At 41.6% G+C, this 72,089-nt stretch overlaps 2 protein-coding genes and 1 long non-coding RNA gene across 5 annotated transcripts in view; 1 reads left to right on the forward strand and 2 right to left on the reverse strand.

The window, feature by feature from the left end:
• Positions 1-4,811: 4,811 nt before the first annotated feature.
• LOC115830484 lies at positions 4,812-10,227 on the forward strand. 2 transcript variants are annotated; one of them, XR_004026032.1, is made up of 2 exons: positions 4,812-5,068; positions 9,609-10,227. It is a non-coding gene; the product is annotated as an uncharacterized LOC115830484 (long non-coding RNA). The 2 variants fall into 2 exon arrangements; XR_004026033.1 differs by lacking the exon at positions 4,812-5,068 and adding an exon at positions 6,886-7,909.
• ENDOD1 (endonuclease domain containing 1) lies at positions 8,860-53,051 on the reverse strand. The gene is made up of 2 exons (XM_003253018.3): positions 52,464-53,051; positions 8,860-13,107 (listed from the first exon to the last, which is right to left on the reverse strand). Exons 1-2 carry the CDS (start codon positions 52,761-52,763, stop codon positions 11,905-11,907), a joined length of 1,503 nt encoding a protein of 500 aa, XP_003253066.2. The 5' UTR covers positions 52,764-53,051; the 3' UTR covers positions 8,860-11,904.
• Positions 53,052-69,345: 16,294 nt separating this feature from the next.
• Positions 69,346-72,089, reverse strand: part of SRSF8 (serine and arginine rich splicing factor 8) — a 4,858-nt gene continuing 2,114 nt past the window's right edge. Inside the window, exon 2 of one of the 2 annotated variants that reach the window (XM_030829391.1) lies at positions 69,346-72,089. This exon is cut by the window's right edge and continues 343 nt beyond it. The gene's annotated coding sequence lies outside the window, so the exon portion shown is untranslated. The other variant, XM_012495889.2, reaches the window with a different exon arrangement.

The raw sequence follows: 72,089 nt of genomic DNA on the forward strand, positions 1-72,089 counted from the left end.
GCAGATCACCCTAGGTTCTGCAACCTACCTGATAACCCCACTCTTATTTCACTAGGTTTGTTTTTAGAAGCTAAGGAAAAACATTTGCATTGAAAACTCAATCATAAACACCCTCTGTCATATTCAGATAGCACAGAAAATTCTAGAACAAAGCACCTGTCTCCTAGCAGAGCTTTGTCTGCTTTGAGATTGAGAATACCTGCAGAAAGCACCTAAGTCATTTATTAAAATACTGAGCTGAGAGTCATTCCCTTGTAGGAGAAGGCTCATTTGGTTATCGCTGTGGGTTCTGCAGCAGGACTTTGGTATGTCAAGACCCAAGCCCAGTTACTGGCTGTGTGACTCTGGACAAGGTAGTTAACCTCTCTAAGCCTCAGTGCCCTCCTCTGTAAGCTCAGAATAAAATAGATGTACAATTTATTACAGTGTCTAGACCTAAGTGTACAATTCTTTGTAGATATTCTTATCCTTATCATTATGATTATATTACTCAAGTCATGGAAACAGCACGTCCAGTTTCTGGAGACTGCAATGATGTCATTCCTCACACCCACTCAGACTCCAGGAGGCTCATCCAGTTTCCCACCAAGTGAGTCTATGCTCACAGTTTACTGCTCCCTTCTATAAAACACTAGGATAATCATGGTACATAATAATGCCTTTGTGTTTATAGGGCATGATCACATCCATTTTCTTATTTGATCCCCACAGTAACCTTGTTATGGTAAATAAGGAAGATTATGTTATATCTATTTTAGAAGTGAGGAAATAAAAGGAAAACGAGCTTAAGTGACCAGCTTAAATTACTAAGAAGTGGAGTAGAATTTGAAACAAGATCTTTCTCGCTGTCTCAGGGTGGAGTAGAAAGGCCATTGACCAAAAGGAGCAGCCCCCTATTGGTCAAGTTTTGCTGCCATCACTGGGACCACCAGAGTGGGGAGCATTTCTCCTCCACATTTCAGGATTCTGGATCTGCAGTTTGCTGCCTTTAAGCAGCTGATGTCTGTGTCTTATCCTGCCCAAGGTATACCGACAGGTGTTACTAGGAGATGTCTGGCTGGAGCAAGTCACACTATTTCTACACATACACACTGACATCTTTATATAGTTTACATATCATTGACATACTCACCAGAGGCAGCTTTGAAGGGAAAATGAAGTCTCAAGAGGGCATTAGGCCAGCTGGAGTAGATGGATAGATGGCAGGGATGGAGGGGGCTTTTGCTCTGTGAAAGGCCAAGTAGCTCCATCTTCTAGAGGCCAAGTCTAAGCCTTGAACACTGAGGTGATTGACTGGAGCACTTTGCATGCATGAGTAGCAGCTCTTGTGGGTGATCCCCTTTTGCTCTAGCTAAAAAGTGCGGGAGGTTTCTCCCAAACTACCTGGTCCAGGGCAGTTATAATGATCTAAAATCACAGAACCAACCCTGGCTGTACACTAGAATCACAGGTGATGTTTTTAATACTTACAGATGCCAAAGCCCCACCTAAACCAATTAAATCAGAATCTTTGTGACTGAGAGCTAGGCATCAGTATTGTTGTTTACAGTTGTATTGAGGTATAATTGATATACAATAAACTGCACATATTTAACAATCAATTTGATGCACAGTGACATAAATATACAACCTGACTCTTCACTATAATCAAGATAATGAACATATACAATATCTCGTAAAGTTTCCTCATGCCCTTTGTAATCTTTCCCCTACTTCCCCATCCCATCACCAAGAAAACATTGATCTGCTTTTTGTCACTACAGATTAATTTACATTTCTAGAATTTTTTACAAATAGAATCATATCGTATGTTGTCTTTCATCTGGCTTCTTTAACTCAGCATATTTTTTTTGAGATTTACCCATATGGTTATATATGTCAGTTCCTTTTTATTGATAAATAGCATTCATTGTATGGTTATACCATAGTTTATTCAACTGTTGCTGGACATTTGTTTTGTTTTGTTTTGTTTTTCCCGGTTGTGGACTGTTACAAATAAAGTTGCTCCGAACATGCACATTGCATGGTATGTCTTTGTATTGATGTATGTTTTCTTTTCTCTTGGATCAATACCTAGGAGTGGAAAGCCTGAATCATATGGTGGACATAAGTTTATCACTTTAAGATACTTCTAAACAGCTTTCCAGAGTGGTTGTGCCACTTTACATTTCCACCAACATTAAATGAGAGCTCCGTTGCTGCACATCCTCGCCATTCTTGCATGGGTCTACTTTATACTATAGTGAGTACAGTTGATCTCATTGTGATTTTAAGTTGAATTTCTGTAATGACTAATGAGGTTGAGCATCTTTTCATGTACTTTTTGATATTTGTATATCTTCTTTGTTGAAGCTTATATTAAAACCACTAGAGATGGGACCCTAACATTAGTTAAAAAATCAATAAAACTTCCCTGGCAATTCTAACGTGCAATCAGGATTAAGCATCATTGTCTCACTAGAAAACTGAGTGCAAACCTCTCATTTTAATCACATGGAAACTGGGAGATTAAGGTTATTTGTATAGCAAGAAAAATTTCAAGACAATAAAATCACTCCTAAAATAGTTGTGGACATTACAGAGCGAGTTCTCCACTGCAGACCTAACTATATTATTTGCATAAATCAGACAAGTTTTACTATTGTCTCTGGTAAGACTTAGTGATATAATTAACTGAATTATTTGTTCCAATTGGATCATTTATCATTTTACTTAGTCACGAGTACTTGTTCTACAATAACTTTTGAAGGAAGTGCATTATTTCAACTAACTTTGTGACAGTATTATGACTATGGTGAAATGGAAGGGAAAATAGCCTCAGGGCTTCCACATATGGTGTTGACTACACAACCCTAGAGGGCTCCCTTCACATAGCAGATATGAAACCTGTGCATAACTTACAACCGTGTGCAGGGGACTGAACAGACTTCATCTCTAATATCTAGGTTCTGGGTCTAACCTTCTAATTGTGTGACCATAGGAAAGTCAGTTGAATCTCTGAATATTGGTTTAAAATAAAATGGGAATAATTAGTGCTCACAGAATAGATGGGAATGACGTGAGGTCACATTGGGGGTCAGCAAACCCAAAAGGCTACAGGAGCCAGGCAAGTAAGTTAAATGAGCAAAGTGGGTCAGGTCAGAGAGGCCATAGAGACACTATGGAGACTATGACAAACTGTAGGGTGCTTGCCCTGTCTACTCAGCTCTAGCTTGTTATGGCCTTGAGGAAATGCTGGCCATAGCTTCTGTTTTTAAGAGAAACCAAACACATCTGTGGTTCTGATGAAGTCCACTGATAAACATGAAAGAGCTTTGCAAGTTAAAAGCCACCTAATAAATTTAAAGGGCATCATTATATGTCTTAAATAAAGCTGTAAGTCAGTCTATGAGGGACTACTGTGGATGTCTATCTTGCATCCTCTCCTCTGTCCTTCCTACGAGAACTACCAACACCATCATATGGATCCATAAGCGAGTCTGGGTCAATCATCTTATTGCACTCACTCAGCCACAGTGATTGACCCAAGGATTGCATGTACCCAACTAGGAAAAAGAAACCTTCCTGGGGATTCTCCTAGCCAGAACTAACACAGGAGCTTTCCTCCTCCAGATATGAGACCATCAGGGTGAATATTCAGAGTTCCCTGTGCTTCACAGTATATGAAGAAATATCATTTACTCTAGGTGAGAATGAAGACAACAAAGAGTTGTTGATAGCGGATAGAGTTCTGTCATTATGTGAGTCCCCGATTCAAGAGGCCCCTTCTAAATTCTTGTTACATGATCCAGTAAATTTGGGATAAGGCTAGTTTGAGAAGGGTTTCTATTGCATGCAGGCAAAGGTATCCTAACTAATGTATTCTGCCATCCAATGGCAGAGGATGAGTTTTTATTGATTTTCAATACATCCTGTGACATTTGATTCACAGATAGAGGTTGCAGAACTTAGAGGTGAGTCTGAGACAGGAGATGGAAACGTGGCAGTGGTAGTTTAGGGAAAGCTCACCAAGGCTGTGCAGAATTCTCTCGGCTGATTTGAATACCACAACCTGAAATATTTTCCAGATTTGAAAGCTCACATGTGGGCTCTGCTGAGCTTCTGGAAGCAATAAGCCTCTAAGAAAGGGATTCATGCTAGGACACACAAGAGATTAAGGACAACACTACAATGATATTTTATTAATTTACATTAAAAATAGAGCTGATATATAGACTAGAGCACTCCCATTATCATCTTATATATATTATGTGCTTAAGCTACACAGGAAGCCAAAACATAATCAAAAACCACTTGTTCAAGTTGCTTTAGTACAGCATTGCCAAGAGAGTTTGAAATCTGTATGTTCAGTTTACTTGGTCCATAGAGGCAAACCAACATAGAAAGCCAGGTCATGAGCACTAGTCACAATAGCAAAGACTTGGAACCAACCCGAAAGTCCATCAACGATAGACTGGATTAAGAAAATGTGGCACATATACACCATGGAATACTATGCAGCCATAAAAAAGGATGAGTTCGCATCCTTTGCAGGGGCATGGATGAAGCTGGAAACCATCATTCTCAGCAAACTATCACAAGGACAGAAAACCAAACACCGCATGTTCTCACTCATAGGTGGGAATTGAACAATGAGAACACTTGGAAACAGGGTGGGGAACATCACACCCTGGGGCCTGTTGTGGGAGTGGGGGCTAGGGGAGGGATAGCTTTAGGAGAAATACCTAATGTAAATGATGAGTTGATGGGTGCAGCAAACCAACATGACACATGTAGACCTATGTATCAAACCTGCACATTGTGCACATGTACCCTAGAACTTAAAAGTATAATAAAAAAAAAAAAAAAGAAAGAAAAAAAGAAAGCCAGGCCATGAGCAGAAGCTTGTTTGACTGGAACAGGATGGAAAATGAGGCATTAGATAAGTTACTGTTTAATGGCACTGAGCTAAAATAACCTTATGAATTTATTTTACAGGGCTGGGGATGCAGCCTTTGGATTTCGAAATACTTAAAAAGTTCAGATTGTCAAGCCTTCCTCTCTCCTGGATAGTACTCAAAAGGGCATGGTCAGTATTTGTTTCAGTGATTTTCCTTCCTCTGCCATACTACAGCTGTTCAACTCTTTTCTGTTGGAAATGTTCCTTCTGTGTATCTTATGCACTCAATTGGATGATGAAGTAGTGGTATGGGGGAGCCAGTTCCCAGTGACTTGCACCAGCTCAGGGGAACAGGCTGTGTACATCTCTTCCCAATGCTGCTTTCAGTGATGTCACATTGGCAGCTTGACATCAGCTGTGATGGAAATATTACCACCACAGAAACTGGCAAACATTAAAAATCAGGGTGCTCTCCCCGCAAACACAGAAAGCTGGTGGTTCAGCATTTACCAGCACACCACTGGTTGTGAGTGCAATAGGCCCAACATGCTTGTTATTTCTTTCAGGTGTGCATTTCTACTTTGATCCATTATGGACTGATCTAACATTAGACATTTAGAGAGAAATTCTGTGGCCTAATTTCTAAGATCTTACAGGGTCCCTCACTTTGTCTCCAGCCCTTACAATAAAGGGCTCACTTGGGGTAAGGCTCCAGTTCCACAGGATGCTGGTCTAAGACAGGCACCTCTTGACTCTCAGTATGGTGTTCCCACCATACCTCTTACCAATCAAAACAATTACTTGCGGCCAGGCGCGGTGGCTCACAACTGTAATCCCAGCACTGTGGGAGGCCGAGGCGGGCGGATCACGAGGTCAGGAGATCGAGACCATCCTGGCTAACACGGTGAAACCCCGTCTCTACTAAAAATACAAAAAATTGGCCTGGCGTGGTGGCCAGTGCCTGTAGTCCCAGCTACTTGGGAGGCTGAAGCAGGAGAATGGCGTGAATCCAGGAGGCAGAGGTTGCAGTGAGTCGAGATCGCGCCACTGCACTCCAGCCTGGGCGATAGAGCGAGACTCCGTCTCAAAAAAAAAACAATTACTTGCATGTAGAATTGTTCCCAGCTAGTAGGAAGGATTTCATAAAATCATTTACCCTAAGTTGCTAGCATTGACACAATGTGTTAACTTCTTTCAGATTATTTGTATTTTCCTAGCCTACAGAAAGTGTGCCAAGTGGTGAGATTTCTGGCAACACTTCAGGCTACTAAGGGAGTTAAATAGAAGCCAGGAGCATTTACTAATATTTCTTACTCTTAGGTTGGCCACCACCTAATGGCAACCCTGCTACTTAATTCTCTAAGTCTGGGGAGAAGAAGTGCTGATGATAATAAAAAAAATAATGATGTTTTCAGGATGAATCAGTCCCTGTCCTTCCTGATAATGTCACAGGGAATTTCTCTGACTTTTGATAACCCTCAGATAGGAGAGGTAAATTGAGAGAACGCAATCAGAATCTCTGTGACCCAAATATATGAAAGTGCTTGTTGAAAAGCAAGGATTTATTGCCTGCAATTTGAGAAGACCCTAGAGGTGGTCCCTCTCTTGTTTTGCAAATATACCAGTGATGACATCCAGAAAATGTACAGTAACTCAGAGGAGGGAAACTGAGGGCTCCTGTGTTCTGGGTGCACTATCCCCTTTACACAAGCCTGCCACTTCCTCACTTCTGAGACTTCTATTTCCCTGGAAGTTTCCTTCTAGACGCAGTAAACAGAATACATCTGGATATGCCAAATCAGCACGAATGCTGGAGAAACACACACTTGGTGCAGCCTAAATAAACCCCAGAAGCTGCTGTCTGATGTTCTCAGGGACAGATGTCAGTGGCAGGCCTGGGCTGGCCTTGAGTGTGCAGGCTGCCAGGGGCGGTCTAGGCAGCTTCTGCCAGTTCTCAGACTCGCCAGGACTGTTCACTGTCTCGCACTTGTTTCTTTTCAGGTTTTACAAGATTCATACGGTGTCTTTCATTTCAGTGCCTATTACTCATTTCAATGATTCAGCCGACCTAGACAGCAAATGGACATGAGATGTGTGGAGAAATCTACTGAAAATGGGATTGATTGGGTTTTAAGAAACTAGAACTTAAGGCTGGATGAGGCAGCATTCTGAGAATTTTAAGTTCCCAAGGCATAATGTTCAACATTTACTGTCAAACCCAATTTCTGGCTAAGCCATTTATGCTTTCTGAATAAGCACTTTAATTTTCATTCACATCTACTCACCTTTAAAAAAATGGAAGTATGCACCAATTTTTAAAGAAATAGGACCAACCTTGGAAACTTATAATTATGAATCTTTATATTTTTATGATAGTTGATAGTTTACAAAGCTAGTTTCACTTGATCTTTACAAAAACCCTATGGGGTTATATTTTTATTACCCACATTTTATAGATAAGGAATTAAATCTCACAAAGGTTTGAAGACTTTCCCAAAAGTGTCATAGGACAACTCAAAGTAGTTAACCCTAAGGCCCTGTATCAGAATGATCACCTGCCTTTCCCCCACCAACCCACATTCACCAGGTAGTGTCCAAGAGGCTCTGCCTCTTTCTCAATGCCATCGTTGGGTTGCCTCATCCTACCTGCAATGCTTACCTTCAAAGCAGGTGCTGATAATGTGTTTGGATTTTGGAGGCTTGATTATGAAATAAAACTGAATAGTGCTGGACACATGTTGAGTTTCAGTTTTCTGACCCTTCTCTTTTGAGACTCCAGGTCCAACCCTCATCTGTACCTTCAGATTCATGGACACCACTGATGAGGTTCTGGCTTGCTTCATTTTCATTCATGACTTTGACTCCCAGACCATAGTTTGATCCTGGTTCTTCCAGCGTTGATCTAGAAACATCCTGACCTCTAAGGCACCATCAAACCAATTTTGTCCAAGAAGTGTAAATATCATTGCCCAAAACAGATCTAGCAACAACAATTAACATTTGCTGACCACTTACCATGTGCCAAGCATGGTAAGTGATGAATGCTTTATGTTCATTAACTCATTTCATGCTCATAGCAACCCTCTGAGATAGGTACTCATAATTGTATAGATGAGAAAGCTGAGGTGCGTAACTTGCTGAAGATCACACAATAAGTGGGGAAGCCAGGATTTGTGCCTACATCATTTTTACTTTAGAGCGTGGGCTCTTAACCATTAGGAAGTACTGGCCTCCAGAAGTCATCTTACACCCACCTCCTCACCATGGATAATTGAGGATGACAAGTGGTTATAAGCACTTTCTTTGTTGAAATTTAAGCTTAAAAATTGATTTGGAGTTAGACATTAATCCATGACCTGGGGGAAAATACCTACAGAGAGAGACAATGGGAAGACTGAGAACCTATTAATGAAAGGCAAGCAGTCTACACTATATGGCTTGTAGTGTAACATTTGGAAAAACACATATTCTGTGGTGAGCTTAGGCAAGATGCTGCCTACACTGGGAAGGCAGCCAAGAATTACTGCCACCTCCACCCGAGAGGATCACCCTAAAAGCCACAGAGAGGACCAGCCCCCGTCAGAGACTGCTTGTAATTTCTCTCACTGTGGGAGCTTCCTAATGAATAAACAAACAAATGAAAGTATTTCTATGATTTTCTATGTGATTCAGATTCAGTGAAGCAGTAAGTCTTCAGTGCTCAATTATGAAAGATATCAAAAACACTTATTGTCCCAAATACTTTGCAGAGCAATAACATTGAAAAATAGTTCTAAGCCCTGTTTCACTGATCCAGACTTCTCTCTGTTTTCTCATGTATGATGCAAACATTTAAAGGAATGAACAAAAGCCAGATATGACTGGAAGCTGCTTGAATTAATGTGGATGAAGAAGGAAATGGCAACAATTCACAGTCCCCAAGCCTCATTTCAACCATTAGGATTCTCCCCCTTTAGATATTTTACAGAACTGCTAACGAGTTGTCAATAATTACTTTATTGAGCATCTGCAAGGTGCACAGCATTGTACATAGCTTGAAAATGTCAAATTGAGTTTTGTCACACCCTCTGTAAAGGCTTCCCTAATTTCCATGGTTTCGTGGTTTTTCTTCCTCTGTTCCAAGGAACATGTTATTAGTACCTTTATTGCAGCACTTACTTGTCCTTCATGTGTTACGATTGTATCATGTGTTCTCTCCACGAGGTTTTGAACTCCTCAAAGATGAAATCCATGCATTGTCCATCTCTGCAACCTTGATGTCCAAATACGTGTTTGACAGATGAACGAATGACTGAATAAATGAAGGATGCTTCACTTTGGTTCCTTCTCCCAACTCCCTAGTCTGCATTTAGGTCGAAGTGCTGATGCTGAGTGAGAAGACAACACTCAAAAGGCACAATGGAAAAGAGAAGTGTCCAAAGGCATAGCTGATCCACAGACTAGAAAATCAGCTCCATAATGAGGAAGAGGCTGATCTCAAGGCCTCAGAATGTAACAGAGCCACAGCAAGATCTTTAAGCCAGAGTTGGGGTTCATCAACCCCAACCTCTACCGCAAAGCCCAGTGTAGCTCATTAGGAGCAGGCCAGCAGTCCAGCCACCTGCTGTGGCTTCAGGTCCAGTGCAGATGGTTCCAGAGACCCACAGGCACAGCCACACTAGTAGCTCAGGGCAGTAGGTCTCAGCCAGCTAACCTTACTGACACTTTTTGCTTTATTGTCCCTTTTTAGATTTCAAAACAGGCCACGCAAGAATAAATAGACACTAAACAATTGGATGTGAAAAAGAAGACATTCCCAAATGGTTCTCAAGAAGCCAACTGGATGCTGTGTTCCTTGCATGGTGCTAAGGGGCTCAAGCTGCCATGGATGCCCTTTTCGGGCCTTTCAGTATGCAAATATGTACCAGGAGGGAATAATGTTTCCATGGGATGAAGTAACCATAATGTTGTACGTGGACGGCTAATTGTTTTCATCGCACATGCCAAATCCAACTGATTAGTCAGGGCCTGGAGTCTGTTTGACGAATGAGGAAATCTTGCCACGGTCCAGAGAGGCAGCTGAATAATAGCACGAATTTCCCATCTCTGACATCTCAGGTGTGATGGGACATGTGCAAACAACATTGGCTCCTAATCTGCTCTCAGTTAGCCATGAAACTAAGGGCTAGCCTGTTGCCTCCCTGGGTCTTGGGTTCCTTATCAAATAATAGTTTGGCTGGACTGTCCCTCTGGTCACTTCTAAAATTCCTTTTCTTTATCCAGCAGGATTCTTGACCAATCAGTACCAAGTCAAACCCTCACCCTTCCATTTACCTTCACACTGCTGAAATAAACTTTATGCTCCCTAAGACAAGAGTTGGTAAAATACTGCTTTAAGTTTCTTAGATAAGCCTGGTGCACATCTCCCTAGCATGGACCCATGTGGTGCCCATACTCCCTAATCTTGCATCACAAATTGATCAGGATGGCAGCTTGCTGGCTGCTGTTCTACACTGGGTGTGCCTCTGCTATTTTTCTGCAAAATGTAACTCTTGCTACGCTCATGTTTCTCATCCATCGACCCCATGCAAATGGTTGACATATTGTTCTCTCCTTGTTGGGACCCTGAATTTTTGCATATAACTTTCTGATTGATCCTGGGCGGTAGCCCCAAGATCAGTATTTCATACTTGGCTGTTTCCTACCTCTCAGCAATTCTTTAAAACATTCAAAAAATCCAGACGATTCCATCCCAATTGTGGGAAGCAAAGTTTGGTCCCTCTTGTTACCATTTTTTAGTGCAAGATTTAAAATGACAAGTGCTTGATCAAAAAAATTTTGAGAATGAGCTCTCATATTTAACTTGTATTAATGGGGGAGTTATGTTTGTAGCCTCAAACACAATATAAAAATAATTTCCTAAGATATAATTATTCTTAAGTATTTTATATATTTTTTTCACAGATGGCCAGAATTAACTTTTATCTTTATTTTGTGGCTCTTTTCTATATAGTTGTATCAAAACAACCATTTAGGGACGTAAGTCAGAGTATTTTTACTGTACTAGGTACTTACTCAATGCATTAGAAAAATCTACTATGTTGCAGAATATGAATTTTCATGTTAGCTTAACTTATAGATCTTTCAGTTCAACCTTGTCAGGCAGGGATACAAGTCAAGTTAATCCAAGCTGGACAAAAGATGTCCTTGGATCTACAGCACCTACTAAGAGCAGGGCTCTCCACCTTCTCTTTTCTTCTTTCCACCTGAGAGGACTGTATTATACCATTCAAGGGGCCAAAAAAAAAAAAAAAAAAAAACTTTGCCCTTCAATTCAAACTCTGTTATGCCACATTTGGCATAAAATGCTTACCATTACCTAAAAATGATTTTTTTAAAAATGCTTATCATTACCTAAAAGAAAAATGTAGCAAAATTCAACTTTGGAGGAAAATGAAAACTGTACATATCCTTGAGAACCATGTTAGATATAGAAAATTCTACATCCCCACAAAGTTATTTCAACAAAGAGGCATTATCTGCATTCCACCAAGGTCAGTCGAGTTGAGGAGAAAGAGAAGCAAATGCCCAGAAATTGGCTGCAGATTTTTTTTTAATCTGTTTTGCCTTAAATCACAAAGAGCAATGGGAAGAACAAGCTCCCTTTCTCCTTTTCTCAGATACCTTTGGTTTAAAGTTGTTCTTTTTCTAATTCTTCCCTCCCCTGTAATTTTTAATTATCAGAAATACATACCAATGCGTTTCAGGTGGTCATCTGTGTTAGAGTGCATAACTGAAGTTATTAGTGGCTTGGGAGTTTGCACATATAATTGGAGGTAAACAGCAGATTACTACACCTAATCTCACCCTGAGCATTTCTCCTCTGTCAAGTCTAAATTCTGCCATCTTCTTTTGCAAAAACAAGCAGACATCCCCACCAAAGGCCAAAATATAATGATAACTGACAGTGAACAGAAACCCATTGTAAAGACAAAACATTCCAGCTTTCAAATTCACTGTGACTGGATACTATTAGTTTTTTGAGTTTATAACTCCCCAGAATTGTCAAAAGTAACCTTGTAGCCAATCCGCTTGCAGACACTAAAAACAACCTGAAATAGGCCACTCAGGGTACCAAAAGCAGCGTCAAAGATCAGTGAGACAGTGCCACCAAGGCCCAGTGCAATGTCCTTGCAAACAATTGGAATAGCGCCCATGGTATACATAGGGAAAGTGGCCACATCCACAAGGACATGGACAGGGATGCTCAGAACTCGGCAAATGGCCTTCAGCAGACAACAAAGGATCCGAAGGATAGCCCTGATGACTTTGGCCATGACCTTGAGCACCTTCCAGGGAATGCTCACCAACTCTTCCCCAATGGCCATGAAGTATGAGATGGTGGCTGAGCCCAGGCGGTAAAGGCAACTTTCTATGCCATTAATCACCTGCTTGGTAACACACCACAGGAGATAGACAGTGTTCTTCAGGATTGCTACCACAAGGTAATAAATTAATTGAAAAAGCTTGATGAATGGGGTAGCAATGAAGCCCATGAGTTTTCCCAAAAAGCTACTACTTCCCTCAGATGCCTCTGGAGGCAACGGAGCAGACCTCTTGCTCCTGGTGCTAGAAAGGGGACTAGAACTCTTTTGAGAGTGCACCATTCGTTCTTCATCCTGGATTTGGTTAACCACTTCCAGGATTTTTTTCATTTTCTCTGTGTCTTGCTCAGTTTCACCACAGTTGTTCTGAAACAGCTGAGGGTTAAATGGAAGCAGTTTCTGAAGATCTTTTACCATCACATCTTCTATGATGTCACTGTCCCGGGTGTGCTTGACAAAGCCCATGGCCCAGCCTCCTCCGGGGACAGCACAACAGGCCGCCAGCCAAACAAACTCAGGGACTGCCACTTTGTCTTTAACTCCGTAGTCTGAGGGCACTGTGCCTGTGAGGATATATAGGTCTTCCCCACTGCCACACTGTGGGGTCAAAGCCCGGTCCATTAGGCTGTGGAGATTCACGTACCACCGTTCCTGGAAGGACTGAGTCATCGGGGCTGAATTTGTGAGAGTAAATGTGGCCACCTGGAGATCACTGCTAAGGGAGAACGGGTACAGCTGTCCTCTTTGGTAATCAGAATCAAGGTAATCAGTATTCAAGGCTTGCTTGCTTCCCAGGCTGTTCACAGAGGTGATGGCTTCTGCCTCATTAATTGCCTCCTCAAGGTTGCTGTTGGGGTCATCGATCTGAAAGAAGAAAACAAGTGGTGAGATGCATCCCTGCTTACAGCACAGAGGCAGCACTAGAATCATCCTGCCCAGACTCTGGAGAAGTCCCCACTGGTCTATTCCTTCAAACGCTTGAGTTTGGAAGGACTTGGTTCTCTGGCACATACACACTTCATTCTGATACACCAAAATCCTGGTGTTTCAAGGCATCTTTCAGATAGGCTGTTTCCTAGTCTATTACCTGTGTTTACTCCACCCTGCTCTACAGTAACTACACCCCTTCACTCACACCCACTCCCACCATCGTGATGTTCTTTTTAAAATCTGTTGTAGTCTGGGGCCAGGTGCGGTGGCTCACACCTGTAATCCTAGCACTTTGGGAGGCTGAGGCGGGTGGATCATCTGAGGTCAGGAGTTTGAGCCCAGCCTGGCCAACATGGTGAAACCCCATCTCTACTAAAAATACAAAAATTAGCTGGAATTGGTGACGGGTGCCTGTAATCCCAGCTACTTGGGAGGCTGAGGCAGGAGAATCGCTGAAACTGGGGAGGCAGAGGTTGCAGTGAGCCCTGATTGCACTATTTTACTCCAGCCTGGGCAACAGAGCGAGACTCTGTCACACACACACACACACACACACAAAAAAATCTGTTGTAGTTTCATGAACTTCATAATTCTTTTTTGGAATACTTTTCCATGAGCTTCAAAGTAATTATAAAAAAGAAAACAAGGGGAGAGTAGATCTCAACAGGCCCATAAAGCCAGAACTGCAGCTCAGCTAATCAGCCACCAATGTTGGTTGCAATTTAATGCACATGTTCCTAATGAATGTTTACACATTTTCGGATATATGAAAAATAATCAACTCTAATCAGCACATTTAAATTACATTGGGGAAAATGTATAGTCTGGTGTCAGTTATTAGCTATTTATCAGGCAAAACTAAAATTCAGATTAGACCAGTTGCTGTTTGAACTTAATCTCCCCAATATTTACTATGATTAACAATTCATTTTCTGTCTTGGTCAATCTAGACATGTGCTATATATCAATTGCAATCAATATATACGTCCTTTCTTGTTTCTGCTTTCTTTATAAAAAAATTCAATATTACTTATGATTATTTTCATCTTATCTGAAAGAACAAAAGGAAAGTGCTTAGGATTAATTTAGGATTATGTCATTATCCCCCAAACTAACTTGTAAATTCTTGACACCAGAAACCATGTATATTCCCCAAGAACCCAGCCCAAGGCCTGACATATACTAGAATCTCAAGGCATTCTTGTTAACCTTTATGCCCTGGGGCGGCAGTATTTATAATAGCAGCAAGTGGAACCATCCCACATTTTAAAAAACAGGGAAAGATTTCATAAATAATGTTATGTTATATCTATCAAAGAAATAACCCATTAAAAACCATTATAGCCAGGCATGGTGGTTCACGCCTGTAATCCCAGCACTCTGAGAGGCCAAGACAGGTAGATCACCTAAACTCAGGCATTTGAGACCAGCCTGGGCAACATGGTGAAACCCCATTTCTATAAAAAAAAAAAATTCAAAAAATTAGCTGGGCATGGTGGTACACACCTGTGGTCCCAGCTACTCAGGAGGCTGAGGTGGCAGAACTGCTTGAGCCTGGGAAGTAGAGGATGCAGTGAGCAGAGACTGTGCAACTGCACTCCAACCTGAGTAACAGAGTGACACCCCCATCTAAAAAAAAAATCATTAAAAAGCACTTAGAATTATAAAGGGGTTCGTAATGATGAGAAAATATATGCTATAATGTTGAAAAGAAAGGGCAGGATATAAAATTAAATAATCACTTTTTTAAAAGCCTTCGAGTATGTAAGGAACAATTTTGAAATAAACATATGACATGTCAACATGGTTGTTTGATTCCTGGGGATGCAAGTCATATTTTTTCCTCTATTTTCTTGTTTCTCTCCTTGTACCTCCCTACCCACATCAACCCATAATATGTGTTACTTTCAAAAGGAAATAAAAAAATACAAACCTAATTAAAATGAGTAAATTCTTGTTAACTGATTTCCTAAAATTGGTCCTACTCACTAAACATATAAAATAACCCCCCAGGGGAGTCAAGGCCATAGGAATTGTGTTGCACCTCTAGTCTGAGGGCAGTCAAACTGCGCATCTCTCTGGCTCTGCAATGGCAAATGAAGACACTCTCTTGCAGGTATGCGTAGGGGTATTGAGGGCAATGGATGAGCAACTTGGTATAAAGGCAGGAATATTTGCTGAAGTCTAATGGAGTAATCTGTCAGCTGACCCTACTCATTCACTCCATGCCTTCCCCCATTCTTAGAAGGAGCAATGATCCTGGGTGCTCTTCACCTGCTACCACATCCCTTGTAGGACAGAGGAAGTCGGTGTGGCGATTCCTCAGGGATCTAGAACTAGAAATACCATTTGACCCAGCCATCCCATTACTGGGTATATACCCAAAGGATTATAAATCATGCTGTTATAAAGACACATGCACACGTATGTTTATTGTGGCACTATTCACAATAGCAAAAACTTGGAACCAACCCAAATGTCCAACAATGATAGACTGGATTAAGAAAATGTGGCACATATACACCATGGAATACTATGCAGCCAAAAAAAATGATGAGTTCATGTCCTTTGTAGGGATATGGATGAAGCTGGAAATCATCATTCTCAGCAAACTATCACAAGGACAAAAAACCAAACACCGCATGTTCTCACTCATAGGTGGGAATTGAACAATGAGAACACATGGACACAGGAAGGGGAACATCACACACCAGGGATGGTTGTGGGGTGGGGGGAGGGGGGAGGGATAGCATTAGGAGATATACCTAATGCTAAATGACGAGTTAATGGGTGCAGCACACCAACATGGCACATGTATACATATGTAACAAACCTGCACGTTGTGCACATGTACCCTAAAACTTAAAGTATAATAATAATAAAATAAAATAAAATAAAAGAAGCTCATTCATTTGGTTAAGCTGCTGTCTCTGCTCTCTTATATCTGAAAGATACATCCCAAGGAAACATCAGCCTCATTTTTTAATCATAAGATCAGGATATAGCAGAGCCAAGATCTGTGGAGACTTGGGTGTAAGGTCGGGGATTTTAAGATGAACATTTCTCCCTGGTTACTGGGGCATTTTGTATGCATTTAACCTGGTGCAGTGCCTTCATTCCTTCTAGGGGAAACTAAAGATTGTTTTTGAATTGATAACCCTGTGGCACAGCATAGGGGGAGCATGCTGGAGTGTCTTTAGCCCAAGAGCCACCCAAGGGTGAAACGTGCCTACAGGGGTTGATGGAAGGCCTAAAAAAATGAACAGAGAAGAGGGACTTGGATGAGGAAGGGGAGGAGGCAATAGAAAGAGGCAGAAGGAGAACAGGGGAGGATAAAAAAGGAAAGCAAATGAGAGAGAAGTAAATGAGAGAGAATGTGCAAGGCATGTGTAAGAGACAAAGTGTCCTGTTGTTAAGCAGAAACCAGGACTTACAATGGACTCATAAAGGACTGTGGGGGTTGATTCACTCCCAAACTGCTATGCGTGGTCTTCCAGTGCTGCGATCAGAGGAGACTAAGCTGGGTGTTTCTGCATCCTCTTAGATCACTTAAGTTCATGGGGCTTCAGATTTCAGCCACGGCCTTGCACCTGACAACCAGGTAAGGCCTTTTCTGCCCAACTCCACAGGGAAATTTCCCATACACTTACATGGGAAATAAGCCAGGATGGAACCAAGGTGGCTGGGAAGGCCATGGCCCAATTCTACACTGGGTCCTGTGCACCCCCCTGCCCTGGGCCTTCCAAGGCAAAGCAGTAACTAAACCATATGCTCCAGAAATACAGGCAGCTTGGGGCACAGCTTCCCTCCCCTTCCCCTGCTTTCTTCAGAACCTCATATCCATGTTTACTATATTCTTATGAACCCCAAACCTGGTTCTATGGTTTGATGACAAGATAGAACATAGTGTTTAAAATTGAGACAGAATATCTGGCTACTACACCTATATAGTAATGGGGAGAGGGATTGGAGACTAATATTTTTTGAACTACCAATTTAATGCTTTCAATATAACATTATATAGAAGCCATTTTTACTTTATTTTACAGATAGGAAAACCAAGACACAGAATGATGAAGAAAATTTTCCAGTATTCCAATAATTAGTAGCAGGAATGGAACCTTTTCCATTTCAATGATTTTTTTTTCTAGCATCTCTATTTTGTTTTATTTCAAATTCTCCTTTTTTTTTCTCTTGGGAAATCCTTTTTTATCTTTGAATAGTTTAGACATTGATTTTTAAAGTTCCTTTAAGATTTCTCTATTTGGTTTTTCAGTTTATTTTGTTGCTTCTACTGGTTGACTTCAAGGAGTGTGTATAGTTAAGTACTTTGCAATTTCTGCTGATGAGTTTATCATCATGAGAGGTCCATGGTATCTTGTCAGGAAAAAACAAAAAAACAAAAAAAAACAAAACCCAGTAGGATTGCTTTCAAAGTTGCCCCTGCCAGACCCCTACAGCATTCAATGAATTGGGACCAGCTTCTGAGTTATTTTCTCAGTTCAGGGTTTTCACATGGAGAAAGCAGAGCAAATATGGAACCACCACGCCCAGCCGGAAAAATGCTACATTTTCTCCAATATTCTATGTGTTTGCAGCGTGAGGAAAGGAATTCCACATCTGCTCAGTTGACCAGATGTTTTCTCCATTGTCTCAGGCTTCAAATGTTTCTCCTAAAGCAAGCCTTGTTTCCTTTTATAACTCATTATAGATTTATTATCCCAAAATGTATCTGCTTTGCTTAAATTTCTTTTTTTTTTTTTTTTTTTTTGGTATTTATACCACCTCCTGAATCAATGTTTGGTATGAGTAGGACAGTATTTTTCAACACTTTTACTGATGGTAACAAGAACTATATAGGCTGAAGCCTCTTACCAACAATGGGCTACAGGGACTCTCAGCCCTTTCCTAAATCACATTGGCCACTTTGTAAACAATCTGATTCTGTTTTCTTACTAATTCCTTTGTATTAACTATTACCCACAACTCTTTTGCCTGTTCATGCAGGTATTTCTATCTCCCTGAAATTCATTTCTGTCAATTTTATATTTGGCAACTTGGAGTTGTCAAAAAAAACTGGACATTACATTATGAAGTCACTTTAACATATCATTTATAAAAATATATTAAATCCTAGGACCTTTTACTTTTATTTTTATTTTTTTTGAGACGGAGTCTTGCTCTGTTGCTCAGGCTGCAGTGCAGTGGCCTGATATTGGCTCACTGCAACCTCCGCCTACCGGGTTCAAGCGATTCTCCTGCCTCAGCCTCTGGAGTAGCTGGGATTACAGGCACGTGCCACCACACCTGGCTAATTTTTGTATTTTTAGTGGAGATGGGGTTTCACCATGTTAGCCAGGCTGGTCTCGAACTCCTGACCTCAAGTGATCTGCCCGCCTCGGCCTCCCAAAGTGCTGGGATTACAGGCGTGAGCCATGGCACCCGGCCCCTAGGACCTTTTAATACCATGCTAACTGATTTCCACTGAGGGAAATGCCCATTCACTCACTATGCTATCTCCCTGTTTAAGACCAGTTTTTTAACCTATGACAAAACTTTCTTCTGATCCCAAGATGACTCATGTTCTAATAGCTTTTGTTGAAGAATCATCTGAAAAATCCAAATAAAATCAGTATACCAGCCCCCATCATTACCATGCTCACTTAACTCTACAAAATAACTAAGCATGTCTTGGTAGGCTCTCACTTTCTGAAGGGATGCCAAAGTGTGTGTGTGTGTGTGTGTGTGTGTGTGTGTGTGTGTGTGTGTAACTTAAATGCCCACTTCATCTATAGGAAACTGTATTAAAAATAGTAATAGGCCAGGCATGGTGGCTCATGCCTATAAACCCAGCACTTTGGGAGGCTGAGTGGTTGGAACTCGATCACCTGAGGTCAAGAGTTCAAGACCAGCCTGGCCAACATGGTGAAACCCTGTTTCTACTAAAAATACAAAAAAAAAAAAAAAAAAAAAAAAAAAAAAAGCCAGGCATGGTGGCATGTGCCTGTAGTCCCAGGTACTTGGGAGGCTGAGGCATGAGAATGGCTTGAACTCAGGGAGGTGGAGGTTGCAGGAGCTGGGATCACGCCATTGTACTCCAGCCTGGGTGACAGAGCAAGACTCTGTCTCAAAAACTGAAAAAAATATATAGAAAAATAACAATAGTAATACTATTTGATTAAAATAGTCTTAGTATATTCTTTGATACATTGTCACTTAAAGGGTAGATGTATTTTTCCATGCTCTCTACAGACATGGTTTAACGATCTGGTTATTGCAATTATAGTAAATTACTGACAACATTGCTCTCTAAAAACTAAACCTATGATGTAAGAGGTTATTTCAGATGGCAATTTCTGGATTATACCTGCTCATTTGCACACACCACTGATCTTCCTCTTTAGTATCCCAGTGGAATTTCTAGATATAGGGGAACACACAAAGCTCTGTCTTATCTACCTCCCAGCTGACCTAATCCCCCTGGACTGTCGATGTAATTTGATACAGTTCCTGTATTTAATGGAAAAATTTCTTTCTAATCTCAACATGTTAAGTAGGTTTTAGAAAAATGAGCTGTCTTCACTCTACTGGCCTCCTGCCCCATAAATAATCTTATAATAAATTCCTTTTGAAATTTAGTACCAAGAAAAAAATTTATCTCAAAGAGCTGGTCTGTTTCCTTATATCAGACAGTAAAACCTATTTAAATCCATAGGTAGTTTCTTTGTTTGTTTCAGAATTAAATGAGGGGAAACTAAATTTTTATGATAATATGCATGTAAAGAAAACAATGAAAAATTGAAAAGAGTATTGGAGGGGAAACATTCACCCATTCCACAATATTGTTAAGCCTATATTACGGACGACTAGCACTGCAGGAGGAAGCATTGAAACTGAAAATAACAACAACCACCATCATTTATGAAGCACTGTATGCCAAACACTCTTCTATGAGCTCCACATGTATTATTAATAAATCAGGAAGGGGCTGAGCTAACTATCCTCTCATTTAAACTTGCAACAACTATGTATTATTACTACCACATACAAGACAGGTGAGGAAACTGAGGCACATTAAGATTCAGTCACTGAAGAAGAAAATGAAGAGGGAGCACAGCAAGATGGCAGAATAGAAGGCTCCACTGATATTCCCCCATAAGGACACCAATTTAATAACTATCTACACAAAAAACTACCTTCATAAGAACCAAAAATCAGGTAAGCACTCACAGTACCTGGTCTTAACTTCATATCACTAAAAGAGGTACTAAAGACATAGGAAAAACAATCTTGAATGACCAACACCACCCCTCCACCATCCCACAGCAGCACTGGCATTCTATGCAGAGGGTAATTCTATGTACTGGGGAGAGGGGAGTACAGCAACTGCGAGGCATTGAACTCAGTGCTGCTATTGTTACATAGCAGGAAGCAAAACTGGACCAAATTCAGCTGATGCCTGCCCATGGAGGGAGAGCATTAAACCAGCCCTAGCCAGAGAAAAGTTGCCAATCCCAGTGGTTGGAACGACTTTCCACAAGCTTCGCCACTGTAGGCTAAAGTGCTATGGACCTTAAATAAACATGAAAGGCAGTCTAGGCCACAAGGACTGCAACTCCTAGGTGAGTTCTAGTGCTGAACTGGTCCCAGAACCAGTGATCTAGGGGGCATGTGACCTACTGAGACACCAGCCAAGGTGGCTAAGGGAGTGCTGGCATCGCCCCTCCCCTAACCCCAGGTTGCACAGCTTACAGCTCCAAAAGAGACCTCTTCCTTCTGTTTGAGAAGAAGAGAGAGAAGAGTGGAAAGAACTTTGTCTTGCATTTTGGATACCAGCTCAGCCACAGCAGGCTAGGGCACTGGTCAGAGTTGTGAGGCCCCCTTTCTAGGCCCTAGCCCCTGGATGACATTTCTAGTCACACTGGGCCAGAAGAAAACGTGTTGTCTTGAAGGGAAGGACCTAGTCCTGGGAGGATTCATCATTTGCTAAGCGAAGATCTTTTGGGCCCTTAATAATCAGCAGCAATACCTAGGTAAGCATGTCACGGGCCTTAGATGCGACTCTGAGACTTGCTGGCTTCAGGGGAGATTCAGCGCAATACCAGCTGTGGTGGCTACAGGGAGAGACTTCTTCTGCCCAAGAAAAGTGGAGGAAAAAGTAAAGAGGACTCTATCATGCACCTCAGGTACCAGCTCAGCCACGGAGAGCATCAAGCGGGCTCCTGGGGACCCCGATTCTAGGACTTGGCTCTTGGATGGCATTTCTGGACCCACCCTGGGTCAGAGGGGAGCCCACTGCCCTCAAAGGTAAGTCCCAGGCCAAGCAACATTTGCCACAAGCTGACTTAAGAGACTTTGAGGGAACACTGACGGGGTGTTCTGGCAGTACTCCCCGAAAGACTGTGGTGGCAGTGTCAGAGCCCACAGGGTGAGGCTCCTCTGCCTTTGGAAAGGGGAGGGAAAAGTGAGAAGGACTGCATTTTTGTGGCTTGAATGCCAGCTCAGCTGCAGTGGACTAGAACACCAGGTAGTCTTCTAAGGTTTTTGACTCTAGTCCCTGGCTCCCAGATGGCATCTCTGGACATGCCCAGGGCCTGGGGGAACTTACTGCCCTGAATGAAATAACACAGGCCTGGCTGGATTTGCCACCTGCTAATTGTGGAGCCCAATGTCCTTGAGCAAACATAGGCAGCAGCCAGGGAGTGGTTACAGCAGGCTGTGGATGAACCAAGTACTGTGCTGGCTTCAGGTCTGACCCACCACAGTCCTAGCGGTGGTGGCCACAGGGGTGCTTGTGTCACTCCATCCTCAGCTCCAGGTGACTCAGACCAGAGAGAGAGAGACTCTGTCTGTTTGAGAGAAAGTAAGAGAAAAGAACAAAAGACTCTGCCTGGTAACCCAGAGAATTCTTTCTGATCTCATCCCAAGACCATCAAAGTGGTATCACTATTAGTCTGCAAGAACCACAGTGTTACTGGGCTTGGGATGCCCCCTAAAGCAGATACAGCATAAATCACAACACCCAAGTCCTTTCATATCTCTGGAAAGCCTTCCAAGAAGGATGGGTACAAGCAAGCCCAGACTGAGAAGACTACAATAAATACCTCACTCTTCAATGCCCAGACACAGACAAACATCTACAAGTAACAAGACCATCCAGGAAAACATGACCTCATCAAATAAACTAAACAAAGCACCAGGGACCAATCCTGGAGAAACAGAGATATGTTTGACTTTTCAGACAAAATTCAAAATAGATGTGTTGAGGAAACTCAAAGAAATTCACAATAACACAGGAAAGGAATTCAGAATTCTATCAGATAAATTTAAAAAAGAGATTGAAATCATTAAAAAGAATCAAGCAGGAATTCTGGAGCTGAAAAATGCAACTGACATACTGAAGAATGCATCAGAGTCTTTTTAATAGCAGAACTGATCAAACAGAAGAAAGAATTAGTGAGCTTAAAGACAGACTATTTGAAAATACATAGTAACAAGAGACAAAAGAGAAAGAAAAAACAATGAAGCACACCTACAAGATCTAGAAAATAGCCTCAAAGGGGCAAATCTAAGAATTACTGGCCTTAAAGAGGATGTAGAGAAAGAGATAGAAGTAGAAAGTTTACTCAAAGCGATAATAACAGAGAACTTCCCAAACCTAGAGAAAGATATCAATATCCAAGTACAAGAAGGTTATAGAACACCAAGCAGATTTAACCCAAAGAAGACTAAGAGATTTAATCCAAACTTCCAAAAGTCAACGATAAAGAAAGAATCCTAAAAGCAGCAAGAGAAAAGAAATATATAAAATACAATGGAACTCCAATATACCAGTCAGCAGACTTTTCATCAGTGGAAACCTTACAGGCCAGGGGAGAGTGGCATTCCATATTTAGAGTGCTGAAAGAAAAAAACTATTACCCTAAGAATAGTACATTGGTGAAAATACCTTCATACATGAATAAGAAATAACCACTTTCCCAGACAAACAAAAGCTGAGAGATTTTAGCAACACCAGGCCAGTCCTGAAAGAAATGCTAAAGGGAGTACTTCAATCAGAAAGAAAAGGATGTTAATGAGCAATAAGTAATCATCTGAAGGTGCAAAACTCCCTGGTAATAGTAACTGCACAGAATATTATAACATTGTATCTGTGGCATGTAAACTACTCTTAATCTTAAGTAGAAAAACTAAATGATGAACCAGTCAAAAACTGTAACTACAACAACTTTCCAGGACACAGACAGTACAATAAGATAAAAATAGAAACAATAAAAAGTGAAAAAGTGGGGAAACCAAGTTAAGGTGTAGAGTTTTTATTAGTTGTCTTTTTGCTTGTTTATCTATTTGCTTATGCAAACAGCATTAAATTGTTATCAGCTTAAAATAATGATAGTATTTGCAAGCCTCATGGTAACCTCAAACCAAAAAATATACAACAGATACACAAAAAATAAAAAGCAAGAAACTAAATCATATCCCCAGAGAAAATCACTTTCACTAAAAGGAAGACAGGAAGAAAGGAAAGAAGAAAGAGATGACCACAAGACGATCAGAAAACAACAAAATGGCAGGGGTAAGTCCTTACTTATCAATAATAACACTGAATGTAAATGGACTAAACTCTCCAATCAAAATACACAAATGGGCAGAATGGAGGTAAAAACAAAACCCATTGATCAGCTGCCTATTAGAAACATGCTTCACCCATAAAGACACACATAGACTGAAAATACAGGATAGAAAAAGATATTCTATGTAAATGGAAATCAAAAAAGAGCAGGAGTCACTATACTTATATCAGACAACATAGATTTCAGGACAAATACTATAAGAAGAGACAAAGAAGGTTATTATATAATGATAAAGGGGTCAATTCAGCAAGAGGATATAAAAATTTTAAATATATAGGCAACCAACATTGGAGCACCCAGTTATATAATGCAAAGCTTTTGTTTTTGAGACAGAGTCTTACTCTGTTGCCCAGGCTGAAGTGCAGTGGCTCAATCTCAGCTCATGGCAACCTCCGTCTCCCAGGTTCAAGCAATTCTCCTGCCTCACCCTCCCAGGTAGCTGGGATTACAGGCACGTGCCACCACACCTGGCTAATTTTTGTATTTTTGGTAGAGACAAGGTTTGCCATGTTGGCCAGGCTGGTCTGGAACTCCTGACCTGAGGTGATCTGCCTGACTCAGCCTCCCAAAGTGCTGGGATTACAGGCATAAGCCACTGCGCCCAGCCTATAATGCAAATATTATTAGAGCTAAAGAGAGAGATACACCTCAATACAACAATAGCTAAAGATTTCTACACACCACTTTCAGCATTGGACAGATCTTCCAGACAGAAAATCAAAGACAAAGAAACATCATACTTAATCTGCACTATAATCATATGGATCTAATAGATATTTAATCCCATTCTTGTCCTCAGCACATGAATCATTCTTAAGGATACACCATACGATAGGTCGCAAAACATATCCGAAAACATTCAAAAAAACTGAAATAATGCCAAGCATCTTCTCTGAACACAATGAAACAGAAATCAGTAACAAGAGGAATTTTGGAAACTATACAAATACATGGAAATGAAACAGTATGCTCCTGAATGACCAGTGGGTCAATGACAAAATTAAGAAGGAAGTTGAAAAATTTCTTGAAACAAATAATAATAGAAACATATTCCAACATAACAAAACCTATGGGAAAAGCAAAAGCAGTACTAAGAGGGAGGTTTATAGGCATAAGCACCTACAACAAAAAAGTAGAAAAATGTCAGATAAACAGCCTAATGTTGCATCTTAAAGAACTAGACAAGCAAGAGTAAGCCAAGCCAAAATTAGTAGAAGAAAAGAAAAAATAAAGATCAGAGCAGAAATAAATGAAATTGAAATATAGAAAACAATATAAAAGATCAATGAAACAAAAAGTTGATTTTTTGAAAAGTTAAACAAAACTGACTTAGTAGCCACAGCAACTGAAAGAAAAAGAAGACCCAAATAAATAAAATCAGAGATGAAAAAGGAGACATTAGAACTGTACCACAGAAATTCAAAATATCTACTATGAGTGGCTACTATGAGCAACTGTATGCCAATAAATTGGAAAATCTGGAAGAAATGGACAAATTCCTAGGCACAAAGAACCAATCAAAATTGAACAAGAAATCCAAAACCTGAACAGACCAATAACAAGTAACGAGATTGAAGCTGTAATAAAAAAGTCTCCTGATAAAGAAAATCCTGGGACCTAATGACTGCACTGCTGAATTCTACCAGGCATTTAAAGAAGAATATCAATCCTACTCAGACTATTCCAAAAAACAGAGAAGGGAATACATCCAAACACATTCTATGAGGTCAGTATTACTCTGATACCAAAACCAGATAAAGACACATCAAAAAAGAAAACCAGAGGCCAGTATCTCTGACGAATATTGATGCAAAAATCCTCAACAAAATATTAGCAAGCCAAATTCAATAATACATTAAAAAGATCATTCATCATGACCAGGTGGGATTTATTCCCGGGATGCAAGGATGGTTGAACATACATAAATCAATCAATGTGACACATCATATCAACAGAATGAAGGACAAATACCTTATTATCATCTCAACTGATGATGAAAAAGCATTTGATAAAATTCAACATCTCTTCACGATAAAAGACCTCAAAAAAGCGGGGATGGAAGGGACATACCTCAACATATATATAATAGACCCACAGCTAGTATCATACTGAACGGGGAAAAACTGAAAGTCTTTCCTGTAAGATATGAAACATGACAAGGATGCCCACTTTCACCATCATTATGCAACATAGCTAGGAAGTTTTAGCTAGAGCAATCAGAGAAGAGAAAGAAATAAAGGGCATCCAAATTGGAAAGGAAGACATCAAATTATCCTTGTTTGTGGATGATATAATCTTATATTAAAAACCTAAAGATGCCACACAAAAAAAAAAAACTAGTAGAACTGATAAACAAATTGAGTTAAGTTGTAGGACACAAAATAAACTACAAAAAAATCAGTCACATTTCTATGTGTCAATAGTGAATAATCAGAAAAAGGAATAGAAAAGTGATCCCACTTAAAATAGACAAAAATCAAAGTAAATACCTAGGATTTAACAGAACCAAAGAAGTAAAAGATCTGTATAATGAAAACTATAAAACGCTACTGAAAGAAATCAAAGAGGACACACACAAAAAAGGAAAAATATTCCATGTTCATAGAAGAATCAATATTGTTCAAATGTCCATACTACCCAAAGCAATCTACAGATTCAATGCAATCCCTATCAAAATATCAATGGCATTCTTCAGAGAAACAGAAGAAACAATCCTAAAATCTATATGGAGCCATAAAAGACCCAGAATAGCCAAAGCTATCCTAAGTAAAATGAACAAAACCGGAGAAATCATATTACCTGACTTCAAATTATACTACAGAGCTATAGTAACCTAAACAGCATGTTAGTGGTATAAAAACAGACACATAGACCAATGGAACAGAATAAATAACCCAGAAACAAATTCACACACCTACAGTGAACTCATTTTTGACTAAGGTGCCAAGAACATACACTTGGGAAAAGACAGTCTTTTCAATAAATGGGGCTGGGAAGACTAAATATCCATATGCAGAAGAATGAAAGCAGACCCCAATCTCTTACCATATACAAAAGTCAAATCAAAATGGATGAAAACTTAAATCTAAGACCTCAAACTATGAAACTACAAGAAAACATTGGGGAAACTCTCCAGGACACTGCTCTGGGCAAAAATTTCTTGAGTAATACCTCATAAGTACAGGCAACCATAACAAAAATGTACAAATGGATCACAACAAGTTAAAAAAGCTTCTACACAGGAAAAGAAACAATTAATGAAGTGAAGAGACAACCCACAGAATGGGATAAAATATTTGCAAACTACCCATATGACAAGGGATTAATAACCAGCATATATAAGAAGTTCAAACAACTCCACAGGAAAAAATTCTAATAATGCAATTTAAAAATGGGCAATCAGCCTGGGTGACATAGTGAAACCCCGTCTCTACAAAAAATTAGCTAGGCATGGTGGTGTGCACTTGTAGTCCCAGCTACTCAGGAAGCTGAGGTGAGAAGATCACTTGAGCCCAGGAGGTAGAGGCTGCAGTGAGCCAAGATTGTGCCTGGGCATCAGAGTGAGAGCCTGTCTCAAAATCAATCAATCAGTTAATTGATCAATCAATGAAACATAAAAAATGAGCAAAAGATTTGAATAGACATTTCTCAAAAGAAGACATACAAATAGCAAACAGGTATATGAAAAAGTGCCCAACATCATCAACCATCAGAGAAATGCAAATCACAACTACAATGAGATATCATGTCACCCTGCTTAAAATGGCTTATATCCAAAAGATAGGCAATAACAAATGCTGGTAAGGATACAGAGAGTAACCCTCTTACACTGTTGGTGGGAAAGTAAATTAGTACAACCACTATGGAGAACAGTTTGGAGGTCCCTAAAAAAACTAAAAATAGAGTGACAATATGACACAGCAATTTCACTTCTGAGTACATACCCCAAAGAAAGAAAATTAGTATATCAAAGAGATATCTGCACTTCCATGTTTGTTGCAGCACTGTTCACAATAGCTAAGATTTTGAAGCAACCTAAGTGTTCATCAACAAATGAATAAAGAAAATGTGGTACATACATATACACAATGAAGTACTATTCAGCCATAAAAAAGAATGAATTCCTGTCATTTGCAACAACATAAACGGAATGGGTGGTCATTATATTAAGTGAAATAAGCCAGCCACAGAAATACAAACATTGCATTTTCTCACTTATTTGTGGGATCTAAAAATCAAAATAATTGAACTCATGGAGTTAGAGAGCAGAAGGATGATTACCAGAGACTGGGAAAGATAGTGGGGAGTACTGGGGAGATGGAGACAGTTAATGGGTACAAAAAAATAGAAAGAAAGAATAATAAATAAGACCTAGTATTTGATAGCACAATAGGGTGAATATAGTCAGTAACACTTCAACTGTATATTTTAAAATAACTATAATAATATAATTGGATTGTTGGTAACATAAAGAATAAATGCTTTAGAGTATGGATACCCCATTTTCCATGATGTGATTATTAGACATTGTATGCCTGTATCAAAATATCTCATGTAACCCATAAATATATATACCTACTATGTACCATTCCATGCCTGTATCAAAATATCTTATACACCCAATAAATATATACACCTACTATGTACCCACAAAAAAATTTAAATTAAAAAAAAAAAAAAAGCTTCAGTAATTTGCCCAGGGTCACACGGTTAGTATGTGACAGGACCACGTGCCAACTTAGGAAGTCCAGCCCCATAGCTAGTGTTCTTAATCACTGTTTCATATGCCTCAAAATGGGCCTTCGCATCAATAAAGTCACCATCTATTTATGGAAACAAGGCAGATACATACAAACCGAAACAGAAAATCAAAAGAAAAGCAATAGCATAATCCAGTTTATATCAACTGCTAAATAAATGTTAGAAAGAAAAACAATGGAATTTCAGAGGAAGGAAGGGCACATGAGTGCAGTCAGGGAAGACACTGGAGGAAACAATCCTGAAGTGGAACTTGAAGGATATGCAAGATGTTGACAGATTTGGTGAAACAGATAGGTCAGCAAAGCTTTAGCAAGATTTCTACACAAAGGCTTTAAGGCAGAAACAGGCAGCCAGTGAAAACAGGACACTGGGTAAGGAAAAGTGACAGGTTACTTGGAAAGGGCAGCAGGGGATCAGATGAAAATTTCAAAAACATTATTGCATCCCATTTACCCTTCACATAACCCTACAAGATAGGCATCATTATCATCTCCATGTTAGACATGGGAAAACTGAAACTCAGATGAATGACAGGTACAAAGTCATCAAACAAGCATGTGGAAGAACAAGGGCTTAAGCCCAGCTTCTCTGATTTCAAAGCTCCTAACTACATGCCAGTAGCATCCCAAGCATCTGAATGAGGAGGGGAATGCTGACAGCCACAGAGCAGACACCGTGAGGGCAAAGGAGGATAAAGGAACAAACGAGAGACAAAAATGGTGCTATAAGGAGAATCAGTTGTCTAGGGTCATGCCAAAAGTCAAGGGAGGAGAAAGCTTTGGCTAGGGGATGATCAACAGTGTGTGCCACTTGCTGCAGAGAGGAAAGAGAAGGATGAAGTTAAGACCTAGGCCTTTGGTGATTAGAGACCAGTAGTGACAGAGGGCTCAGGAAAGAAGACAGCTGGTGGAAGTGACTGGGTATGGGCAACAGGAGACTGCAGCAAGAGGCCTCTCATTTAAGAAGTCTTTAGGTAGAGGCAGGAGAGAAAGGGGACCTCAGCCTTGAGAGAGAAGCGGGTTACAAGGATAAACAAACATCGTCTTCCATGCAAGGTAAAGCGAACATTGGGAGGCTGGGGCTACTTGAGTCTCTGCATGACAGAGCATCTTAGGCCAGGTTACCTGAAGCTCTAGAGCAGGGGTCCCCAACCCCAGGGCCATGGACCAGTATTGGTACACACAGCAGGAGGTGAGCAGTGGGCGAGCAAGCGAAGTTTCATCTGTATTTACAGCCATTCCCTATCACTTGCATTACCGTCTAAGCTCTGCCTCCTATGAGATCAGCTGTGGCATTAGATTCTCATAGGAGTGCAAACCTTATTCTGAACTGCACATGTGAGGGATCTAGGTTGTGTGCTCGTTATGAGAATCTAATGCCTGATGATCTGTCACTGTCTCCCATCACCCCCAGATGAGACCATCTAGTTGCAGGAAAACAGGCTCAGAGATTCCACTGATTCTACATTATGGTGAGTTGTATAATTATTTCATTACAGATTACAAAGTAACAATGATAGAAATCAAGTGCACAATAAAAGTAACGTTCTTGAATCATCCCGAAACCATCCCCCTGCTCCCCAGTCCATGGAAAAATTCTCTTCCATGAAACCTGTCCCTGGTGCCTAAAAGGTTGGGGACTTCTACTCTAGAGCATCCCAAGGGGAATGCTCAGAAGGCAATGGGTTGGAGGAGCAGGAAGGCACTGAACAGACTCCCATCCCTAAGGACTTCTGGGCTGCAAAATCCATGCAAATGTCAGGGGCCAGAGTCACCAGTGCAGATTTGCCATAGGGAGTTTGTCACTGAGGAGGGAGGGGGAGCTGTTTGTGGGAAGTGGCCCTCAGGGAACACAAGCATGAAGATTTGGAGCCTGCAAGTACCAACACTGTTCGCTGGCCTCCTCCACTCCTTTTCTGTCCTTCTTTGGCCCAAGCACTCTTTTCTCAACTTCTGTAGGGCTAGAATCATGTCATCTTCACAAGCTGTTTCTCTGAAATAGCTCAGAGACATGACAGGGACAAGGGACTTCCTTTAACTCCCTTCCCAGCATCAACCTTGTGCAAGTGTTTTGATGTGACAGAGGATCCCACAGGGCCAGAAGACTAAGAAAGAGATCAGGTGTCCCAGCTGAGACCAGTCAGGGGACTACACTGTGGGACAATGGAGTAAGAGTAGCCCTGAGAGCAGAAAGAGAGTGACAGAATGTCTTAGAATGTATAGGAGGATAAGGAGTCTCTGCAGAGGGCTAGAATGACTGACTGCGAAGAATGGAAAAGGGGAGAGAGGCTTGTAATGTGTTACTAACGTTGGTCATTGGCTTTAAAAAGCACATACACACACACACACACACACACACACACACACGGACTTGAAAGTCAGGAAAAAAGAGTTGCCAGAGAGAAGGGAACCCAGTGTACCAGGGAGGGGTATCCTGTGCATTTGCCTCTGGTATTTTTACAGACTGTAGGCTCCTCAAAAGTTGGGATAATCTCTTGTACTCCTTGTCTGCCTAAGTCATAATGGAGACTCTGTATATGGTAGGTTCTTGGTAGCTATCTGCTAATTAGTACACTGGTGACCAAGATGGGATCAATGGAAGAAGATGGGCAGAGCAAAGGGATGACATTGAAAGCCCATGGAAAAGAGTCAGCCTCTTCTGAGAACCTCTTCTGAGAATGCAGGGGAGGATGAAAGGAGGGCAGATGAGGGGCTGGTGCTGGCAATTACTCAGAGAAGTGGTGATCTGCTTCTCTGCCGTGGTGGCCAGGGGCCAAGAGCATAGGGAGAATTGGGAATGTCTGTAGCCTCCTAAGGCCACCATGTCAGGGAATTTACAGAAGAGGAAAAATGACTGCTGAAAAGAAAGGCCCCATGGACGTCAGCCAGGACAAGTGGGGCAGGGCAGCTCTGCTGAGGCCAGGGTTTGAGTTTTTGGACTTATATAATGCCAGCAATGATCTGCAGTCCAGAGACAAGAACAGAAAAATAACTGGCCTAGGTATGGTGGATATGAACCCTGGCAGCCTTGTCCCTGCAGATTGAAGTACCTGACCTCGAAATCCAGGTGGGCATGGGCTGGATTGCAGGTGCTGGCTAATGGCACCGCTGATGCGAAGAGACTGAGCAGTGCAGGTGCAGGTAAAGAGCAAGACAGGCTCAGTGGTGACGGGGAGGAGAAGGCTGGATTCTCGAAGGAGCAGCATGGCAGCAGGTAGCAGGCCAGGTGTGGCCCTGCTGCTGATGGGCAACTGGTGTGAGTGGAGACAGCGCCTCAGAGTGTGGGACACAAGTGGGCAGCTGAGTTTGACAGGCTGACCTCCAAAGACAAAGCAGAGGAGTCTGCCACTGCATTGAGACAGTATGTTTATCCATCAGTCTGAACCACTGAATTGAAGGGCCAGGGCCAGTGCCCAATTATCTCTGTGTTCCCAGACCTAGCATGATGGTCCTGCACACAAGGAAGTGACTGGCATTTGTTCAAAGAATGATCTCATTTGAGCTCCACAACAATCTTCTGATGCACATAGGATTTCCTCCAATTTGCAGATGAGTCTCCAGAGAGAACTGGCTCTCCTCTAATTCTGCTCCTTGATCTGCTGCAAGGAAAAGGTGGTCCTGACAACAGACCATCAAAGTGGTTATTAAACTCCCAAAGACTCTGACTCATGGAGGGTGGAGTTTCCTTTCCCTGGAGAATTTTAAACTGAGGCTAGAAAAGCACATGCAGGGGATGATTCAGACGAGATCCTGTGGTCAGGAGATGACCTAGGGAGCTATCCAATTCCGTGGGGACAAAGACGCTATTGCCTTAGGGGTTTGTTTTATTTTTCAACAAGAGTTAAAATAATAGAATAAGCTGAACAGTGGGTGTTCCCATTTTATTTCTGCTGTGTGAACTACAATATAGGCACACACTCACACTCACTGGGATGTAAAAGGAATGCCACCACCCCTGCTGCCATTATCAGGTGGGTCAAAAAGCCCCTCCTTAGAAAAGATCGTGGGTGCAGCTGATAATGAGAACATCAGATAATCTTATCAGAGCTGCCTACAGGGGCCTAAAGGTCCTCTGCACAGTCACACACAGTACAATGAACTCAATCTGAGGCTCGGGTGAGTCCTAGGAGAACCTACTTACCATGGAAAATACCCAGCGAGGGAAGGAGCTGCCTTTCAACAGTGGAGGGGGAGGATGGTGGGGCCACAGAGATTAAGGACATTTGAGGAGGAATAGAGCATGAGGCCTTTTCAGTTCTCAGGAAAGAAAGTTCCAACCCACCCATTTCAGGAAAAAAAAAATCTTCCGTGCTTGGCATCTAAAATACTCTTTATCCTCTTGGGAATAGAAACAGCTTTAGAAGAATTAGGGGAATGCTCATTTTTCTTTTTTCTTTTTTTGGGTGTGTGTGTGTGTTTAGAAAAGAGAAATGCAGAGCTTTTCATTTCCTGAAAGGCCTTTTAGCAGAGCATGTCCTTGTCCTCTCCGCCTTCCTCCAGTGAATCACCCTTCCTCTGGGCTCCCAGCACCACTCACACACCTTCCTGGCTGTGGGAAGAAGGACCCATTTCCAGCTCTGGCCTGTACTGTGCACACCCGTAGGTGTTGACAAACTGTGGGAAAACAAAGACAAATGGCTAAAGAGCTCTCTCCCAAGTCAGAAGACGGTGGAACAGAAGATAAAACGTTCGAAAGGGTGGGTGTTCTACTTGCACTTCAGACTTCTCTTTTTCTTGAGAAGTTGAAAAAACAAAAATAAAAGGAGGAATTCTTTAAATTCACCAACTCCAAACTGGCAATAAATGCAGGCAAGAAAGCCCTGTGTGAAGGCCAATGGGTGGCCTGGGGGCAAAGAAACTCTCCCGGGACTCCTCTGGCTGCTCATCACACAGAGCCTGGAGTTTCAAGCTCCTCCAGGGAGCCTAAGAAAATGTGCTGACTCCGGCCAGGGCGCAGTGGCTCATGCCTGTAATCCCAGCACTTCGGAAGGCCAAGGCGGGCGGATCACGAGGTCAGGAGATCGAGATCATCCTGGCTAACACGTTCTCTACTAAACCCCGTCTCTACTAAAAATACAAAAAAATTAGCCGGGCGGGGTGGGGCGCGCCTATAATCCCAGCTACTCGGGTGGCTGAGGCAGGAGAATCGCTTGAACCTGGGAGGCAGAGGTTGCAGTGAGCCGAGATCGCGCCACTGCACTCCAGCCTGGGTGACAGAGCAAGACTCCGTCTCAAACAAACAAACAAAAAAAGTGTGCGGACTCCTTTAAGACCTTTCCAGACTGCAGTACCTTCTCAGGTTACATCAGCCCCGGTCTTCTTTGGTTTCCTTCCACGTTACTCACAGAAGCCTGTTTTCCACTCTGCTTTCTTTTCCAGAGCAATTATTCTTAGCATTGACTGTGTGGTACAGAATTCAGAGGAGTCCCTTACATTGAGAAGGCTCCATTTCTAATTTTGTCCACCTTCTGAGTTCAGACAAGATCAAAGGTTCTTAGGCCTGGCTGCACATCAGAATCACCTGGGAGCTTTACAAATATCCTCAGGCCTCACCCAGCCTTTTTTTTTTTTTTTTTTTTTTTTTTTTTTTGAGACTAAGTCTCGCTCTCTCGCCCAGGCTGGAGTGCAGTGGCGCGATCTCTGCTTACTGCAAGCTCCGCCTCCTGGGTTCACGCCATTCTCCTGCCTCAGCCTCCCGAGTAGCTGGGACTACTACAACCCAGACCTCTTAAACCAGTAAAAAAAAAAGTTCCCCTCCACCCAATCCCAGCATCAGGGTGTTTTTAAGTTTCCCCAGGTGATTCTAATATGATTGTAATAGGAACCATGGGGCTAGATCTCCATCAGGTTCTCACTGATCACTCTCTGTTAAGCCCCTGCCTTGACAGCCACTGCAGGAAATTAGTGATGTCTCCTTAAATCAATAGTTCTCGAAATTCAACTGAATTGAGGAGACACCACTACTTTCCTGCAGTGGCTGTCAAAAATGCAGACTCGTGTTCTTCACCACAGAGATACACTCAGTAGGTCTGGGATGGGGCCTCCACATGCATTTTCGCCACCATCCCAGGTGATGCTGATGGGGGAAAGGGGGGTGTCTATGAACCTCACGCTGAAAAACAAATGTTTAAATCATTTTGGGGAGTGCCCTGGCTAAGCTTAATTTATTCGCATGATACTGAGAGAGAAATTATCCACAAATCGCAAGAGGTGTGATAATGCCAAGGTAGAGAACAGAATACTGTGGGTCATTTGGATCCTCCACCTATTAGATCAGCTAATATTCTGATCATGTAATATGTGTAAGCATGGACTTCCTTCCTCAGTTCTAGGTGGAGTGAGAAGTCTACTTTTGCTATGCATATTCCTTTGAACATTTCACTACTCTAACACTTTCAATAACATCCTATGACTTCCTGATTAAATGACAAACTGGCATATTCATAGGCCTCCCTGCCAAATTTCTCCAACCTCTTCTCTCAAACCTTCCTTTATATTCAACCAAAATAGGTCAATCCCCCCACTCATCCATGTCAGTTACATGGCTGTAATGTAAATGTGCCCAACTTCCCTCTACAACTGCCCCTGTCACTATCAGCTGGGGATACCTTCACCATTCCTCTATGCTACCTAAATCCTATCTGGGTGCCAAGGTTCTGCTCTGACCTCACAGCTCCTGTGCTGGGTGTCCACCCTTTGTCTTCCAGATCCATCTCCCCTCTTCTCTGCCCTACTCTGCATCTGGGGAGGCTGATTGATTTAGATGGGAGGCTGACTTTTACAGGAGGCTGACTTGTAGGAATCACATCAGCTGAGCCCTGTTGCCTTCTGGCTTCTTACTGGAGCCATCAATGGGAAGGCGGGAAGAGAGAGGGACCAGATCATATGTTCCCTTGCTTCCCCGCCTGGTTGTTGTGGCTCTGGCTCTGGCTGAATTTCTCTATAGACACAGCTCTTACCAGGCTCCTACCCTTACCCCACAGGCCTAAGATGGTCACAGCTTCCTGCTGTTGCTAGTCCCTAGGTGCATCCCCATAACTGGTTGGCTCTCTTAATTATTCTGCCTTCTGCATCCATGGATTCCACAACTGTGGATCAAAAATATTCAGGGAAAAAATTTAATAATACAACAATAAAATAATGCAAATTAAAAAGGAATGAGATCTTGTCCTTTGCAGGAACATGGATGAAGTTAGGAGCCATTATCTTCAGCAAACTAATGCCGGAACAGAAAACCAAACACCGCATGTTCTCACTTATAAGTGGGAGCTGAACAATGAGAACACATGGACACAGGGAGGGGAACAATACTCACTGGGGAAGGGTGGGCCGGAGGGAGAACATTAAGGAAACAAGCTAATGCATGTGAGACTTAATACCTAGGTGATGGGTTGTTAGGCACAGCAAACCACATGGCACACATTTACCTATGTAACAAACACACATCCTGCACATGTACCCCACAACTTAAAAAATAGAATAATTCAAAAAAATAAAACAAGACAGTATTACAACTATATACATAGCATTTACATTGTATCAGGTATTATAAGCAATCTACAGATGATTTCAAGTATACAGGTAGATGTACCTAAGTTATGGCAAATACTATGCCATTTTACATAAGGGACTTGAGCATGAAGGATTTTGGCATCCACAGGGAGTCTTGGAACCAATCCCTCATGGATACCAAGAAACAACTGTAGTTTCCTCATTAAACCCTGTTGGTTAGACTATTTTGAGAGTGCCATCTGTTTCCAGCCAGGCCCCTGACTGATACGGCCCCAGTGAAATCTTTTCCAAGGCCCAACTCACCCAGTCCTGGGAGTTATATTCACAACCAAGTATTTCTGACACTGTCTCTAAAAGAGTAGCATTTTTTATACATGACTCTCTCCCAGCCACCTCCATGCCAGTCACAACCAGGGGCCACCCAATCTGGCCAGCAACCAACCATATGGCTCTCTTGGGTTTTCAGTGTAAGAAACTTAGTGACTGACAACAGCCAGTGAAGGGTGTGAAGGCTCCTAGATGCACTTTGGGGTTGGCAGCCAGGCTGAGCCATGGGAAAGCCAAACTGTTTAAAAGAGAGAAGATAGAGACAGGGTAGGAAAAAGACTCTGAAGACTCTGTGGGACCCTTTGGTTTCTAGAAGGTTCCCAAGTCTGGTTCCTTTGAGCTCAGTGTGTATCTCTTTTCCCGTGCCTGTGAATCTACCTGTGATATCATTCAACAGCCCTGCCCTTCACTTGAGTAAGCTTGGATAAGTTTTATGATTCATGCATCAGTGAATTTGAAATATCAGAAATACTATCCTCATGAGAACCCAGTAAGGCCTTTGAGGGAATAGGGATTATGAATCTTGCAAGCAATGGAACCTTCTAAACTCCAGGATTAAAACTGCGGAACAAATGAAGATGAAGAGATAAGTTGTCTTTCTTTCTTTCTTTCTTTTTTTTTTTTTTTTTTTTTAAGACAGGGTCTCACTCCAGTTGCCCAGGCTGGAGTGCAGTGGGTGCGACCTCAGCTCACTGTAGCCTCGACCTCCCAGGATCAGGCGATCCTCCCACTCAGCCTCCCGAGGAGCTGGGATTACAGGCGTGTGCCACCATGCCCAGCTAATGTTTTCTATTTTTAGTAGAGACGGGGTTTCCCCATATCCAGGCTGGTCTGAAACTCCTAGATTCAAGCAATCCACCAGGCTTGGTCTTTCAAAGTGCTGGGATTACATGTGTGAGGCACTGCACCCAGCTGGGACAAGTAGTCTTGATCCAGTAAGTCTGGGAGCAGATCAGAGGGGGCATCCCAGGGGACAAAGAGAAGAAATTTCTACCAAATTATTCTAAAGAGAAGAGGGGTAACAATAACAGAGGATAGCACAGAGCCACTGAATCCAGACTAAAAGCTGTGGGCAGTCACGAGCAAGCTGGTGACAGAGCAGGTGTGAAATGAAGGGCACTACAGCAATAACACCCCAAAGACACAGGAGCATCACACTCATCCTAGCTGTCCACAAGTCAGACACAGTCTGGGAAGCAAGGGTTACTTATTCATTCAACATGCTTAACATATATGTGCCGAGTGTTTAGGCACAATGCAAACTGCTTTTTGCACACATTGTCTCCCTGAATCTTAACTCCTCTGTAGGAGAGGGACAATTTATTAGTCCCATGCCACAGATGGGGAACTGGGCTCTATGAGATTTGGTAGCATTTCCAAGGTCACACAGCTGGTAAATGGCAGAGGTGGGACTCCTACTACAAAACCCATTTTCTTAACCACTCTGCATGTTTAATCCTTGCCCCTTAGCGGCTAACAATCTAGTGAGCGAGAGTTAAGTAAACCAGTTCTTGGTCATGATCTGCCTTTCCGATTAAGTAATAAGACACCCAAAGGCAGGGACTGTGTCTTGTTCCAGGATGACATCTTGGATTCCTATTTCTTGATTTAGTCCTAAGATCTCAATAAACGGTTTTGATGCTGATGAAAATGACAACACTGATGAAATCAGTAGCAGCTGGATGTCTGAGGACTAATCCTTTGCAACACTATGAGTCTAGAGCTGCTGAGCAGGAATGAATAAATAAATAAACAGATAACCAAGCAAACAAATAAACAAGGTGAGTTTGTTTCCATTACTGAAGCTCCTTGTAATTCCATGCCTACTTCTTAAACCCCAATTCACCAGTAGAGAAGGGAACAAAGTCATGATAAACTCTTGTCTTTGATTGGTTGTGACCACATTTTTTGTAGAAATGGTTAGACTCACTGAGAGGAAACACACACACACACACAGACACACACACACACACACACACACCCCACTCTCCCTAGTTCCTTAGCTTCCTCTTTAACTGTGGGAGGAATTGAAAAATAGAAGGGTACCCAATATTGACAGCAGTGAAAGCAACAGCAGTAACAAGCCCGGCCAATAAGCTACCTGGGCATGGAACTGGAGTCTGAGAGACACCACTGTCAACTCAATTATGAGTCACTCTCATCTGAAAACTGGAAAAGTCCACAGCCTGTCTCTATACAAGATTATAACCATAATAAATAGCCTTTCTCCAAAGCCAACTGGCAAAATTCACCCTTCATTTTAAAGATCTTAAAGATCATTAGAGAAGGGGACTTAACAGCCCTTAACTCTTTTCCGTAACATAATAACTCTCATTTTTGTATCCAACCTAAATCCTCCTCAAGTTATTTAAGCTTAGCACTTCTTTCTTTGTTTGTTTTTGTTTTTGAGACAGAGTCTTGCTCTGTCAGCCAGGCTGGAGTGCAGTGGTGCGATCTCAGCTCACTGCAACCTCCGTCTCCCAGGCTCAAGCGATTCTCCTGCCTCAGCCTCCCGAGTAGCTGGTATTACAGGCATGTGCCACCAGGCCCAGCTAATTTTTGCATTTTTAGTAGAGACAGGGTTTCACCATGTTGGCCAGGCTGGTCACGAATTCCTGACCTCAGGTGATCCACCCGCCTCGGCCTCCCAAAGTGCTGGGATTACAGGCATGAGCCACCATGACTGACCACTTTTTTTTTTTTTTTTAAGCAGGAAAGAGCCATCTGCTTCACGATGATATGTAATAAATATAATTTGAGGTTAATAAAATTTGCCCTCAGGCAAAATAATTTCCCTTTTTTTCTCCTGGGTTTTCTCCTGGGCTTTATGAAGGTAGCTCTTCTTCAAGGCCCTCTAAATGTGAGGCCAAATGGCAGTAGGCTTTAGTAACAGAACACCAGATTAGAAATGTGGAGATCTGTCAGCTCTGCTGCTTACTGGCCTTGTGACTTTGGGCAGACCAGTGACTCCCTGGGCCTCTGCCTCCTCTTCTTTAAGAGGAAAAGGATAATGCCCTTCTGTGCAGGAACAGGGAAGGAGAAGGAAGGCTGGATTTTTTCAAGCCACCTGTGAGTTATATATTCTTGAAAGAAATATGCAATGTAGCTGGACAATCGAAAATGTCTGTGGAAGAAAAAAAATTAAACAAAAATTAAAAAGGAAAATATGATGAGGTAGACTTTATATTTGAAGTCCTGAGGTCTTCTATTTCTAAGTTAAAATGCTTAATAAAATAAATTGTTTACATTTATGTGCAAACTCACCTACTAAAGGGGTCCCTACACTCTTCTCCATTGGTATGGTGGTTGTTTGAGGGGCTTGTTAGATGTGGCCTCATAGAGTTCAAAGAAATGCTGAACCTTAGGAACTAGAATAAAAGTTATGAAATAGTCTGTGTGTCTCTAGGTGTTATGGAAATTTCCAGAATGTTACATAAATACATACAAATTGTAAAGACTGAGTATCTTTCAGAAGTGGGAGCTTTTCTTTATACAGTTCTGAAATGCTAAAAAACATTTTCACCATGAGCATATATTACTTTTATAATCTTAAAAAACTAAGTATTGTAAATAACAACCACTACCACTGAGACAATAAAAAGGTTAGTTGAAAACTGTCTGTACATCTAGATCTAGGCCGCTGTGCCATAATAAGAACAGGATTGCACAGCTTGCACATTTTACTGCCACTGCTCAATCCATATTTGCCAAGTGCTTACTGTTCAACAACATTTTTTTGATCACAAACTAAGTGCTGGACTTACGCTAGACCAGGGTTTGGCAAACTTTAGCTCATGAGCCAAATCCAGCCCACCACCTGTTTTCATAAATTAAGTTTTCTTGGAACATAGCCATATTCATTCATTTATGTATTATCTGTGGCTGTTCTGTGCTAAAATAGCATAGTTGAATAGTAGCAACAGAGACAATATGGCCCACAAAGCCCGAAATATTTACTATTTAGCCATTCACAGAACAAGTTTGCTGTCTTTGTGTTAGACAACCAGGATTCAATGGTGAGCACCAATAGTCCTAGCCCCTGCCTTCAGGGAACTTAGAGTCTAGTTGGGTGCCACTCAATTAGTCACACGAATGAATGTATAATTGCAACTTATTAGCAAAGAAAGGTGTCCTTGGTGCTACTAGAGAGTATCATGGGCAGTTGACCTACTTGGGAATATCATGGAAGGCAAAAAAAAAAAAAAAAAAGTAGGCTGGGCATGGTGGCTCACACCTGTAACCCAGCACTTTGGAAGGCCGATACAGGAGGATTATTTGAACTCAGAAATTTGAGACCAGCCTGGGCAACATGGCAAAACCCCATCTCTACAAAAAGAAAAAAAAAATACATAAAATTAGCCAGATGTGGTGGCGCATGCCTGTGGTCTACTCGGGATGCTGAGGTGGGAGGATCGCTTGAGCCCAGGAGGCAGAGGCTGCAGTGAGCTGAGATCGCACCACCGCACCCAAGCCTGGGCAATAGAGCAAGACCCTGTCTCAAAAAATAATAATAATAAAAACCAGAAAGAAGCCAAAGTGGCCAGAGTTAAAGACCTGCAAGTTGAGTGAAACCAGATAAGGCTGGAAAGGGAAGGGGCACAGACTACGCAGGATAAGGAGCTGTGTAGAGCACGATAAGGAGCTGTGTCCTTATCTGAAGAGCACTAGGGAGCCCCGAAGGGTTTCCAAAGAGGCCTTCAGAGTAGAGAAAGGCTAGAGGAGAACCAGGTGGAATGGGTTAACCAGTCAGGAAGCTGTCTTGCAGAGACTTAGGTAGATGATGGGAACTTGGGTCCCAGAGTTCAGATAAGTCTGTGCAGGACTCACATAGGAGGGAAGTCTGTCCACTAAGGAGCAGAAAGTAAGGTCATCAACCACCCCAAACACCTCATGTCTATGAAGGAGATGTATCTGGTTCTATGATGGATACTATGGCTCTAGATATAATGGAGATATCCAAGAATGAGAATAAAAGTTTTTTATGGTTCACAAGCTTGGCTTTCCTTTCCCCGTGTTTCTGCGTGTCCTGAGACCATAGTGGATGCCCAATCTTTCAGAAACATCAACAGTAGCCATTTCATTATGGGGTTCCTATTTAACCATGCATCCTCGTCAATTTAATCAACAAAGTTGACTTGGATCAATTCCTTCCCTTAGTTATAAACACTAAGATAACAGCAAGCAGATTTCCTGAAACCAATGCTGCCATCTCCCAAACATGGAGGGAAGGCACATTTACCAAGCTGTGATAAAGTTGATATAGGGACAAATGCAAGAACTTGCCAAGGTGAAGGATTTTAGCTTACTAATCAGTCATAAAGGAAAAAGGAATTTTGGCACATTCAAGGAGGTACATGTTCTGAGTTAGAGCAAAGTCCCTCCTCTTGTCCCAAAGTAGGGCTTATTGCATTACTGGGTTATTAAGTTTAAGTGCTCTGCTGGTCTTCCTTCCTGGGAGCCAAGCTGGCTGCAGAGAAGGAGCTCCTGAACAGACTAGGGCTGGATGATGGATGTGTGGGTCTGCCACCTCTGCTCAAGCGGTGGAGCTCTGGAGGGTGTAGTTGGCCTGGGCACCCTCCTTCCCACCCCTAGGGACAGCTGGCATTGAGACAGGAGATGGGCTCTCCTCAGGCTCATGCACCACATCCAATCCAACAGCCTGTCTGGCAGCAATGGCTCCATACTCCCAGAGATGCATGACCCTATCCCCTACCCTCTTATATCTACTACTCACTGAGATGCAGGGGACAAAATCTGTTGCCCAACAGAGTTAACACAGTTTTTGGGTGATTCATTTTTCCCAGCTCTAACCTGGTGCCTTATGGAAAATGTTTGCTTGCATAAGGATCACAGGAAGAGCTCAAGATGGATCGGTATAAAACAAGACTGTACAAGGGGGCAGAGCACCCTCAGCCCAATGCAGTACTTGCAATAACCCCACCCTTCCTATAGCCACAAAGGTACACCTGAAGGTGGTGAGCCTCTGATATTCATGGGCGTGTGACTGCCAGAGCTAGAAACACACCCTCTATAAAATCCTGGTAAGTGAACATGTGAACTTTTAAAAGATAAACTTCATTCAAGAGCATTCAATAGGAGCTCACCCAACACAGCAACAGGTTTGTAACAGAAGCAGTTCATGTGTGCTCTGGTATCAGAGAGCTCAGGTTCAAACCCCAGCCCCACCTCTTCTTAGCTGTGTAAATATGTAATAGTAGTTTAACCTCTCCGGGCCTGTTTTCTCCTCTAAGAAGGAGAATAATAGTACCTATTTCTGATGGTGCTGAGGATTACATGAAATTACATGTGAAAAAAAAAAAAACACTAGAAAAGTGCCTCCTGCTACATGATAAGCATCCAATGAGCTCTAGACTGTATTTACTTGAAGGTCAATTGAATACCTAAAGGTATCTGGCACTCAGAGTGTCCAAAACTGAGTACCTGTTCCTCCTACAGCTGTATCAAAGTATAACTGATATACAAAGAATTGTACATATTTAATGTGATGAATTAAATGTGCAATAAATATGTAATAACTCGTCACATAATTAACGTGCTGGGTTTGGATGTATGCAAATACCTATGATACAGTCACAACAACCAAGGAGAGAGACATGTCCAACACCTCCCATACTTTCCTTGTGTCCTTTTGCTTGTTTGTTTTGTGTGTGTATTAAGAAAACTTAATATGAAATCTACTCTCTTAACAAATTTTGAAGTGCACAATACAATATCGTCAACTATAGGCATTACATTGTACAGCAGATCTCTAGAACTGATTTATCCCATATAACTGAAACTTTATACCCATTAAACAACAGCTCCTCATCTTCCCCACCCCTCAGTCCCTGGTAGCCACTACAGGTTGAGCATCTCAGATCTGAAAATCCAAAATCCAGTATGTTCCAAAATCCAAAGCTTTTTGAGTACTGACATGACACTCAAAGGAAATGCTGATTAAAGCATTTCAGATTTCAGATTTCCAGATTTGAGAGGTTCAGCCACTAATTCCAAAATCCAAAAAAAAATCCTCAAACTGAAACACTTCTGGTCCCAAGCATTTCAGATTAGGGATACTCAACCAGTATTATATTCTTGGTCTTATGAACAAAAGCGAGTTCTTGATATGGCCCCCAAACAGCCCCTCCTTTTGTATCCTTGTCTTATTCATGGCAACTCCATTCTTCTGATCATTCAGGCCCAAGCCTTGGAGTCATCTCTTCCCTTTCTCTTACTCCAAAGACTATGAGCTCTTTCTTCACAATGTATCCAGAACATACAGTGCTATCATCTTGATCCGAGATACTACTGTCTCTTGTCAGATCACTGAAACCTCCTACCTGGTTTCTTTGCTTCTGCCCTTAACACCACACGTCTATTCTCAATGCAGCAGCCAAAATGGTCCTATTTAAATGTAAGCCAGATCACATCGAAGCTCTCTGCTCAGAACCCTGCACAATTGCTTCCCACTTCACATACAGTAGAACCCCAATATTTTACAAATAGCTCAGAAGAATCTAAATGATCTGCCCTCTCCTTCCCCACTTCTCTGACCTCATCTCCTGCTACTCTCTTCATTTACTCTTCTCTAGCCAAACCAGCCTCTTAGTTCTTCCTCAACACACTCATGCCTCTGGGCCTTTCCAATTACCATTCCCTTTACCCAGAACGTTTTCCCCCTAGATGCCTGCATAATTGGCTTTCTTACTTCTTTCATGTCTGTACCCAAAAGTCATCTCCTCATTGATCTCTTCCCCGGATGGAAACCTTGTTTTAAACTTCACCTTTTCCTTGATATCTCATAGCCTCCTTCCTTGCTTTTTCTCCTTAACACTTATCACTGTTTAATATGTGGTTTTTTTTTTTTTTTGAGACAGGGTCTTACTCTGTCCCCCAGACTGGAGTGCAGTGGCATGATCTCAGCTCACCACAGCCTCTACCTCCCAGGCCCAGATGATCCTCCCACCTTAGCCTCCATGAGTAGTTGGGACTACAGGTGCATGCCAGCACACCTGGCTAATTTTTGTAGAGATGGGGTTTTGCCATGTTGCCCAGGCTGGTCTCGAACTCTTAGGCTCAAATGATCAGACCGCCTTGGCCTCCCAAAGTACTGGGATTATAGGCGTGAGCCACCGCGCTTGGCGCTTTGTCTTTTATTTATGTATTTTATAATCTATATTCTCTATTAGATATAAACCCTATGAGAGTAGGTATTTTTGTCTGTTTGGTTCACTGCTCTCTTTCAAGGGCTTAGAATAGTGCCTGACACACAGCAGATGCTCAATAAAGATTTGTTGACTAAAATGAATTGACAGAGGGCTCAGGGCTTTCTTAAAGCATTAGGTGTCCCTGCCAACTGGAAGTCAGTAAAAACTAAAGACCAATCAACCCTTAAAGTGTAAGTCAACTGAAACATGTAATTACATTTATATTTTCAAATAATATTTCAGCCATCTGTTTATTCTACAAAGTAAAATGTACCCATATTTTCAGCTTTGATTAAAAATATAAAATACCCTCTGTTTGACCTTTTGATTGAGCCACACTTCTGTTCAGCACTAGGTCAATGAAGCATGACTGGAATACTAAATGGTGCTTCTATTCTTGGTTCAGCTATGAGTCAGTTTCTTTTTTATTTCTCCTTCCTTTCAGTGGCCAAATAGATATATCGACAAGCAATGAATTATTGCTATGATAGATGTCAAGTTTCATGAAAGTGAAAGGGTAAGTCACCACTCAGAAGATATAACATGCATCTTGAAGGAAGAAATTTGAGAAAAAAAAAAAAAAAAAAAAAAAAAAAAAGCTTTCTTGACTAACAGTAATTCTAGAAGACAGACCAGATAACTGAAAACAAATGCTTCTGGCAAATAAGAGGATTTACTTTCTAAAATTTTCACTTTCAGAGCTGAGAGTTTAAAAGGAAGAGAAATTTTATGCCCAAAGGATAAAATCTCAATTCCCCAAGGAAAGCTCCATTCAATCACCATGAATCACAAGTAACGGAGCTAAAAGAAATCTGAAGCTGGCATTTACAGAATGGTATGTTAGTAGTGAAACCATAAACCATCCAAAGAACTGGATTAAAAATAAAATAACAAGTCTAGTCAGCCAGTTTGGATTCCGGAGAGAAAAAACTAACATTTTAGTTAGAAAACAGTGTGATAGAGAAGAAAGAGTTAAGAGCTTTGGATTTGGGCAGTCATAAACTCCTGTCCAGGTTTTGCCATCTAGAAGCTGTGTGACCTTGGATAAATTACTTAACCACTCTGAACCTCAGTTTCCTAAACTATAAAACATAGGTCATAATACCTAGAGTTGTTATAGATATGAGATGAGTTAGACTGTGAAGACCTTTGACGTGGTAAGGGATCAATAAATGATAGTTCCTTGCCTAGATTGTCCAGATATAAGTCTAAACTGAAAGAATAGCGTAGGGAATTGTCACCACTGGACTGCTTTAGGACAAATGTCCCTGAAATATTCTGCCAACATAGGTAAATAACCTTAACTTGATCCTGAGAATGGCCTGCAAAACAAAAGGAAACACTAAATCCAAAGATGAAGAAAAAGCCAGAAGGGAAAAATTCAACAAAGGATAGCATGTGTGGCCCCTGTTTTGCTGTATGCATCACAGTAAGGAAGAAATTGTGAGTGACTGCTTTTGGAACCATCCCCTGGGTCAGGCACTTCCCAGTCTTATCCAGTCTCAGCACAATAGACGGGAATGCCATTGCTCACTGTTTTCTGACAACACACTTCTTGGTTTCCCAGGACAGAGTGGGTGGAGATGTCTTTGGTATCTGTTTGGTTTGTTTTTGCTTTTAATCACTCAAATCCACCCTCCATCCATTCATTCAATCTTCCACACATTTCATCTGTCATCATGCATTTATGAAGCATCTACTATATGAATGTGGGACATATACCAAGCATTTGAGAAGATACATGGGTAGATATTTTACATTTTAGGAGAGATTTGTAGAATTGTAGGTGTCACCTATCTAATCCAACATTCCATTTGTGTGTGTGTGTGTGCGCACACGCACGTGCCTAGCATCTACTGAAGTAATACCTTATATACATATTAATATTTACTAAAAGTTTACCATATTCCAGGTACCATGCCACATGTTCTCATGTGTTATCTCGTTTATTTGTCACAACCTCTCTATAAACACTGTTACGACCTTTAATGAACAGATCCAAAAAATGGGGCTGGAAGAATTTAAGGTCACATAGCTTGTAAATGGAAGAGCAGGGATCTGAATTAAGTCTCTTAATTAAGGAGTAAGAATCAGGATTGTCCTGTTCACTGCATTCCTTATACAGAGATTTAAGTGTATAATGGTCTATATATCTGTTCTCTGACACAATGAAAAGAAGGCTGAGGTTGGAACAAATTGAACAGTATTTCTGTTTCAGGTTGGATAAGCCATGGATGGAAATTAAAAATCAAGGACTTAATCAAGGTTCTAACTTGAGACAACCATTTGCATTTACTAAGATCTGAAATAAGACCTCACTGTGCCCTCCAGGAAAATGTTTTTGCAGTTAACCAGAATATCCCCTTCATTCCAGAGTAACTGACACTTGAGCGAGCTTTATGCAGCCAAATAAGTGCTCCCACTTGTCCTATGACTGTCAGGAAATAGAAGTGGAGTAGAAATTAGAATTCTCACATAAAACATGAAAATTAAAGTCCTAAGACCATTAACGCAGTGGATCCATTGTGAGATCAAAGAATCTCCATGGCGTATCAGAAGAGTAATCAGTAATGAGTTCAAAAATAAGCTGTGTGACCCTAAACACCTCAGTTAACCTCTCTGAGCCAGTTTCCTCCTTTCTACAAAGAAGATAATATCTACCTCACAGTATTTTTGTAAGCTTGAACAAATATACACTATTATTACTGAATATATAAATTATATATTATATAATTAATATGTATAATATACAATATATATTATATAATTAATATGTATAATATACAATATATATTATATAATTAATATGTATAATATACAATATATATTATATAATTAATATGTATAATATACAATATATATTATATAATTAATATGTATAATATACAATATATATTATATAATATGTATAATATATATATATTATATAATTAATATTATAATATATAATATATATTATATAATTAATATGTATAATATAAATATATATTATATAATTAATATGTATAATATAAATATATTATATAATAATATATAATATATATTATATAATTAATATGTATAATATAAATATATATAATAATATAATATATATTATATAATAATTAATATGTATAATATATATATATTATATAATTAATATGTATAATATATAATATATATTATATAATTAATATGTATAATATATAATATATATTATATAATTAATATGTATAATATATAATATATATTATATAATTAATATGTATAATATATAATATATATTATATAATTAATATGTATAATATATAATATATATTATATAATTAATATGTATAATATATATATATTATATATTAATATGTATAATATATTATATATTATATAATTAATATGTATAATATATATATATTATATAATTAATATGTATAATATATTATACATATTATATAATTAATATGTATAATATATTATACATATTATATAATTAATATGTATAATATATTATATATTATATAATTAATATGTATAATGTATATTATATATATATATATTATAATATATATATATAATAATATATAATATATATATAATATAATTAATATGTATAATATATATATTATATAATTAATATGTATAATATATAATATATATTATATAATTAATATGTATAATATATAATATATATTATATATTAATATGTATAATATATAATATATATTATATAATTAATATGTATAATATATAATATATATTATATAATTAATATGTATAATATATAATATATATATAATTAATATGTATAATATAATATATATTATATATTAATATGTAAATATAATATATATTAATAATAATATGTAAATATATAATATATTATATAATTAATATGTATAATATATAATATATATTATATAATTAATATGTATAATATATAATATATATTATATAATTTATATATTCAGTTCCTTCCATGTTTATAAAATGATGGAGCTTTATATGTTGGCTTCTGGCATAAATCAGCAATGCACTTTAGAAAGGCATCATTGGTATCTTATCTAAAAATTCTTCCATTAAGTGGAAAGGAGTCGACAAACTAAAAGGTTTGAGGCTTCCTGCACTAAACCAGAATCCAGTTCTCAGTTTCTGGAGTCTTGACTAGAACTCCTCCAAACTATCTCCTGTAGGCAGAGCAGGGATCAAAATCATTTGGGATAGTTTCAAAGGCCAAAGCTAAGACTGACGGAGTGGCTTCAGAGCAGGGTTCCAGCTCTGCATAGGGAGCATGTTTGTAACAGCTGCTGCTGGCCAGCCATGGGGCAAGCTTCTGAAACAGGAAGCGCCCCACCGAGAAAACTGAAGCAGAACATCTCACCTGCTCCTGCCTGATTGATCCTCCCAACATCAAATTATTTTATTCAACACTTATCGCGTGCTTTCTATAAGCTGGGCACTAGGAAAAGAATGAGTAAGATGCAGTCATCATTCCTCAAGGGCTCAAGTTGGGGAGACAGATATGTAAGCAGATAATTACAAAACAATATGGTAAGTATGAAAATAGAAAAATTATAAGAGCACTGAAGCGGTGGACCTAACTCAGGAGGTGGATACAGTTCAGGTGGGGAATTCTTTCTGGAGGAGGTGACACCTCAGCAGAGTCTTAAAGGACGGAGTAAGGGTAGGAAGTGAAGGATAAGATGGGGTCTGTGTAGAAAGAGAATTTGGGCAAAGGGAATCAGCATGAGCTAAGAAACAGACATCACAAACTGTCTGGTTTATGAGAGGAACTCCAGGCAGCTGGATAATGCTAGAACATAAAATATGAGGGTGGGGCATGGTGAGAAACTAGATTGGAGCTGGAGACAGGAGCTAGGCTATGGAGGGCCCGTAAACTGCATTCTGCAGTGTGAACTTTGTCCTGTAGGGGTTGGGCAGGCAACACTTTACAGATTTTAAGCACAAGAGTGACTAAGTTTCTCTGATCTTTGACGTAGGAGATTCTTTTCAAAGGGAAACTGCAGTGTGGCTCAAAAGCTGCTGAACTGGGCTTTGGGAACTCAGTGTCACTGCTGCCCTGCCTGACTCATCACTGGAGACAAGCACTGAGTTGCTTTGGTCTCCTGCCTCTTCCTCTCCTGTGTGCGGGGCCTCTTGGTAACACTGACCTCATAAAAAGGTGATGTGGGCACAAGGAGACTCAGCATTATGAAATGCTTCGAAGCAGCCAAGGGTACACATTGAGCCCTGAGCATCTTTCTGCAGTGGGGATCTTGGCTGGGAGGCAGGGCCTCAGGGAGCAGGCAGCAGTGGGGGCAGGTTTGCTGCAGTGCACTCCAGGCCCAGCTGCACCTCACACCTCCTCCTCCCTCCCTCTCTCCCAATACTCTCTGGATCCTGGCTGACTTGACTTGAGGTTGAGGGGGTGGGTGTGGGAGGCCATCCACCTTGCAGGGAAAAGCATCCTGCAGTGCTCAGCCACAGTAACCATTCTGACCTCTCAGCACAGCAGGCACTCAGGCCCCTTGTACTCTTCAGAACCGCTGTACATCTTACCTTTCAAGCTGCCATTTGTAACTATTTCCACCCTCCCTTCCCATCTTCTTTAATCTCCACAGTCCCATTCCTCATTATCCCACCCAGGGTCTCCATGTTACTTGGTTCCCTTTACTTCTTTCTGTCAAACTATACTCCTTTATGACTCACTCCTTCCCTAGCTGCATAAATGGCTCTGCCTCCCTAAGCCTTCCTTGGTGGCTCCTCCTCACCTGATCCCTCCCTTCCATGATTCCCTTTTATTCTGAGCAATTGAGTACATTAATCTATTTGTGTTAGTTTACCTGTTCCAACTTCTTCATGCACAAATCCCTGAATCCGCCATGCCTTTCTCACTCATGATGTTTGTTCCCTCTGCTTGAAATGTCCTCCTCCTTGTCTCCCTTCTAAACTCTGCCTTACCTTTCCATGCACAGCACAGATGTCATCCTGACCCTAAGGCTTGCTTCCATCACCTCAAAGACAGATTAAATCTAATAGGACTTTGCTCACCTTTATTAAATTATGGTTTTTTTGCTTACATCATAGCAACAGCTAGTACTTAGTACTCATGTGTCACACATCTGAGAACTTTATATATGGTAACTCATTAAATCTTCACACCACCCTATGCTACTATCTTCAATTTAACCTGCCCAAGTTTATAGCTAGTCAGTGGAGCAACTAGGATTTGAACCCACAGAGCATGGCTCTAATCAAATACTACACCACCTCTCCCTCCAGCAAACTCCACCCGCAGATCAGGTAGCCTTTGTTCTAGAACTGCACTCAGATCTCTTGGTATCCCAAATGTCTGGCACACAGCAGGAGATCACTAAATGTGTTCTGAATTTAACTGAACTTTGTTTAGCATGCATTCTTATGATTTCCTCAGATGTATGTTCTGTCTCCCCAAGCTGTCCATGAGATCAAGGGGAAAGGACTAGGTCATTTGTTTTCTTCGCAGGCACACAATCACAATGCAGGATGAGAGATGGGGAACACCCTGTGAGCTCTAGGGGTGCAGCTGGTGTAAAACTAATTTTGGATTTAAATGTGTCTTGTGTGTGCAACTGACAACGTCTTTTTCACGTGCCTGATCTCAACAAGTGTTATCAACAGTTGAGGTAGGTGGAAGGATGTGAGGAAGATAAGAAAACTAGGTGCAGATTGTTTGAGACCTGGCCAAGACCTCAGAGCTAGAAATATCTGAATGAGATTACAGCCCACAGGCTCTGAATAAAGCACCTGAAAGCCAGCCTCCTGTCCACTGGTGTGGTCCTGGGCAGCTGTGGCCGTCAGGAAAGGGAGAGCGTTGGGTCAGCTCCTCCCCCAGCAGCCTGGGCAGGGGTGGGAGGCTGGTGAGAGGGCAAAGGGGAGTCTGGGAGGGTGTTCTAGAGAGGAGGCCAACTGAGCAGAGGTATTAAGAGCAGGCCAGGAGGTTCGGAAGATTCTGAGGGCTTCTCAAGTGTTTGGTCACCTTTACCAGATGGGACAGAACACCATGAGAGGTGACATGATTTCCTAGTGGTATGATAATATAGATATGAACCGCTGTACATCTTACCTCTCAAGGAAAAACTGGCTTATCTTTCCATCAGTTGGAGGTAGTCATTGTTTCCCTATCATTTTTAACTATCCCATTGCATTTGTAAAAATCTGTATCTATTTCATTGTTCTAATTCAACACAACCGCAGATCCAATTTACTCAATGCCGTGTGTACAGGAAGGATTTTCAGGCTAGGATGAGCTCTGTAGAAGAGAAGCTTTACTTAGTAGAAAAGGCAGTGAATTTCTAGACAAAGACCTGCCCCATCTGACTAACTGGGTGGTCTTCCCTAAGTCTCTTCAACCCCGTAGGTTAATCTCCTCTTCTGTAAAATGGGGATGACAATGCCCACCTACCCACCTCCAAATGAGTGCTATGGCAATAACTTGCACGAAGGCCTGTGAGCGCCCAGCCTAGGCTTTCTGCGGATCTGAACGGTCTCCAGGGTCTCTGTATCAAGCTCTTCACCATGCAGGAATGAAACACTGCGGATGTCTGCTCAGAAATGTAGGGAGAACCTCCTCCCACAGGGGACCTCCCGCCCTGGCAGCTCATGAAGTGAAGGCTCGCAGATCGCCAGGCTCTTATCGTAGCCTCGACAGGGGGCGAGGCAGGCTAAACTCCGGGGACGCAACAGGGTGGATCTGGAACCCGGGTTTCTTGGCCCAAGGCACCGAAAGCGTAGGGATTGCTGTTCCCGGCCCACCCCTCGCGGTAGCTGCAACGGGGGGCAAGTCCAGCGGCAGGTCCCCGGCGCGCGCAGCCCAGCTCGGCAACCACTTCGCTTACCTGAGGCTCCACCAGCCATCGCTGCTCGGCGCCGCCGGGCGCAGGGCGCGGGGCGCGGAACGCGGAGTACACGGGGATGCGGTCCCGAGTGCTGTAGAGGGTGGCAAAGCGCTCAGTGCCCTCCGCGCGCTGACAGATCTTCACGTGGGAATCGGCCGCCAGCCCCGCAGGCGGGGTCCCGGCGTAGAAGAACTTGTCACATTCGCCAAAGCCGGCTTCCTCCTCGCCCACGAGCCGGCCTTCCAGCAGCCCAGCCAGGGCGAAGAGGCTGCCCAGCGCGAGCCAGCGCGCGGTGCCCATGGCGGCCTCTGCGAGCGCGGCGGGGCCGAGCGGCTGGGCTGCCGCGGCGCGAGTTTGCGGGCTGGGCGGGGAGAACGCGACGCTGCCGAGCAGGGTAGGGAAGGGAAGTCGCAACCTAGGCGCGGCGCTCTGCGGAGCCGGGCGGGGCGGCCCGGGCGGCGTGGGCGGGTCCGCGTCCGAAGGTCGCGCCTCCCTCCCTGAAGATGGCTGCAGAGGCCCAGGGCCGGGCTCCGAGATGCTGACAACGTCCCCTGGGCTGCGCCCGGTACTGGAGACGCGGGTCACCTACCGCCGCGCCGCCTGGTCTCAGCAGTCCGCGGGGACGCGCGCTGCCAAGAATGGAGAATCCGAGTGGGGCGGGCCTAGTCCCGGGGCTGGGAAGAGATAGTCGCATGGACTGGGCGCCAAGAAACCTGCTGATCGCGCGCGCCCCACGGCCGCCCTAGGGATACAGAGGGGTGGCGTGAGATGCTCGCGGAGCTGCAGCTGGTTCAGAGTGAATGGGCAGAGTTCCCCTCTGAAATCTCATGAAGATTCGTCTCCCACTCTCCACCGAAGTGCTCAACGGCCTGCACACGCATACAATTTTGATGCAGATTTTGTTTTTTGTTTTGTTTTTTTAGCTCACCAGAAACTCAGAGAGTAAAGAAATACTGTTAAAGGAAGTTCCTAAACTAGGCAGACAGTACAACCCTGTATGGTTTTCTCGGTGCAAGGGTTAGAAACAAAACCGATACCAAGCAAGGAAGGAGGCCAGCCAACGTCGTTGGTCAACAGGTTGGCCAATTCTTTCCTTCATTTATCCCTCTGAATACCTAGGTGCCAGCCTGAGATAGGCACTGGATTACCACAGGGGTAAACAAGAGCAGGGCCCCTGCGGTCAGAAAGACAGCCTAGTGGGAAAGCTTGTCATTAACCGAGGAAACATGCTATTAAAGGGATAACTAAAAACTGAACACAGATCTGTGAGACCCTGACAGCTACAGGGGTTCAGGATGTAATCCGGGAAGGCTTGCCTGAAGAAGTGGCATCTGAGCTGAGACCTGGAGGATGACATTAACTAGGCAAGGAGGAAAACCATGTGCTAAGTGGTCTCCCACAAAAGGGAACATGATGTATTGGAGGAATTTAAGGAAGGCTAGTGTGGGTAAAGAGCAGAGAACGGCGTGAGGGATGATGGGAAGTGGGGCTAAAGGAGGAGGCAAGGGTCATATTACTCAGGGTATTATAGGCCAGAGGCCTTCAAACACTTTTTGAGAAGGCCCCTAATGAAAAAAGTTTGATGAAATAATTCTTATGCTTATGATTGGCATTGCAATTTCATATTTCTGTTCTACTTCACTTTTTTAAAAAAGTGCTGGTGTTGACCCACTAAATTGTTTCTGTGAGCCACTAATGGCTCATGACCTGCAGTTTGGAAAAAATATTGTAAATCATGTTGAGGATTTTCATCTTTTAAAGGTGGTGACTCGATTCTTTTTGCTATCAGGGAAGAGACTGGTAGATTGAAGTGGCACAGAATAAATGGGTGGCTCACACCTGTAACCCCAGCACTTGGGGAGGCTGAGGCAGGCGGATTACCTGAGGTCGGGAGTTCAAGACCAGCCTGGCCAACATGGTGAAACCCGTCTCTACTAAAAACACAAAAAATTAGCTGGGTGTGGTGGCGGGCACCTGTAATCCCAGCTGCTTGGGAGGCTAAGGCAGGAGAATCACTTGAACCCAGGAGGCGGAGGTTGCAGTGAGCCAAAATTGTGCCACTGCACTCCAGCCTGGGCAACAGAGCCAGACTTTGTCTCAAAAAAAAGAAAGAAAAGAAAAGAAAAACACCCCACAATTGCCACAATCCAGATGAGAGATGGTAGCTTGGACTAGGATGGTAGGATGGTGGCAGCAGAGATAGGGTCAAGGCAGCTACCCAGGGCCAGGGCCTGTGCTCATCTTACGATGTCATCTGTTTCCCCAGCGTTCCACTACAGGGACTGAGACCAGAGCCTGTTGATTCTTGCCTAAGCTGGCACAGCCAGTGAGTCCTGAGACAGATTTGGAACAGGTCTGTCTGCTTCCCAAGCCTGGCCTTTTCTTTTAACTCACAGCACATCTGTAAGGTGAGCCCATAAAGAAGGAAGCTATTCAAGAGATTATACATTGGAACTTAAGAATAAATTTCTTACAGATTTTAATTCCGGAAAATGTTGACTACGTTTGGTCCCAGAAATGAAACCAAAGTTTGTATCTTAGTTTTTTTAAAAAAGGAGGGGACACATTTAGTGTGATGTCACAGAAGAGGCTAGACTCAAAGTCCCCTTTGATCTGGATGATGACCCTGATCATCTGGTACTAGTATCTCAGTCATCTCATCCTTGTAGGCTTCAATCAAGTCTTCCCACAGGGACAGTGCTGCTCCTGGGATGCTGGGAGGATTATAGGTTTTATAGGATTTTAAAAATATTTACATTATTTTATAAGGTTGAATATAGGGTTCCCCAGCGTTGACTTACGATGTCTACCATAAAGATATATAAACACAATTGAGCAACTAGAAATCAATCCCTCTGTTCTCTGAGTTCTTTAAACATGTATCTGTTATGATACTTATCATGGTACAGTGTTAATGATCCCTGTATCTGTCTTCTTTATTAAATCATGTACTCCTAGGGACAAAGGTGGTTGGTGGATCCCAGTAGCTACCACAGAATCTGGAGTGATTAGATGCCAAATATGATTATGTTGTATTTTAACAAATGCAGAAAGTATAATACAATACATCGTTGGCCTTTATGACTGAAGTATTTATAAGACTTTAATTCACTTTCTCAAAATTTCTTGATCCCTGCCCTCCACCTTTGATAAGCATAAATATCTCTGCCACTCAGTCCCTGTGGCAGACTCTAGTTTTTTCCCCAGACCTCTGTCAGTGACTGACACACATGTAACACTGAACATTTGTACATCCCACAGCCAGGATGATTTTGTTTACTTTATTTTCCTTAGTTTATAGTACAAGACAATAGATTTTTCTTCCATGTGCTTGCCTTCCACAGATAAAATATTACTTTTGCAAATTACAAATGTTCTCACCCCAAGATTCTGGAACAAACTACAAGGTAGGAGTGCCTCAATCTAATTAACATATTTGCTAACTGCTGATTTTAGGGGAAAACTGTCTTTAGCAGCATCTGTATGTGTAAAACATGTAGGTCCATCAATAATTCACTGCTGTCTCTACATTTGGTCACTGACTCTCTTCTCACAGGGAAAGAGAGTTTTTGAAACAAACCAGATCCTCTTAGGTCTCTGCACTCAGACCCAGCCAAAGCTAACATCGTTCCATAGCCTTCAGCAAAGGCTTGAGGATGAAAAGTAATGGCTGGTGTGGAATAAAACATTTGACATGCACTTCTGTGGTTTGGTTGGTTCTGTCCAAAGTTATTTAAAAATATGAGCCCAACTAGACGCTGCTTTCCCCTGCCTCACTGCTCTGATGATAATTGCATCCCTACCATCACACCTTTGACCAAGACATCCTCATTTGTCATGCCCAGTTTTTATCCCGTCATCCCTTCTAATCCACTCTCCAGCTGGGATGACTTCCTAACATAAATCTGATGATGTCACCCTACCCTTACAGCACTTAATCACTCTCCATTTGCCTTGGGATGCAGCCTGACATACTAGCTGACTTCCATGACCCCAGAGACCTGGCCTTTCCCTCTCAGGCCTCATCTCTGTCCACTCCCACATTGCCCACATGCTCAGCTGCTTGTGTTTCCATGAATGCACAGTGTTCTCTCTTTTGTTTTGTTTTTGAGACAGGGTCTCTCTCTGTCACCCAGGCTGGAGTGCAATGGTGGAATGACAGCTCACTGCAGCCTCAACCTCATGGGTTCAATCGATCGTCTCAGCTCACCCTCCTTAGTAGCTGCAGCTACAAGTGTGTGCCACCACATCGGCTAACTTTTGTATTGTTTGTAAAGACAGGGTTTTGCTATATTGCCCAGGCTGGTCTGGAACTCCTGAGCTCAAGCGATCCATCTGCCTTGGCCTTCCAAAGTGCTGGGATTACAGATTTGAGCCACTGAACTCAGCCTGATGCTCTCTCTAGTCTTTGAAACTTTGCATCATAAACTACTTCCCTTGTCCTGGAATTCTCACCACCCATTCTCATCCCTTTGCTCATTTCCAATGCAGTTTTCCAATGCAATAGCAGTGGGATCATTGTGGGCAGAGGAACACTCCTTAAGAAAATGCCTATGTGTAGGAGGCGACAAAGAGAGATAGACACATTCTCTTTCATGGTTTGCAATGTTAACTTCCATAAGGTTCAGGCAACTAAATAAAATTAGAAAAAAAAAAAGCACATTGGTAGATATTAAGAAACACCTTCCCTTGTAGAGGTGAGATGAGAGTATTCTGAAGACGAAGCAGGAGGGGAGCAGAAAATCCTAGTGGTTCATGCTTAGACCCAGGAGGTTCTTGGTTTGTAAACATGGAGGTTTACGATTTGTCTAAAAAGGCTTTATTAAGAAAAATGAAAAGGAGCAGAAGGAACCATGACATTGGCTGTGTCCATTGACATATCTATTGAATTCTTAGGCTTGCTACCTGGTTCCCCTGGGTCCAAATTTTGGCCACCAGAGGTGACTAGATGACTTGTCATTATTGCTTGTGACCCCTTGAAGATGCCTCTTCCTGGTGCTTCCTTCCACCTCCCACCAAGAGCTCCGCCTACATTTCCAATGGCATCTAGATGGCGGACTCAGTTTCTGGGCCTTTTGCAGGCCCGTCCCCCTCACCTTGCCCAATGCAGAGTGAGCCATTGTCCCTTGCAGCAAGTTTTGCTATTAAAGTCACTGGGCATTTGAGGCCTTTGTCTTTGGATTATTAATCTGCTCTGCATGTACCCAGGACCCAACAATGAGGGCATCTGTTGCAAATCTAATATTAGCAACAAACTCAAGTCACATCATCTTGTATAAAGAGAATATTGAGGGAGAAACATTTGATCACTAGCAGAGACATGGCAGCATTGAACAAGGAGCTCTGTCAAATGCTTGGCTTTCTATTATTCAGGGGAGGGAGGAGAGGAGGGGAGGGAGAAGACTGAAGAGTGTAAGCCTTTCTTTCTTCCCATCTGTTCAGCTCTCCCAGGGCAATATGACATACTCTGCACAACTCGTATAATATTTGACCCCAGGTCAGACATAGAGGTCCACTGTGACCCCAGGACTTGTGACACACAGAGGACTTGGATGGTGCCATTAGCAACGGCCACTTATGGGCCTGGGCATAGGAGGGCATTCCTTTGGCAGAGGATCTGCCTGACTAACAAGCCCAGAACAAGTCACCTGAATTAAAAACCTTTGGACACATGACTCTGAAGACCCCAGGTGTTTTACCTTTTCTACCAGTGCCAGAAGTAGAGTGAGATTATTTAAGTTAGTCTCCACGGCTTGGGGCAACTTCCCAACCCAAATGGGTCATTTAGAAAACAGGGAATGTTTCAGAAGTCAGTGGGCCAACAGGTCAATTTGGTCAGCAGGGCTTCTAAGTTTTTTGAATTAGCTGCCAACATTGAAAAACCTAAAGATTTTTTTAAAAAATTCCAAGTTCCAAGCTTCTCTTGAATATTCAAAAAAATGGCAGCCACATGGCCCTCATCCCCACATAACAACAGTCACCCCCACTGCCCAAGTCCTTGGCCTTATGATGAGGCAGGAGCCATTGTCCTGACAGCAACACTCACTTAGATAACTTGTCAGAGCCTGCTGGGATTTTGGATTTTCAACCAGGCGTCAAGAGTCTCACATGAGAGGTTGAGAGGAGATCTCTGGTCGAGTTTTCTCCAACCAAGCAACCTCTGGATTCTGTGAGCAGTGGGCAAAAACAGAAAAGCAAGAGAAGGACCTCATTTCAAGGAAAAACAAGCTTCCACCACAGAAAAGCCAAGCCCAGTTGGCACAGTGACTTGAGTGAGAGAGACACGGCCAGCCAGTACAGCTTGGATGCTGTGAAGTGCAACACAGAGAAAGAGAACGTTGGCCGACAAGCCTGTCCCAGCCTTGTCACATGTCCTCTTAGCTGGAATGAAGACGGGGGAAGGGTGGGTGTGGGGAGAGAAGAATGTGCCCTCTTCATGTCCCTTTGTACTTCCACTTCCTTTAGGGCCTGAAAAGAAGGAAAACAAACCAGAACTCTCACTGGCAGTTGCTGAACAAACTAGACTCCCATCTGTGCCTGCAGCCAAACTCCCCATGGACCAAATGCTAGATGGGTGGTTCTCAACCCTCAGTGCATGTTAGTGTCACTCAGGAAGCTTTTAAACCCTTGTACTCCTGCCAATTAAAACAGAATTTCCTGGGGGGGGGAGGGGCAAGGGGATGGGGGCCCAGGCATCAGTATGTTTCAAATATGATTCTAATGGGAAGCCGAGGCTGAGAACCAATGTGCCAGAGCAGTGCTTCTCAACCATAAACTTGTCCTTGATTCACCTGGGAGGATTAGTTAAAAATGCAGATCTGAGTCATAGGTCAGGGCTGGAGTCTGAGCTTCTGCACTTCTAACAAGCTTGCAAGTGATGCCCATGCTGCAGGATCCCAGCCCATACTTTGGTGACAAGGAGCTGGAGCACCTGTGCTTTGTCATTCTCTCTTCAAGTACTTCCATAGGGAAGATAGCGGGTCTATCACCTCTAAGCCTGGAAGTGACAACAGCAATAGCAATAAAAGTAATGATATTACTACTAAAGTAATAATAATAAAAACATCAATAATAGCAAGACGTTGATGTGTGTTTCTTCCTGCCAAACACTGTGGTCAAGTTACACTTTTTAAAAATATTCAACAAGAATAATTGCTCATTCTTATCTTGAGTTCTTTACTACTCAAAATGTCTTACTTATATTAGCTTTTTAGACTTCACAACAACCCTTATTGTCCTGGGTGCTGCTGTTATCATTCCATCTTAGGGAAGAAGGAGCTGAAATACATAGAGATGAAGCTGCTTGCCAAGGCCACCCAGTTTACAAGCACAGAGCTGGGTTTAGACACAGAGTGTATACTAGTAATGACCCTGCTACTCTGTCTGTCCAGGCACTTGGGCCTTGTAGTTGTGAGTCACTTGCCCACAGTCATGCTAATCAATAGTGGAGCTAGGGTTCAAGACTCCGTTGGCTTTACTTGCAGACTGAGCTATCGGGAGAGGAAATGAATGAGGTATAGGAAGTGCTGGACACAGTTCTTGGCACATCATGGATACTCATAATTTATTCCTTTATTCCTTTTTCCCACTCGCCTAGAGCATTCCTTGGGGCTGTCTTAGTCAGCTCAGGCCTCAGTAACAAATTTCCTTAGACTAGGGGGCTTAAATACCAAACACTCCTTTCTCACAGTGCTAAAGCTGGGAAGTCTGAGATGTAGGTGTCAGCATGGTCGGCTCTTGATGAAGGCCCTCTTCCTGGTTTACAGACAGCCACCTTTTTGGTCTGTCCTCACATGACAGAGAGTGAAATCTCTCTTGTATCTCTCCTTTTAAGGGCATTAATCTCACCCGTAAAAGCTTCACCCTCATGACCTAAAAACCTTCTGAAGACCCCACCTGCAAATACCATCACTTGGGGATTAGGGTTTCAACATATGAATTTTGGTGGAACATGTTCAGTATATGGCAGGGGGCTGGATAGTGGGAAGAGAGAACGGAACATAGCAAATGGCATTTAAATGACCCTGCTCCCTAAAGGAGCCAAGTAATGTCAGTGGCACAGACAGAGGAAGGGAGAGGGTTGACAGTAAGTCACACCAACTTCCTAGAGTGAGGCAGCCAATGGGGTGATCAAAGCCAGCCCCCATATCTCTGCAGGCTCATCCTGTGCCTGGCAGAACTGGCAGGAAAGGAATATAGGTACCCAAAGGCAGCCATTGCTACCAAGAAAGGTGATCTGTGTCCATTTGTCAAGCATGATTGGGAGAAAGTGATCAAAAGGGCTGCAGTGAAACCAGGAATGGACTGAAGCAGCTCTGAGAGTCCATGTAGCTTTGGCACTGAACTTGAGGCTGACTGCTCCCAATAGAAGACACATTTCTCCAGGGGTTCTAAAACTAGCAGCATGGAGGAGAGCCTGGATATTGCTATGGTTTCTTAGAAGAAGCTGTAGCATGGTGAGAGTGCCTAACTCCTTGTCTGTGTCTCCATCCAAGCTGACTATAATCTCTGTCTTATGTTCTATCCTTAGCATCTAGTACAGTGCCTAGCGTGGAGAGAGTGCTTAATTAACAATATTTGTTGAAAGAATTAATGAATGAATGGATGGATGAATGAATGAATGAAAATCTTTTATTGAAATATGAGAAAGGATTTATTCTCTGGCTCTTCAAGTTATTTCAACCCCTGCTTAGTACTAGTTATATTATTTTAAAAAATAATGTGAAAGTAATAATGCTATAAGAGGGAACTATTTATTTTAGCTGTTTCTTATTATGCTAGCCCTTTTTTTCACTTTTATTGAGGTTTTAGGTCATTTATTCATTTAATCAACAATATTCATTGACTTCTCACTGCACAGAAAAAAAAAGACAACAACCAATTGTATTAATCTGATCTAATCAACAATATGAAACTATAGATAAAATAAAGTACTTACAATTTTAGATGGCCATGTGTAAGTACAGTTAAGGTAATATCATCATGAGAGGCAAGATTAGGCCACTTGGTTCCTAAGGAGTTTCTCAGGTGGGAGAAACTTATGCAGTAGACACTTGATATTCATAAGGAATGGATCCTGAGATCTTTGCATATTCCTAATCCTAGCACTTTTCTAAATATTATCCTCATCTGGAGCCAGGGTTTTCCAGTGCATAGCCTTAATACTTCAAATCTATTGCCTGTTTGACTCTCATACCTGATCTCCCACCTAGCAGCTGTCTTTCCAGGAAATTCCTACTGCAGGCTCTGATTTGAGATTGCTCATAAGCAGCTGAAATGTCTGTTGTTAACTTAGTGAATGCCAGGGATCTGCTGTGACTGCTAGAGTCCAATCCAATTAGACAGTAGTATGAAGTGCCTGGTAGGAGTCAGATACATGTCATGTTAGCTGACACAGCAAGGAACCAAAAAGTATAATTCCTTCTCTCATAAGATTTGCATCTGGTAGGAAAGAGAGCCATTCACAGGGTTGGTTGTGAATTATGAGTGCTTTCAAAGGCTCTGTGGTCCCCAAGTTCCTCCACCCCCTGCTTACCTGAAACATCAACCACTCCAACTGCTCAGGAGTTTCTGGAGGAGTATGCATTAAGTGAGTTAAGACATTTATGCTTGCTTCATCCCCACATTCAGATCCCTGCCTTGGCTTCTACTCCCTCACTCTTACATGCCAGCTCCTTTGCTAATCTGTGAGCACATGTTCCTATCTCAGGGCATTTGCACTTGTCCCTCTGCCCACAATGATGCCCCATTCCCATGGTCACAGGCTCAAGGACCACATCCCCCAGAGGTTTCTCTAGCTATCCTATCAGATAAAGCAGCCTCTGTTACTCTCTAACCCCTTACTCTGCTTTATTTTTCCTCATAGCCCTTACAATTACTTGACATGTTATTATATATCACTCTTGATAATGAGAATAGATGCTCCAAGAGAGTTGAAACTTGTCTTTTTCACTGTTGTGTCCCCAATTCCAAGAACAGAGCCTGGAACAGTAGGTTCTCAGTAAATATTTATTGAATGAGTAAATGAATAAATGGGTCCTGGAATACATAGAGAGACACAATGTGAATCTTTTAAGAAGAGGCTCTGAGGGATGGGTCAAAAAAATAAAAGATTTTGGCTGGGCACAGTGGCTCACACCTGTACTCCTAGCACTTTGGGAGACCGAGGGGGGGCGGATCATGAGGTCAGGAGCTCGAGACCAACCTAACCAACATGGTGAAACCCCCCTCTACTAAAAATACAAAAATTAGCCAGTTGTGGTGGCACGTGCCTGTAATCCCAGCTACTCAGGAGGCTGAGGCAGGAGAATCTCTTGAACCCAGGAGGCAGAGATTGCAGTGAGCAGAGACTGTGCCATTGCACTCCAGCCTGGGTGACAGAGCAAGACTCCATCTCAGAATTAAATAAATAAACAAAAGATTGTGATGAGAACAGGAAAAGATGCCCTCAGAGATCCACAGGCCTGGGTGTGGTACTTTTTTGGGTGGAGGGCCCTGAACTATTAGGACACAAGGAAACTGAATGCCAGGATACCAGTAGTACAAATATTACATTTTTGTAAGGTGGTACCTCTAACAATGACACCCTTTCCCTACAGCGCTCAGGTTTTCCCCCCCTTTGTCTACCTGAAACTGCTTATCTCCATAACATCCAGCACTTGCTGCGGATTAGTGAGAAGAGTCCCCAGGTGTAACCCCGACAGTTGCGACAAATCAGTGGCAATGAGGAGCAACAAGAGAATGTTAGAAATTTCATCTTGAGAGGCTGGTGAGCAGAGTGGGATCCGCAAGGCAGCTGGAATGAGGGGCTATTCGTTAGCCTGGTTCTATTCAACTCATATGGGTTTCCTTCCCACTTATCTCTGCAGCCAATTCCTAGCAACTGTTTGTGGTTTTCTACTTAAAGCAATGATAGGTAACTAAAACACTGAGCAAAACCCCAACTTCTAATTTCTATATGGTCACAGCTCGGTGAAATAAATGTCAGGGTGAAGTTATTTCCAAATATCTGGAAAGGACTTCTCACACATACACAAAATAGTTAGTGTAATAGTTAATCTTTACAAATAATTTAGTGTGGCCAGGTAGTCAGTCAAAACCTATAGTTAAAATTTTAAAATAAATCTTAGAGTCAAGACCTGAACACCAACCTCTACAAGTGTGCATTCAAGTATAGTTTCTAATGTACATCTTACAAATGTGGGCTTATAAGTAATAATAATAATAGCCAACATTTAGCACAAATTGTGTTTGCTTTGGTCTGAACTTGTTGTGTGCCAACTCTAGCACAGGTGCAAATAGCTAAGAGCTCCCTTTGCCCAAATAAGGAAGTGGAGAGCCAGAGGAAAGAGATGATTTACTGAAAGATTGCTCAACAAGCTAGTGAAGGAGTTCTGAAGAAAGGTTGGCTCTTCTGGCTCCTGATTGTTTTTGAAATCTTGACCTTGCCTTGGCAACATTGCAACAAGGCCAAGTACAACAAGGAGAGGAATTTGCAAATAAGTATATGTGAACTTTTGTACAAATACGTGTGTAGATCATGAGAAAAAAAGAAGTTTCCTACTAGTTAAAGTAATAGGTAGAAGACAGTTTGGCAGTTCCTTATAAAACTAAACATACTCTTACCATATAATCCCACAAACGAGCTCTTTGGTATTTACCCAAATGAGCTGAATATTTTCCTCCACACAAAAGTGTGCACATAAATGTTTACATCATTTTTATTCATAATTGCAAAACTTGGAAGCAACCAAGATGTCCTTCAATACATGAATGAATAAATGAACTGTGATACATTCAGACAATGGAATATTATTTGGCAATAAAAAGAAAGGAGCTTTCAAGCCACAAGACATGGTGGAAATTTAAATGTATATTACTAAGTGAAAAAAAGCCAATCTGAAAGGCTATATACTCTGTGATTCCAATTATATGACATTGTAGAAAAGGCAAAACTATAGAGGCAGTAAAAACAGTAGTGGTTGCCAGAGGTTAAGGAGGGATGAATGGGTGGAATGCAGAGGATGTTTTAGGGCAGTGAAACTACTCTGAATGATACTATAAGAGTGGATACTTATCATTATGTTATTTGTCCAGACTCAAAGAACGTGCAACACCAAGACTGAATCCTAATATAAACTATGAGCTTTGGGTGATAATGGTGTGTTCATCGATTGGTTCATCAGTTGTAACAAATGCACCACTCTAGTGGAGGATGTTGCTGAGGGAGGCTATGCATATGTGGGGACAGGGTCTATAGAAGAACTCTAACTTAGTTTTGCCATAAACTATTCTAAAAAATAAAACTCATTAATTAAAAAAGTAATGGGTAGGGCTATGGGAGTGGTGGTGAGGATAGTGGTATAACTGAGCATCACAGAAATAAAGGATATGAGAGTAGGTCTTTGCCCTCGGGCTTATCCTAGAGGTAGGGAGAATGCATAGATGCGCATAATTCTTGCTCAAATCGATCACCTCCTACTTGCCTATCACATTTACATCGCACAATATCTTCACAAAAATCCTGCACTGTAATTTTGGCCCAGAGAAAATCAACGATTTTTTTCTGAAAGTCACATGACCACAAAGTGGCAAGGCCAGATTCAATTGCTGTTCAGCTGGCTCTACATCCAGTTTTCCTCTGTAACTAACTGCTGGAAAGGTAAAAGTGGTGACTAAGGGAAAGGTTTGCTTTTCTAAACACATCACACTTCAGAATCAACTTTGTTTGCATGATACACAGCACGCCAATGGATGGGCTGAGTTTGTGACGAGAGGGAAAACATAAAACCACATCATCATTTATTTATTTCACCATTAAAAGAAAAATAAGAGGCTGTGAGGGAGGACGTGATGAAAGGAATAATTAACAGAGAATCATTATTACTATCCAGAGTAATTGCCTTCCTAGAATTTCTCATAACAAGGATGCAAGTTCATTTGTAATGGACAAACAGAGGCACACATTCCTGGGAGTCTTAGATAGCGAGGAAGGAAACCCTCGGCAGCTCTGGAGCCATGCCAGGGAAGCTTGCTGCACAGCTGGGTGCCAATATAAGGAGTGGCTTGGGCCCAGGGAAATCTATCTTGGTTCATCACAGTCACCACTTTGGCACAGGCCTCTTGACCCTTCATGTACTGATGGGAGGACTCAAGTGGCAGGAAGAGGCAGAAATGCAGGGGGAACAGAGGGGAAAGCAGTGGGAGGACTCGGAGTAGAAAGCTGCATGCTTTCAGGACTGGCCTTTAGCTTCATCTCAACACTTCTGTTTTGTGGCAGCCAATCTGAGAATCTAGTTCAGCAGTATGAACTGCTTTCATAGGGCCCTCCACTACAGTTACTTAAACCTTTTTAACTTTTTATCTCAGATGTTGTTACAACAGAGTTTTCTCCACCCTTTGAATACCACCTAAGGGACTGATTGTCTTCTTTGGCCAATGGCAAGGCTCCAGTCCCCAGAGACATTACCTAACCCACTAACCTGAGGCCCATCTTACATCAGGAGGCCTAATAGGAGGTGGGCGGAGCTTCTCCCACACAGTACCCTAACAGTGGACATTCTCTCCGACATCCAGAACCTTACTCCATAGTTCTGGTTATACTGTGAAAAGAGAAATCCCTATCTGAACATCCTTTCCAGCACCCAATAAGGAATAGCACAGAGCCTTTGTTGTAACTAAGTTCCCCAGACCCCTCTAGACCCAAGCAGGCTTCCTCAAGTTTCCTTTCTTCTCTGTAGTACATGGCTGGGACTTGGCCCATCTTCTTCACCTCTTTCTATGTTCACCCACCTTATTCTTTAATTTCCATCCTGGTGGAAGAGGGAGTTAAAATTTCCCTACCTGCCTACTTCCTTGCTACTCCAAAGGGAGAACAAAGGCTTCACTCCTTACTGCTGCAGGGAAGCAGAAGTCAATACACACACATACTCACACACTTACACAGACAGACACACAATTTTAGTACCTTACAAAGCTCTTGTCTGAATGTCATTAGACTAATTTTCCACTCCCGTCTCAGATGGTAATTATAGGTCCTTGTTATGGTTTAGAATATTTTCCCCTCCAAAACTCATAGCTCACTGCAGCCTTAAACTCCTGGACTCCAGGGATCCTCTCACCTCAGCCTCCTGAGTAGCTAGGAATACAGGCATGCGCTACCACGCCCAGCTTGGGAACTTAAAAAGAGTGTTGATACCTACGTCCTACTTCCAGAGATACTTATTTAATTGGTTGAGAACCAGCAACCTATGGAGAACAGTGGTTTTCAAACTTTAGTGCATATTATAATCACCTGGGGAGCTTGTTAAACCAGATTGCTGGGTCCTATCTTAGAGTTTCTAATTCGGTAGGTCTGGGAAGTGAGGCCCTAGAATTGGCCTCACCAATTCTGGAATTTTCTAACACGTTTCCAGGTGATACTGATTCTGCTGTTGCAAGGAGGGGAACGACACTTTGAGAAACACTGATGTTTCATATCAAGTTCCCACAGGAGAATCACAATGGAGTTTTCTACATGCTTGCTACTTAAAGAATGGTTCATGACCAGCAGCACTGACAATACCTGGGATTTTATTAAACATGCAGAATCTCAGGCCCCAGACCAAACTCACTGAATTGAAATCTGCATTTTAACATGATCCCCACAGGATTCAAATGTACATTTCTGTTTGAGAACCACTGTTCTGGGTTTCTGAAGCAAATCCATGCTGTATTTAGTAGATAATTCTCCTCTTGAGTAAATGACAGTTCTCCACTGGAAGCTCTTCACTTGCTCTTGGGCCCTGGCAGAGATAAAAAAAACCTTGACCATAGGTGAGCATATGACCTGAGCTTCCCATCATGAGCTGGGTGATGACTGACCCAACAAGACACAAAGTGAGTCACAGCTGCCAGCTCTCTGCCCTCAAGCAGAAATAAGACTGAAATGACCAAGATGGGACATGTTCTGAAGACACAAGTAAATCACATAAGCAGGTGACTTATACTCCCCAGCATGCCTGCTCTTGCCACACTGCTATCCTCTTCCAATCTTCACATATAGCCTTGTAGGGAATTCTCTGGTAAGCAATTGATTGAGGAAGAAAAATTATCAAGCTCAGTTACAAATGGCTGTGCATAAGTGGCTACAACCATTAGCGTGGGTCATGGTGGCATTATAACCTACACAGTATGTCCCTGAGCAATTCTGGAGAAGGGAAAAACCGTTCAAGGGGTAGAACTTTCAGTATCTCATCTTGTTATCCACTTCTCCTGGAAGAGGAACACCAAGAATAGCTAAGCCACTCTTGATGAAGACAAGATGAGAGAACTTGCTTTATTAGATATCAAGGTTTATTATAAAGCTGAAGTAATTAAGACAGTATTAGGTGCAGGCATGGAAAAAATATACTAATAGGGGCCAAGGCAGACAGATCACTTGAGCTCAGGAGTTCAAGACCAGTCTAGGCAACATGGCAAAACCTCATCTCCACAAAAAATACAAAAGTTAGCTGGATGTGGTGGTGTGTGCCTGTAGTCCCAGCTACTTGGGAGGCTGAAGTGAGATGATGACTTGTGCCCAAAAATCTTCAGTTAGCCAAGATCACACCACTGCACTCCAGCCTGGGCAACAGAACAAGATTCTGTCTCTGTCTGTCTCTGCCTGTCTCTCTCTCTCTATATATATAACTACATTATATATATTTATATATTATATATAAGTATACATAATATATAATATATGAAATATAAATAAAATATATTTTAGACTATGTATAAATTTATTCTATTTATATAAAATTATATATATTTATGTTATATATTATAGAGACTATATATCTTTTATATCTTCTATATATGATATCTACATCTTTATATATGTATGTGTATACATGTATATATACACACACGGTATGTATATGTATATGTATATATCTCAATAGAAATAAATAGTGAATCCAGAAGTAAACTTACCCAGTATGGATACTAATATATGGTAGAGGTGGCAGATTAGATAGGAAGGGAGTTTTCAATAAATAGTGCTTAGAAAATTGATATCCAATCTAGAACTAGAAATACCATTTAACCCAGCCATCCCATTACTGGGTATATACCCAAAGGACTATAAATCATGCTGCTATAAAGACACATGCACACATATGTTTATTGCGGCACTATTCACAATAGCAAAGAGTTGGAACCAACCCAAATGTCCAACAACGATAGACTGGATTAAGAAAATGTGGCACATATACACCATGGAATACTATGCAGCCATAAAAAATGATGAGTTCGTGTCCTTTGTAGGGACATGGATGAAACTGGAAAACATCATTCTCAGTAAACTATCGCAAGGACAAAAAACCAAACACCGCATGTTCTCACTCATAGGTGGGAATTGAACAATGAGAACTCATGGACTCAGGAAGGGGAACATCACACTCCAGGGACTGTTGTGGGGTGGGGGGAGGGGGGAGGGACAGCATTAGGAGATATACCTAATGCTAAATGACGAGTTAATGGGTGCAGGAAATCAACATGGCACATGGATACATATGTAACAAACCTGCACATTGTGCACATGTACCCTAAAACCTAAAGTATAATAAAAAAAAAATAAATAAAAAAAAAAGAAAATTGATATCCAAGTAGGAAAAAAATTGTTAGATTTTTACCTCACCACATGCACAAAAATCAATTTCAGTTGTGTTAAAGTCCTAAATGCTGAAAGACAATACTATACTGAGTATAGGAAATAATATATGAAACTATCTTTACTACCTCAAATTAGAAAACAAGACACATAAAACACTAACCACAAAATATTTGAAGAATTTAGCTACATTAGTGTAAAAACAACTCATCAAAAGACATCATAAAGTGAATTAAAAAACAAGCCACAGAATGGGAAAATGTATTTATAGGACATAAAGACAAATAAGAACCAGATACATAGAAAATACCTTTAAATTGTTAAGAAAAGACAGGTGACCCAATAGGAAGGTGGACAAATTATTGAAAAGGCATTTTCACAAAGGAGGATATCCAAGTGGCTAAAAAACAAATAAAAAGGTACAACTTTTTGGTAATCAGGGTAAAGAAAATTAAAACCAAATGAAACACCACTATATACCCATCAGATTTGCAAATATTAAAAGGTCTGACATTAACAAGTGTTAATGAGGATGTGGAGCAAGCGGAATTCTCATCAACTGATGATAATAGTATATATTGGCAGAACTACTTTGGAAAATAGTTGAAAATTATCTAACAAAATTGAATATGTACTTGATCTATAACCCAGCAAATGCACTTTTGGGATTGATACCTGAAATGTATATACACATGTACATCAGGTTATATGTATAAAAATATTCATTGCTTCCTTATTCAGAATAACTAAAATGGGAAACAACCCAGATGTCCATCAATAGAACAGTAAAAACTGAATTATGATTTATTCATTAGTAAAACACTACACAGCATCAAAAATAAACTCAGCCACATGCAACAATACAGAGAATCTTAAAGACATAATATTGAGCAAAATAATCAGTACACACAAAATTCCACTTATACAAAACTCAAAAACAAAATTAAGCAATATTTTTAGAAATGCACTTATAAATGATGACTGACCCACTATCAAGGAAAGTATTTAACATTGCTCTGAAAGTTCTGGAAATTCTTGATTTTCCTTTCTCAATTTCTACACCCATCACCACCCCCAGTCTTCCCCAACTCACTAAACAGCACCCTCATCCATTTAGCATTTTAAGCCAGTGAGAAGTCATCCTTAATTCTGCTTTTTCATTAATTTCCCTACTTCTAATCTATTACGTGTCTTATTAGATCTAAGATCAACATATTTCCTGAATATGTCTATTTATGTCCATTTCCAGCACTACCACCAAAGTCTAAGCAATCGTCACCTTTCTTTCTGGATTACTGCAATAGCCTCACAGCTTCCACTCTTGACCACATACACTCCATTCTGCACTCAGCCCTCATAGTGATCATTATAAAGGATAAAATGGTGTGGCCAGTTAGCTCAGTTGGTTAGATCATGGTACTAATAAAATGTAAACCATGTCACATCACTCTTCTTCATGGGTTCATGTCCTCTGTGTGTCAGGTCTTCCATGTGTAGAGGTAGGGTATTTTCACACCTTCAATGACAACTACACATTTCTGCTCCAGCAGGTCCAAAATTGTTCCTATGTTTCAAAGTTGTTGTTTGTTTGTTTTCCTTTTTTTCTCTCTTTTTTTTTTTTGAGATGGAGTTTTGCTCTTGTTGCCCCGGCTGGAGTGCAATGGCGTGATCTTGGCTCACCACAACCTCTGCCTCCCAGTTCCAAGCGATTATCCTGCCTCAGCCTCCGAGCAGCTGGGATTGTAGGCATGCGCCACCACGCCTGGCTAATTTTTGTATTTTTAGTAGAGACGGGGTTTCACCATGTTGGTCAGGCTGGTCTTGAACTCCTGACCTCAGGTGATCCATGTGCCTTGGCCTCCCAAAGTGCTGGGATTACAGGCGCCAGCCACCATGCCTGGCCACAGGTTTCAAAGTTTTTAATGTATAAAGAGCTGCTGATTTTAATATCATATTTTGGTCACATGTTTAAGATGTTCTACAGATATTTTTGCTTCAAAGCTTCAAACTCCAGCTATGCCTGGGTCTCATTCCACCCCCAGAAATTGACAGTGCTCCCCTACCCTTAGGGCTGCCCCGTCCCCGTCCCACTCGGTCCCATTTAATAAATATAGCTCACCTCCCTTCGCCACCTGCTGGACGTGAGTGGCTACTACGATGCCATGGGTGTCCTGATTTTTTATTTCTCAGAAAGACTGCTGTGTGTGTGTCTTTGGATTCTACGTAGATTTATATTTGTAAAATATTACATTTCTCATGAACAGAAGAAATGTCATTATCGTAAAATTTAGATTCTGGTGCCTGTATATGAAAGCAATATTAACTACTAACTGTTATAACAACAAAATGTGGGATGTATATCTACAGACCACAGCCACCTTGCCAGTTCATTCAAGAATTGAATCCTGGATTTAGCAGTTTCTGCACAAAGGGAATGAAATATTTTTAATTGATAATTCAGCCAAAAATATTAATGAAGATCTATATGATTGAAAGAATAAATTTATTCAATTGGCTCCAATGTAATCCTATTGTCACTAGATCATTGACACCAAATTGTTATTTTTCCCTTTGCTAGTAAAGGTATAAGCAGAAACAATTGCAAAAGAACACATAACATCTAGTAGGGATAATGATGAAAGCCAAAAATGGATTATTTGAAAATAATTTTAGAAGTAAAAAAACCATAGATATGAGGAGAAAAGAGAGAAACTACAAATAAACTGCATTGTGATAAAACAATAAAGGACATAGCTAAAAGCCTATTAAGGATTTTTAAAAAATTATATTTTGAGAAACACTTGGTGCTAATAATTTTCTCAAAAGTACAAATATCCAAAAGTCATACAGAAAATAAAGCAACCTACTTTCCACCAAAAGTTTCTAATTTTATTTTGAGAGAAGATAACACCAAGAAAACAATTTTAACTGCAGAAACAATGGTTAGCGTAAAAAATTAATAATAAAAAAGATACACCATGTTATAAGTACTT

Source organism: Nomascus leucogenys, chromosome 15 (genome assembly GCF_006542625.1).
Source record: "Nomascus leucogenys isolate Asia chromosome 15, Asia_NLE_v1, whole genome shotgun sequence".
Taxonomy (NCBI): Eukaryota; Metazoa; Chordata; class Mammalia; order Primates; family Hylobatidae; genus Nomascus; species Nomascus leucogenys.

Coding starts and splice junctions, on each gene's coding strand:
- ENDOD1 (XM_003253018.3), bottom strand. CDS start 52,763: ATGGGCACCGCGCGCTGGCTCGCGCTGGGCAGCCTCTTCGCCCTGGCT. Junction 13,108..52,463: donor GATGGCTGGTGGAGCCTCAG/GTAAGCGAAGTG, acceptor TTCTTCTTTCAG/ATCGATGACCCCAACAGCAA.